Here is a 72089-nt window from a genome sequence, read left to right as displayed (position 1 = left end):
TCTAGAAACTTACTCCCACTTAGTCAGGACTTAATAGGTTGCACCTGCCCTAATGAGTCAGTGAGGCATCCATTTAGCATCTCCCAGTAGATTGTTCCTGGGAAGGATTATCACTGTGATAAAATAACAAACAAATCACAATTGCTGATTTTCTTTGGAGAAAAAGCTCTTTACAGACACTAAAAATAAAGAAGGTATTTCATGTTGAGGTCAGGGTTTAGAAATTCCCAAGAGCTCTCCAAGATCTTACACTGAAAATATCTTTAAAATCTGTTCTCTATTAGTGAGCTCTGACTCAGTGCAATGAATTAAACCGTCCAAATATTAGAAGATATTTGGTAAGTATTATTGGGAACTGAGTTACAGATAAGGAATTCAACCAGTAGCTCCTGAGCAGGGGTATATATACCACACATACGACATCCACTACAAAATGGTGTGTGTGCCTCAGTGAAGAGCAAGCAGCTGCTATTGCAAATCACAATGACCACTAATTGCTGGTGATATTTGTTACCATCACTACTAATGATGACAGCAGGAAATGTAAGGAAAAAAGTTGTAGATTACAGTATTCCTTAGAGCACAGAAGAGATGACCAGTGAATTTCATAATACAGAGCACGGCTTATTATTGTTTAGTTATCTTCCACTGGACAAAGTTGCATGGCAAAATGTGCTAAGTCTAGCAAAGACTGGCAATTGTGTAGCTGTTCAATGTAAGCTTAGTGGGCAAGACTGTGATATAATGGCTCCAAATACAGAGCAGAATTAGAGGGCACTGGCAAATAACATTTCTGCGTGCTATTTTGGGTGCAGCCACCTTTGCTTCTCAGGAGAAGCTTATGGTTTTCTCTTGTACTGCTTGACTGGTTTTGGTTGTACTGTTTGGTTGGCCTGGGTAGGAGAGGGAGATGTAGGCCCTCTGCAACTTACTCCTTAGGGAAAGAGCATGGGCACTGATGGGTGAGAGAAGAACAGACACTCCTGTGTTGGAACTCTTCATCAGGCCCTCAGAAGATTCAAGAAAGCCATCAAATCCTCTTTCATGTACACGTGAGTCTGGGATTGCAGTATGTCTGATATGCTGCTAAGTGCCTATCATAACTTGTTAAGGAGAATTCCGCATAATCCGAAAGATCTCAAGCAGAAATGGCAGCAGCACATGGTGTTGCATGCTAGGGAATGCAAAGAGACAGTTGCAAGGACTACATCACACAAAAGCAACATTGCATTTCAGCTCTATTCTAAGCATTTTGCAGTGAACTCAATCCCTTGCTACACCTTTTTAATGGATTCAAAGGTACAATTTGTCTTCAAATTGTACTTAAATAGGTAGGAAGTATGTGCTGGGTATAGAACTTGCATGCTAAAGGTATGGGGACGCTCTTCCAGTTACCTCTCATCAACACACTCCAAAATGTAATTTACTCAGACCCTTACAATACTGTCTCTGGTGGGAGAATACTCACAAAGTCAAGGTTGTAAAAGATCACACGTGAAAAACATAAATTGTTCAATAGGAAAAATGGAGTGTTACTGTAAATCTTCAATATCCTCATGATCCACTCACTTCAGACTAGGACAAGTGGTTCTTGCAAGCCCCTTCCAGCAATTAACACTGTAGACATTTGTTAATGGGTATAGACTCACTCCAGCCATATTAGACCCTGTCATGTAAGTGGACTTACTACAATGAAAGATGTCAGAACATCAAAGCCAGGCTTAGCTGCATGCACTCCATTAAAAAAAAAAAAAAGTAAATCACCATTGCTGTCTAGGGTGTTTGAATGAATACAGACTTGAAGTCTAGATAGAAATAAACAGTATAGTAGTCACGACACTGTTTGGAAGGCAAGGGAGCCTTAGCTGGGTTTAGATCTAACATTACTGTGTGATGTTTAGCAGACCACTTTGACCCGTTCCTCAATTTCACTTTAAAATTTAATAGTATATGACCAGCTCTCTATAAAGCAGAGAAGATAAAATCCATGAGAGACTATGAACTACTCACATGACACTGCAAGGAAAATTACATAATAAGACAGTATTATGATGAATATGGAGTACTTGTTAGCATGTGTATTTTTAAAAGAGCAAGTGCAATACCCTGATTTTTTTTTTTTTAATAGCCTGTATAAGCTCTTCCAAAACAGAAAAGTTATCAAGCTTTGCTATTTAATAAAAGACATTTTAATACACGTGGAGCATGAGTTGAAAAACTAGATCTTCATGCCTTCTTTGGAATACTCCTAAATCCAGATCGAGGTCTGCTGGCTGCTTCCTAAATCCTACCCTGTCTCACCACAGCAGTGAGAAGCTTTCAGCACCTTTTACTGTATCCTGCTCTATGTTTTATTCCATATGCAATTCATAAATAACCAAGGAGAGCTGTCTAATCAGATACCTTTCTTTGTTGTTATTTGTTCTGTTGAAGACTCAGTTACTTCTCTCCCTGTATTTTGCCACAAAATTAAAAGAAAATATGCGACGGTGAAGATCAGTCATTTCTTTATGAGGTCCCTGAAGCAATTAATGTCAACTTCTTGACTTGACCATGCCCCAGATAGTTAACTCCAGCAGCGAGGTCACAGTGTATAGCTGTGGGAAGAAAGACAATGATACACCGGGATAGAACCATTTCCCATCACCAGACACGTTTGGTTTAAGATCTGTGGAGTAACTTCTGTTTTCATTCTCTAACAGGAGATGCTTCAGACCTCTCTGATCTTCTGACATCTGTGACTTGCTGTCACTGAAGAACTGTACTTGACAGAATGTGAAGGCTGTAGAGAATTACACAATACAACTCCTGAGCTCACACCCCACAGTGTATGTGTTTCCTCTGCCTATGGATGCTATGCTACTGCTACCAAGCACACATCTTCTTTCTTAACACCAGGCACTTATAAGTAAAGCTTAAGGAAAAAAGAATTTGACCTCTTCTAAGAAAGTACTCAAACATTTTAGCTTGGTTTAGCCTGGTTACTGGAATAAGAGAGAGATAAAGTTAGCAGGAAATTTGAAGTGAATCATCTATTGCATAGTATTGTTTTGACCATGTTTAGGATAACAAGGATGAGAAATCTCATACTCTCAGTGTTATTTGTGTAAATACTTCAACCTAATATATCTATGGTCTCAATTCCCTTGCTTGTTGCTCTAAGAGATTTACCAGAACATAGTCAGATAAGTATTGTAAGAGAAAAATGGCAGAAAATATGTATCACTCTCATAAACATTGTTCTTATGTAACCGGGAGATAGAACTGGTCAACTGATCACATGCTCCAAGACTTGAAATGTTATTAATAATTTTTTTGACTTTAGATCAACTCCTGAAGTTTGCAGTTGGGAAGCAGAAGATCCCAAAGGCATAGAGCACTTCTAGATAATGGAATAGCATATCTACTCAACTTTGAAAAGGTGCTTTTCTTACCTTTACATTCCCTCCTTTCCCTTCTATCCTTACTCCTTTTATTGCCAATATTTGAGTTACTATCCTTGTGTTAGAAAATGGAGGAAATAACACATTTTATAATTAAGGCCTGTGACCTCAATATATAACCTCTGTGTTCACAAGTGAAATATGCACCTATAGCTGTTTTCCAGTGCAGATAAAGCTACACACCATGTGTCTGTACTAATGAAATCTGCTACTCTTTGATAACACCTGAAATATAGTATGTAGGAATGAGTGTCACTAGAAAACAAGCATAATTGGGAAATGTGGCCCACTGTAAAATACATTTTGTGTATGCAATGGTGTTTAGTAGGTTGTCCTTTTGTGTGGTGTTTGGTTTATTTTCACTGCAGTGCATGTACTGGAATTCCTAGGCACTCTAATCATGGGGATATGGAAGATTTTAAAGAATTTTCATTCTGAAGGCTCTATGCGTGGCTCATGCCCAAGTTCTAAGCAAATAAAGCTAGCTCATTTATTGACGATTAATGATAAGAAAAATTTCTTAGCCATAAAAGGAAAAGCTTGCTATGTGTTCAGTGTCATCCTCTTATTTCCAGTTTACTCTCCATTTTAATGCAGCAAACAGCAACAGCCAGCACGCAGCAGTGATGTGGCTTCTCCAAGTTACTGGAGAATAGTTCTTGCATATGACTAGTAAACTTCAGCCTAAAAGACCCTATATTTTTATACATTTGAGAGGTTGCAAGATGCTTATTAATCATGAAAAATCCTATTATTTTCCCTGAACTTCTATTAGTTTGTATTTGAAATAGAAAAGAGCTGCTATCTTTAAATGTTTGAAATCTGCTTAAGCCTAAATCAGCCAGGAAGAAATTACTCATTACCTATCACGTGAACAACTGCTTTCCAGTGAAAACACAGCACTGGCTACAGCCTTCGGAGTTATTTAAGACTCTGTGTATCAGCTAAAGGTGTACACTGGCTGGAGTCCTCTTATTCTTTGGAATACCTTGTCACTTATTGTCTATCCACCCTATTATTGGTGGATAGTTAAACCCAGCTGCTCTATTCTTAAACTATTAGATGCAGTTTGTAAATAATCACTGGTTTAAAAATTCCGTAGTATAAAACATGTTAGTTTACTTTTTATTAGCACACTTTAAATTGGTTCGCCAATATGTGGTTTATGTTATGGTTCATGATCAGCTACTTAATGAGATATAAGAAATCAAAACAGTAAGGATTTACATTTCTTCTCCAGATTGTGGGGTCAGAATTATATGAAGCCCCAGGAAACTCCTCTGCAAACCATTGTGGATTGGTTCACGGAGCTTGCTTCAGTATTTTCCATAAAACACATCTTAAATTACCCACTTATAAAATGTTGTAAAAATTCATTATTTAAGGAAGGCCTAAAAGGGACAGTGCTAAGCTAAAGCATAGATTAGTTTCATTATTTTATTTTAGTACTATGGTGTTTGAGCATATTTCTTTTCTTTTCTTTTCTATAGTTCTGGAAATAAAAATCACAAAGCAATCCAACACGTTTTCATCCAGGAGTGCAAACCAAAACTGAACTTCCAAGGCCTGGACTTCTTCTCTGATTTTCATTCTGTGTCCTTGGGCAAAAGATGTCAAAAAACACAACAGTGAACTTCACTAACTCTCAGTTAGCTCTTCTAGGTCTCTTCCTGGGAAGCATTTCAATGATCACTATTGTCATGAATATATTAGTACTATGTGCTGTGAAAACTGAGAAGAAGCTGCAAACAGTTGGCAATTTATACATTGTCAGCCTCTCTATTGCAGATCTTATAGTTGGTGCAGCTGTTATGCCCCTGAATATTGTTTATTTCCTAAGATCTGCATGGACTCTAGGCTTACCAGCCTGTTCGTTCTGGCTGTCAATGGATTATGTGGCCAGTACTGCATCCATTTTCAGTCTCTTTGTATTGTGCGTTGACCGTTATCGTTCTGTTCAGCAACCACTGAAATATCTCAAGTACAGAACAAAAATGAGAGCACTGCTCATTATTTTGGCGGTTTGGTTGCTCTCTTTCATGTGGGTCATTCCAATCCTAGGATGGCATGTTTTTGCTCAGAATGGGGAAAGAACAGTAAATGAAAACAAGTGCGAAACTGAATTCTCTGAAGTCACCTGCTTCAAAGTGTTGACAGCCATTATCAACTTCTACCTACCCTCTATCCTGATGTTATGGTTCTACTATAAAATATTCAGAGCTGTTCGAAAACACTGTAAGCACCGAGAGCTCATTGATGGATCATACCGGTCTTTCTCAGAAAAAACCACCATACATCAGAGTAAGACGAAGGACGAGCAAAATACTTGCCTCCAAAAGCAAATCTTAGAAGAGAACACCCCTCCCGAAGACAAGCAAAGTTCCTCTCAGCCCAAAAATATGGAGGCAGAGGTTCATTTCAGTAAACCTGACAAGTCTTCAAAGGTATTTGTTAGCAAGAGTAATAGGGAAGTCCTTAAATGGGGCTGTTTTTCTCTCACTGCTGCCCAGTCTGAGCCAGGCATGGACAAAGCAGGAAAGAAGGCTGTGTGTGTAACAAAAGGCAATGAAAATGAAGAGGAGCCTTGTTCGCAAGACAGTGACGTAAGTAATGCATCAGACAACCACAGTTTCACAGATGAGGTAACCTGTAGAAAGTCCTCCAATCCCAATCCTGAGACAGCCAGCAGTCCTCAGGAAAAGGCTGAGAACAGGGATTTCAGAGGACTGGCTTACCTGAGGAAAACCTGGCAGAGTCTGCAGACCCATTCCAAAAGGCACATGCAAGGACTGCGTGGGAACAGGGAAAGGAAAGCAGCTAAGCAGTTAGGGGTCATAATGGCAGCCTTTATGCTGTGCTGGCTTCCATATTTTGTATTATTTACCATAAAAGCTTTCCATACCAATGAACAGATTTTGGAATTTCACATGTTCACTATATGGCTTGGCTATATGAACTCCGCCTTAAATCCATTCCTGTATCCTCTTTGTAACCAGAATTTCAAGAAGACATTCAAAAAGATCCTGCACATACAATGATATTGGTCTGAGTTTTTTTGAACTAAAAAGCAGCTCAAGTGTTCAACCAAACAAAATGTTCCAGTTTCACTGACAAACACCACAGATAAAGCAGAGGACTTTGGAAAACTGTAATTTATAAACAAGAGTTAGTAAAAGTAGGAAACAACCGGTTAACATCTTTAACACATTTGAAGAACTAATTCAGATCAGGAGTCTGAAAAACTCGGGGGCAATCTCAGAACTATTCCACTGTTGTACATTTTACAGTTTGGGATTACCTCTTCCATGATGTAGAACAAAAATGGGAGATACAAATAGAGATCTTCAGTGATTATAAATTATTGAGCTACAGAAAGGGAAGAAACAGAATCACATTTCTGTGACTGGACAAATATATTTTTTCTCTTTCAATTTACTCAGTTAAAGATGGGAACACATTGTTTGTGAAGGACAATCTGCAAGAGGAGGTACTTTGCATAGAGAAAGAAACTTCAACTGTTTAAAGAAATCTATTTATTTATAGCTTCACCTAAATCATAAGCTTTTTTGAAATGTCAAGTCATATTGTAACCAACTGTATCTCTTTGATATCCTGCTTACTTCATTTATACCTGTACGTGTTAACTTTACTGAAAATAAAAAAGCATTTTTATGTCCTGTAAATTTTGCTAAGACTTCCCATACTCAACATACTATCTCTGTCTATTCAAGAGGGATATGCTGTTGTTTCAAGACTTACAAAATGCAGTTGATTATAGACTACACATATTTTCTTCTTCCTATGATTTGGCAAGTAACCTAAGCATGCAGCGGCAATACTAATCCATGTATCCTTATCACGTAGCAGGCAAACTCTTCCTACTATACCGAGGCAAACTCATGAGCAACAGCTCAAGCTCACAAAATGGAAAATAAAACATATGAAGTATGTTTAACTTTTCTGTCCTTTATATGTAATCCCATTTTATAAATCATGCTGTAAATGCTGTAAAATATTTCAGAACAAACATGATAGTAGAATAGTTTAGGTTGGAAAGGATCTCAGGAACACATCTAAGTACAACCTACAAGTCAAAGCTGGGCTGGCCTTGGCATTGCATCGTGTTGCCCAGGGCCTCATCCACATCTGTCATACAACAGGAATCAATCCCCTCTTCCTAAGTGCAGCTAGGTATAGATTGTTCCCAAAAGAAGAAAACACAGTTCCTGAGCCAAAAAAAAAAAAAATACACAGTGGTGTATGTCACATGAGCTAACTTATTAGTGAAAAATCATAGTTTAATGGATGGAGGAGAAATTCTGAATTCTATGTCCTTAATTAATTATTATGAGCGCCTTAGAGACCCTCTGTACCACATGTGCCTATTTCCTAAAGTGAGTATGACAAGACTTACAAGAACAATTCAACACTTAAGATAACGTTTGCATGATGCTCCTAATTTTGGGGTATAATACACTAACTAAATGCAAAGTACTATTATCCTCTGTCAGTTTAATTTCTCTGAATGAAACACTTGAATGTAGCATGTAGAATACTTGAATTGTATTTAAACTATTCAACATTAGATGAAGCCCCAATATCTCTGCATTTTGATAAACTGAAAAATGTGTTAAAGGAATAAACTTAAATTCAGTCAATTTCAACGTATCATACCTGGTTCAGGGAGTAGTTGACTTTGGTGACAAGTAGCACACATAACTGCAAAGTGTACTGAAATCTAGGAGAAAAAAAGAAAAGGCAAAATAAGAGACAGAATATAGAAGCAGCAAAATTCATTCCAGAATTCAGACAACTTTTTAATTGCAGGAGTAGTATCTGCACAAGTAGTAAAATTCACCTTATTTTGGACCACAAAGCAGCATCTTTTGAAACATATGCTCTAATCCAATGGCCTTTCACAAACAATTGCTCAGATTCACAGCTGTGATGATATTTTTTCTATTGTGATTCTAGCCAAAATGGATGGTAATTTAGGTGAGCCTTGAGGAAATAAAAAATCAGCTACAGTTATTAGTGTACTGTTAGGGCACAGACTGCCTTAGCCGATTGAATTATTTGGTAACCTGCTTCTTACAGAACTTGTTTAGAAACTGCTTATATAGAACCTGCTTAGTGTAACTCCTTAGCACAAGCGACTAAGTTTGCTTAGGCTGCAAGCTGTGAGCTTTTGAACTTTCTGCCTCGTTAAGCAAAAAAGGCCCCAGTGACTGTTCAAGCTGGAAGATATGGGGAGTTTTGATTCTCAACAGGAACTGCATCCCTGGAGATAAATAAAGGAATGGATCAGAGGGTCTAAAAGAAGAAGAGAAACAGAATAATGTTTTGGTTAGTGCTGAGGACTTATTTTTCTCCCCAGCTGCAAGTGCAAAATTATAATTGAAGGTCAGGACTTGAATTGACTTCTAGCCTGCTTAGTAAAAAGAAAAACAACTATCTGCAGAGATAGAAACAACCTACCTGATGAAAATGATTCAATGAAGAATGGGGAGACCCCAGATTCTAATTGTACAGTTGGCCCAAACTGATGCATGAGGGGTGGGAAGCTTAGATTGTAAGGGTGTAATTGCTCGAGGTTTTCTCTGCTGAGTGTCTCTCCACTGGAGACACTGAGCTGCTCTGTGCTGTACCTTGCAAATAAATTATTTATTTGAGAAGAATTTCTGGAATCTATGCCTGAGTCTCTGCTGCAGGAAACCTAGGGAAAAGAAACTTCCCTAACATGTGCACTGCTGAAACATGCTCACTCAAGGGCTACTTTGAGTTCTCAAGAGGTCTCTCCTCTTTATGGTGACAATTGCCTCTTCTGACTTGAAAATGTATTAATACATGAAACAGCAACTTAAACAAAATCACTGAAAATTAGTCTAAAAACTATGACAGTTAAAGAATACCTCTGATACAACTGCAGAACATTCAAACACAGAATAGCTAAACCGAGGCAAATAAAGCTGCCTGAAGATTTTTTATCTCCCTTCATTTTTATCCCTAATCTTAGTGTAACTGTGTTAATAAAGACAGAGGAAGGTGTTATAGTGAGATTCTCTGATGTGACAGTTATAATAGATAACAAAATAGGAAAACAAGATACTCCCTATTTTAAACTTCCAATTAGCAAAGTACCAAACAGGATTTATCAGTTTGTTTTACTGAACAGGCAATTGAAATGGCTCTGAATGTAGGAGAAGCAGAGGAAAACAAATTAGGGTGAGGAATGGAGAAGCCTACTACTATGTGGGGCCAAGCCTCAAGAGAGTATTCCAGGGGTGGTTCCCCTAAAATATTTTCAGTATTTTCCAGTTAATAAACAAGGTCAGAGGATGCATAGCTTTAAGAGAACATAACAAATTTCTTGGGATTTCTTGAACTGGAGTTCTAGTTTAAGATGTGGTGAGAATAACCCACCTGGCTTTTAAGAGGCAGAAAAAGAAATACTCACTATTTTTTGTGTGTGAATGGTGACATCTAGTGGGTAATGAGAATTCTGGTCTTCTGTATCAAATACTGCATACCACAGAAGTTAATTAATGGAGGCGTGCGATTAGCAAGAGCATCCTGCCATCTAGTACATTTCTTTTCCCATATTATTGTCAGGAAATGTGGTACTCAATAAAGGAAACATTAGTGTAGGTGCACATTTTGGCTTCATTCCATCATCTAAAAGGACTCCACTAGGTTTCTGTGAGAGTACTTTGTGAGGCACTTCATGATAGCACAATAAATGAAAATGACTGAAAGATTCACTTCTAAAATGTATTTCTAATCCTACCATATTAATACAGAAGGACCACAGACACCTCTGAATAGCTCTAGAGCAGGTCCCTAATTCTGCAGATTGCTGTATCTTTTCATTGTTATCAAGGATGGCAGAGGACTATCCTCCTAACTTGCCTGGGTTGCCTTAAATTCCTAAAGACAAGGTGTAAGAGTATACTAGAAAGTTTCAGTGCATGCATTCCTGCCACCAGAATGAGAATTAGTTAATTTGGAAGTGCCAAGTTAAATTTAAATACGATGCATACATAACAACTTTTAAAAAATTCATTGAGAACCATGACAAAATGATTAATTTTCATAAAATCATTTGTCTATTGAAGAACTAGATGGTAAAAATAACAATTAATATTAGCACTGTGTGAGAAATAGCTCATGAAAATAGTTTACACTCCTGACACTGAATTCCAAATTATCTTTAAAAATGATACATACCTGACACTGGACATTTCTACATGGTCATCTTACAGTCTAAAATAGAAATATAAAAAAATCAAATGTGAGATGTACATTCTATATATGCACAGGCACATGAGCACACGTAACAGGCTACTACAAAAGTGCTATCTGAGATCTCCCCCAGTTAAAAAGTATGAGTTCCCCCTGAAAGGGATGTACATTTGTGTATGGTAACAGTTAAAACCATATCGACATCTGGCAGGTCTAACAACATTTCCATTTTTAACAATATTTGTATCCCTTATCATTTTATCTGCCAGGTATCTTTTGTTCAAACTCTGATATGTTTCAACAGAAGTATGCCTTAAAAGAAATACACAGCACCCATTTGCTATACATTGGCACTGTGTAATTAAAATTATTGCCTACTGTGTAATTAAATTGCATGCCTTGAGGAAGATCAAATGCCTTTGTTTTGATCAGGCATAACTTTGTCTTCTAAACCTACACAGTCAGACCTGGGAGCTGAAGTCAGGTCTCCTACCTGGCCATGTCATTCCTCCTCACTAGGAATGAATAATCCCTCAACACAGTTCTTAGAGAGGTAACAACTGTTCCTCTGCATCTCATCCAAGAGCTTGTACCAGCGGCCCTCGCCTGTGCCAGAGAAACCAGTGACTATGCTCACAGACATCCACCAACATGGCAAGATGACCCTTGCCCAGCACACTCTCACTTTATTCCGCACCTGATTCTAGCACTCATTGCTACAACCGACTTTTAATTTTGCAGTGTCCCACTCTTGCAGTAGTAACAAGTGTACAGCATAGGACTAAATTACTTTTGACATTGTTTTTTGTAAATAATTTGATAAAATAGTGCTGCCATGTATAGTTATTAATAGTTCTGCCAGCTTCTGCCTCTATTTTATGCTCTTGTTCACTGAGAACGTTGTATAAAATTCATTTCAAACCTTAAATGGAAAGCACTGTATAAACCTACATAAAAATTATTTTTATTAAAACGTAAACCAGAATCTAATCTGAACTAAATAGTCCTGAGAAGCTATCTTCTCCAAAATGCGTTGAGTGTGTATTCCCTGACACTGGAGGAGTTTGAATCAGCTTCTGTTTTATTTTCATCTTCAAAACCGGGATGATTTTCCCTTGCTGTAGGATTTTGCTTGGGGAAATTGGAAGTCCTGTCTACAGAAATACATGCCAAGAACACCCAACAGATTTGTTCCTTGTCTATAAAGAGCCTTTTTCTAGTTGACTACTATTCTCATGTTTATTACAGACACACTTATTTGCTCATAGGAAGATCTCACAGGGTAAAATATACCTGCAGCAATCAATCAACTCCAGCATAAATCTCCTATTAACTTTGTTGTAGCCACTTTCCTGAAGATTCCAGGCACAGAGAGATCTTTGACTGAAGGTGCCTCTTTCCCTTACATTGTAAGGCTTCACTGCAATGTGCTCATATGTAAATATCAGCAGTTTCATGTGTAAATCTCAAGTTTATTTCCCAAGCCAGCTGTCTGCATAAAAATTGACAGAGCCAGAATGCAAGCCTACCAGATGCATCTCCCATTCCCCCCAGAGTTACAACTGTTGTGCAGGAATCTAACTCCCAGAGTCTGATTTATTTCAGGCATGACATGTCTTGTTGAGATAATATGGGGATGTGGGCTCATAGAAGAGTGTCCCTCTGCCCTGTGTTGCATGACCTATGTGTGCTGACAGCTGTGTCATAAACCACATTATGAAACTGGAACTGTTCAAAGACTGCAAATCTAAGCTAGGTTACAGTTCTGCAGAAATTGGGTAACAACATTCCAGCTATTTTGATGGGATGTCATCAATGTTCCCTTCATATTTCATATAAAAAGAGACTACAAAGATCAAAAAGTGCTAAAAGCCTTTCCAGCCTTGGGGAGATAAATGGCAGCACTGAGTTATGATGTGTCCAACAGAGTAAAGGTATTACTAGTACCAATAAAGTGAGTGGCATGCAGAATGAGAAATTGTAGAATTTTACTGACATAATGCAGTTAGATTCAAGGTATAGCACCTATAGCAAACTTCCCAAGTTTATTCCAATTAGTCTTATTTGTGAAATTCCTGGAAGGTCTATTTGTCCCATGCTCCACAGCAAGGTCCTCTACCCAAACATCAGGTCTAAATTTACTTAATTAGCAGCAATTTCCCCTAATGTTGCCTGAACAATTGTCTCTATGTGACCTTACTCATGCTTATCTGACTGGCAGCTTTTCCTCTGAGGCTTACTCCCAATTTTGCTGGCAGTTTCTGCACTATTGTGTGCTGCAAAACAGAAGGCACCTCTGGGAAATTTTGTTTCCCCTGGTAGGTAAATGTCATAAAGTATCTAAAGAAGTAATGCTTGTTTTGTAGAAAACACACTTTGTTTTGTATTCTAGATCTGCAAAAATCTATACAGACTCCTTAAAAAAATGGTTGGAAGGGTCTTCTGGATGCCATCTAGTCAAACCTCCGGCTCAAAGCAGAGAGAACATCAGATGTCTAAATCATGTTCCTCAGTCAAGTCCCCAGAGATGGAGATTACAAAGTCTCTCTAGGAACTTACTCCAGTGCTTAACCAGCCACATTAGGCAGTTCTTTTCTCTATATATTCATTTGGAATTTTCCTTGTTTTGACATGTGCCCTTTTCCTTCCTTCTTTTTGCTGTGCACTTGAGAAGAATTCACCTCTATCTTCTCCACTTCAGGTAACCTAAGACTTGCATTAAGCCCATTTCAGCCTGGTTTTCCCCACACTAAACAAACCCAGGTCCGCAGCGCCCTGTGAGTGACCCCTGCTGACCTTTGCCTTGCCCTTGGGGCTGCAGGGGACACGAACCCGGGGTCCCGCTGCAGGTGCATCACAGGGACCCGGCCACAGCTGCCCCGCCGGCCGTGCTCCGGTACCTCAGCCCCACACGGTCACTCCTCACAGCTGCGGGGACTCCTCACTCATCTTAAATCCCTGAATACTTTTTTTGGGTTTTTTTTACCAGAAAAACAGGGCGACATTCAAACCAGAACACTCCTGCGGAGATTTCACGCAGCAGCCACAACCACAGTGCACGAAAAGGTGGGTTTAGTCTGTACCGCTTCGTTTTTCACTGAAACAACCGTACCTCACACCTGCCCGGCTGCGCGCGCTCGTCACACACAGCGACGGGGAGGGGGGGGGGCGGAGAGCGGGGACCGGTGGGACGCGGAGCCGAGCCCGTTCCGCCAAAGGGGAGCGCGGTGGGACGCGGAGCTGTGCCCGTTCCGCCGCAGGAGAGCGCGGTGGGACGCCGAGGGACTCCCGTTCCGCCGCGGGACTCGAACTCCGCCGGCCGCGGGCACCGCCCCATCCCGCCCGCTGAGAGGCGGGCCCGGCTGACTGACAGGACCGCCCCGCTCCCGTCACGTAACGGACGGGATGACGTCACTTGGGCGGGCCAGGAGCGCCGCGCGCTCCCTCAGGTCCCCCTCAGTTTATGAAGAAAGGGGACAGGGGATTTAATGGATCAATATTGACGAGGCAGCTCTCGAACCGTTGAATAAAAGTTTTATTATGGAAGCCTTGGCATCAATCTGACTGTTACTCCTAATATCTATGTTACAAACAATTATTTGCCTGTTTCATGCTAAGCTTTCTGCGACAGTTGCAAAACAAAGAAAATGTGAGGTTTAAGACCTATGTAGTAGTTAAAGTTACATGTTTGCTAATTTATGAGAGTGAAGACCTCACTAAATTAATGTTAGTTTGGATTTTAAATGCCACCAGACCTTACACAGTACTAATAGGCTTTTAGACAGACACCAGTTAACAGAAGGAATGCCAATACAGGGTTTAGCATTTTGTTATTTTTACCTGTGGCAGCACAACACAAGATACAACTCAGAAGTGCCAAGTTCACCTGTAGTATCCTAAGTAATAGTAGAAATGGTGGAATGTCTGTGAGAAGTCAGTTCCTGCCAGGCAGCTTGGCCAAACAGAACATACACCTGCCCTCCATAATTTCACATACAAGAAACTGGAAGGACTTTGCTTGGACTGAAAGGACCTCTGATCAATGATTTTTAAACTGGAGTTACTTAAATGTTCAGAGGACCAAAGCTTCCTGCACTTTAACCCAATAAAATGTATTTAAAAACAGTTTTGAGTAGTCATGAGTAATACGGTCAATTAAGTGTATACTTACCAGGCATATCTACTTTTACAGGATTCTATTTAACAGCGATCCTGGCAGCATCCTGTAGATCCTGGAATCTCCAAGCTGCAGTTTGCTCCCATCAGTAGTGCCTGGACGCAGGATTCTGGCACAACCTCACCTAGAAGAAACTCCGTAAGTACTGGTTGGATGAGACCCCAAAGTTATCAAAGGATACTGCTACAGTGGTAGGTAGAAACTCAACATCTTCCTTAGTAGTTTGGGTTTCTCCTGTCATTCTTCTAAGTATTCATGTAACGTGCTTTAGGTATATACTGAAACATTAAAAACAACAGCTGGCTTAGTGGTAAGTTCTGTTGCTTAGAGATAATACTGATGCCTGATATATTTGGGTTCCCCAGCCTGCCCGCCCCAGGCACCCACCACTGCACCCTCCAAACTGCTGCTGAACCCCCTGTACCCATTGCAGAGGGTGAAAAATAAACCCACGGCTGGCTCTGGGCTGGGCAGAGAACCAGGAGCTCTGGTACCAGTGAGATGTCCCAGCTGCTGCTTCCACCAGCATCTACTGCAGCCGAGGGCCAGGCTTTACTGGGCTGTGAAGAAAAGATGCACTCCAGATCACGCACATGCACATCACTGCAAACCAAACTTTTTCACCGTAATTTCTGGAAAAAGTAAATGCAGCACTTTACCTGTGGGCCAATGAACTCGTTAGTTCGCTCTGCCTTCACATCCTCGGCTGAGTCACACTTGTGTGGGTAGCTTGTCACACTCTGTCTGCCCGAGAAAAATTTTGCCGGTGTAGTTTTGTTGAGGAAAGGAACGAAGTCAACACACTTGTAGTGTGTGGCACATTGGTTAAGACTCCCATCTCAGTTTCATTTTTATTCATTATGCTTATTCCATGCTGGTGACCAAGTGACACTAGAAAAGTGAAATCCACCCTCTCTGCTGCCGGGAAAGAAGGCAGCTGGTGCCTTGAACCTTCACCGAGAGGTGGGGCGGTATTGCCAGGACAAGCTCCAACATGGGGTGAGCAACACGGCAGCAGAAGGGATGGGATCCCAGCCAGGGCAGCAGCGGGATCGCGGGACAGCTGCTGTCACGCCAGCACAACGCTCCTCTCCCCGCGCTGGAGCTGGGAAGGGGAATTTGCACAGAACGCAGCGGTGCTGCTACAAACTGCAGCCGGTGACGCCACCAGATGAGATCCAAAGCACTTGAGGCTCCAGCCCTGTCTCAGGCACCGAGCAAACTGATGAACACTCAGCCAGCAACAGCAGAGGTGTGCCCGCGCAAAACAGCTCTCGTGCTGTTCACCAGGGTATAAACTTACAGCTCCTCATGTTATGTTAGCGACATCCATGATGCAGAGGAAACTCCTGCATAATGGAGGAATTTATTTGCAGCTACAAAGACCTGAAATACAGGCACTGTCAATCACAGAATCGTCTTGGTTGGAAAAGACCCTCAGGATCATCGAGTCCAACTGTTACCCCACCCCTGGCACTGCCCCATGTCCTGAGAACCTCATCTCCGTCTGTCCAGCCCTCCAGGATGGTGAGTCCAGCACTGCCCTGGGCAGCCTGTTCCAATGCCCCACAGCCCTTTGGGGAAGAAATTGTTCCCCAGATCCAACCTCAACCTCCCCTGGCGCAACCTGAGGCCATTTCCTCTCGTCCTGTCACTTGTTACTTGGGAAAAGAGACTGACAGGTCTTAGACATAACGAAAATGTTTTGGATCACCTTGTATTTCAAACCCTGCAAGCACCTGGGTTGGTCTTTTTCTTCTTTAAATAACCGCCCGTTATTTTTGTCATATTCGCATCTTATGAACCACCTTGCAGCAGCTGCATGACGTAAGAAGGACAAAGCGTTACTGCGACCGAGCGCGTCCCCGACAGCGGCAGAGTGTGAAGGTCGCGTTTTCCTTCTCCGCCTTTCGGGAGGACATCACGTAGTCGGCTAACTCAATCACTTCATTTGGGCATAGGAAAACTTTTATTTACAACATGTTAATTAAAAAAATAGTTGACAAAAAAGGCATACAGTATTTTATACTAAAAGAATAAAGATTTTTATTAAGCACTGTAAGTTGCATTCAATAGCCTTCAAATACACCACACCACAATCCATCTACAACCAACCAAACCCAACAGTAGTTCATTCTTGCACAATCCATGAGTTGGGGCAGAACTCCCTTCAACTTACATTAAGATACCTACTTAGCTCTTGCGGGCAGGGAACGGGGAATTACACCTCATTTCTGATCACTAATGTGTGATGAAGAGCATCAGGAGAATTATATGAAAACGAATATAAAGAAATGATTCTGATTTTGAAGTACATTAAGTTTGGAAACACTAACAAAAACATCAAAATGATACAGGTATATTTGCTTATACTAAATTCTTGATGGGAAAGTTCTCAAGAACAAGCCATTTGTTTCCTGCTACAGAAGGGGGGTACTTTTTTTTTTTGTTTTTGAAGATCAAAGCTTTTTTTTTTGTTTTTCACAGAATTTCATATTTGCTAATATGAAGGCATAAAACAGCAACAGAGAACAATAATGCATACAGCAATGAGTACACCAGGGTAACGTTGATATTCAAAACGGCTAGATAATTTTTTTTTAAGTTTTAGAATAAATGCAACAGAGGTCAATAATCACAAAATTTTAAGGTTAGAGCAAGATCAGTCAATGACTAAACATAGTTAACATCTTTTATAGGACTATTACTGATTATTAGCTTTTTGTTTTGCAAATGGGCACAGTACTTGTAAGAATGGAAGAAAGAGGACAATAACATGCATAATATTAACTACACACTTTAAAAATTATGAACCATGCAGAAGTTTAGCTCAAATAGTAGTACTAATGGTCTACGTCTGATTCAAAACCACATAGTTCATTGATCACGGATGCATGGTATTAGTCACAAAAAGTTTCAGAACACATTGTGTTTATTTTGAAAGGTCATTTGCATCTTCTATTATTTCAAGTTTATCTCCATTTAACTTGCTTGTAAAGTATGTATGATGTATATTTAAAATCAGCAGAACTGCAATATTACTCTATAATTTGTCGTTTCGATAGTTTGCACATTTTAACACAAAAGAACCACATCAACGGTGATGAAATTCAAGAAAGAAAAAACTGTGGTTGTGCCTTTTTCCCCCCATAATCATGAAATCAAAGCCTTAAAGAAAGCTTTATTGTGACACAGTAATGCAAAATCAAATATAATGGCATACATATGGTGCCAAGTACTAAAAATTATATTTTAAGCTATATATACTTAAAGACTGCCAAAATTTGTTTTCTTTATATTTCAAAAAAACAAAACTACAAGCTTTTGTCATAACCAGTTTAAACTTTATGTATACTTCATTTTAAGTGCGGGAGTCAAATGCTCTTCATTCTGTTTCTTTTTTGTTTTATTGTAGCATTTTGACTACAACTGGTTAAAACTAAAAATGTGTTGTTTAAATCTCTGACATCAAAGAGGGATCCGAATTTCCAAAGTCCTCATTTTTCTCTTACGGAAAGGAAAAAATGTACGTAACTGTAGGCTCTCTTTCTTTCCAGATATTCCTAATCCTGACCCTTCCCAACATCCTTCACCCTCTATAAAAAATAAGTTTACTCTTCTTTTTTTAAGACAGTGGCCTCAAGAGTATCATCTTTATGGCAAACACTGTCTGCATTTAGTGCATTTAAGTGAGGATTTGTATTGCACATTTTAGAGTCATTACTCAAGGCACTTTCAGACTGATTGGAAGCCCTGATGTCTCCTGTATTCCCATTCATCTGGGAAGCTGGTTTTTCCTCATTCACAACTCCATTTTCAGCCAGGGATCCATCTGAAGACACAACTGAGGATTTAGATTCCTCTGATTTTGACTTAAGTTCTTTGGCTACTTCTTCTGCTGAAGCAGCATAAGGAGGTTTGCCCTATTTTTTAAAAAAAGAAGAGAATTACTGAAGAGCCACCGCTATATATTTACAATCTGTTACAAAGACACTAGTAAGGCAGCATGCAGTGCGCAGAAGTATGGCAAGTGAATACCGAATAGCATGTACTGCTGGAATAAGAGGCTGCAGAACAAAATAAAGAGCAGAGGTGAGAGAATTTGCAGGATTTCTGACGCCTTCTAGCCAGGTCTGCTGAGGCTTCGGGGGTAAAATGCCCTTTCTAACCTGGATGCTCCAGTTATTGCACAAGGGAAGAGCTCCATCAACGTCTGGACACCCCCAAACTGAGAATCAATATACAGCTTAACTCTGCTTCTTGGTTCATAGATGTTATCATTTAATGATATGATTACATGTTATTCAAATACAAACAAAACCTTTTTTTTCCAACAATTTTTAAGGAAGTGCAAAAGTACCATGCAATATTATCTATACTCTAAATGCTTCTGAGATTAGGAAAGTGACTTCATACGAAAAGCATAGAGTAGAATCTTACAAGGCTGAGTAGAGCAATAAAAGCAGATTTATGCAGCATTAGAACATTATTTAGTTTTTAAGCATCTGCAACAGTGAATCTGAGCGATCCAGAAACATAATAAGCCTTAAGCAACACAACAAAGAAAGGAGGTTGGGTTGCCAAGAAGCAACGTTCTGATCTGTCGCGCTGTTCACAAAGTTAGGTACTAAGAAATTACTGAAGATACGGACATCTTACACACCTCAAACAATAGCAAACAGCTTCAGAGTGTAATTACCTTAACTTTGACACACTAGAAACAGCATGTTTAGTACTTTTCTGAATTGCTGAAAGACTTTGCAGGTCAGAACTGCTGTTCTCTAACATCAGTGTCTAACATCTTGTTATCCAGATCATCACAAAAAATTCTGCAGTTACATCGCATGGGTACATGACCAGCGTTGAGGACAGTGAGTACGTACCACGTGTGGCTGTGTACTTCTTTACAGGCTTTAGTAATGTTAAGTTTTAGAGTAAACAGACGCTTTTGTTTCTTCCCAGATCAAGAGCGAAAGCTCTTTTCTGGTGAAAAAACAGGCTTGTCTTACACTGGGTAACTACCAACTGCTGATTTGGGTCAGATTCTCCAGCCTGTGTTTGTATCAGCTCCCAGTGAGCGTCAGTAAAGCCGCTGCCCGGAGCATCTCATGTGGTGTAAATTCGCACATCTGAACCTCCGTCAGTCTGTCAGACGAGGAACTGCACCGGCACCAGTTACTCTGAACTGGTATCAACATCTACTTGTTACGCATTCCGTTTCCCAAGCTCTACCTGCCACATGCATTTTAGTTCACTTTTTTCTTTTAAATTTTCCCGTAAAAGGAACACATGCTATTGTGACTGAAGCCCATAAAATCCAACGAGCTCAGGACCGGGCAACAGAAAATGCCACCATTTCTCTTCCCGCTCCCTATCCCTGGCAGAATTCTAGACCAAGATCCTTGTGGTCACAAGTATCTACCATCCAAATTACATATTGTTAATAAAAATATGAATGCCCAGTCTCGCTGACTGTCTTTCAAGACTATCTGCATTTACATCTACATTTACATATGTAAACCCATAGTAAGCTCAGAATATTTGGGAGCTCCTTCTCAGGGCTTCCTTTATTTCATAGGTTAAGGTACTTGGAAATTAGGTACTATATAATCAACATAGTGGCTTTTCTTCTATTTAAAGTAAAAGATGTAAAGCTTTAAATACATAGGTACATTTGTAGACATATATAATCTGTGTACACAGAAATTTAACAAGGAAGAGAAGTATTTGAATGTTTACACCTAGAACACAGCAAGTTTTATTTGACGTTAGTAGTTGCTTCGTTATTCACTGGAGAATGTCCCTTCTCTGACTGACACCTGCGATCACCCGCTACTCTTATATACTAATGTCTCCATGGCAAATTGCAGATCCGTACAATATATTTACTGCGAACGTTTTCCACCTATTTACTACCTACTCATCTATTACCATTGGGACTTGCGTCAACATTTAAAACTGCACAGCAGCAAGAACAACGGAAAAGGGAGGAAAACATAACTGCAGCAATTGGCATTTAATACAGAACAGCACTTTTGCTTCAGCTATATTTAAAGGATATACGGAAAAGACAAAACCCACGATCCACAGATGTATCGTATGTTGTCACCAAAAACGAACCTGTGCTCATGGGGGCAAAGGTTGGTCTGTTATTTCTTAGAAATTCGGAGTCATTTGTTAGATTTGGAGCTGTGCAGCAGCAAAGATGCTTCTACTGCTATGAATTTTTCCTCATGAGTTTGGACTGTGGTCTGAGAAAAGAAACTGGGAAAGAATAGGGGTGGGAACAGAAATAGCTAATTCATTTCAGCTTTGTGTTTCTCCCATTTTCCTCAGTTTTCTTCTATTCCCATGGCTGGTTAGAGCTGCGTAGGCACAGCCTTCATATCAAAATGCATTTTTCCACGTCTGTCTGTATAACTGAGATGCAACACTAGCCTGTCCACCATCACCGGCTTCAACAGGTGGGCAAGATCACTCTAAGAAACACTTTTATCTTTCCAAGTTGTGCTTGTCAGCATTAGCTGGTCGGGAAGTCCGTACCGCACTAGCCTGTAAACTAGAGTGTTTTGAGTCAGGCACATGGCTTTATTACCTGAATTGCTCCCTGGCTTTTATAACCTCTCCCGTAGTACCTTCCGCCTCTTCCAAAAGTTCTTATCACTGGAGTGGAAATAACTCCTCTAGGACGCCTGGAAGTTTGGAGGAAAAGGAAGAAAGAAAAATACCTATCAGCTTTTTTTAAAAAAAAATACTTTAAATTCTGTTTTTCTGGACTAACATTTACATTTCTTTAAAGAAGCAATATGACTAACTAAATCAGAATTACAGGATTCTACTGCTTGCAAATATGTGTAACCTATCAAACCTTTTCTTTTTGGAGCAATAAAATGACTGTTTCTACATGTCACTTATAGAGAACAATAAATTAGTACTTTCGAGCTTTGCAGAAACACTTCTAATGTGTCAAATTATCCTTAACAGCATTTTAGAAACAGAGCTGAAAACATGCTCACCTTAACAAAAATGTACAATTTGAACCATTTATAAGGCTATTTCTCCCATTTGATAACATTTCCCATGTATAAACACTCTAGACAAGACAAAATCGGGTAAAAGAAAGGAAGGCGATATACAAAATTGCTTCAGTTGTGATGGGAGAACACAAAATCATCTAAGAACCTCAGGGCGGGGGGAAAAGAGGCTTCAGCTGTATCTGACATGTAGCAATTGATCAGTTTAGGTGCCTGCAAGTGGGGGCTGCCAACCAGGACACATCAGGCAGTGGCTTTTTGATTTGATTCAATAAACATCAGATCAAAATAAGCTTATACTCGGCTAAAACTATTTTAATGCCATCTATTGCAGAAACTCAACTTCCTTATCGTGATGTGGAGGACTACTTCTCGCCTCCACCATTTCTTTACTTTTTCTCCCAATCCCCAGCCGATCAGGGGCAGACTGACCCCCTAGGCTGGGACAGGCGGCAGACGCTGCTCAGCCCCGTTCGGAGCTCCACAGGTGGCGTCCAGCCCAGTTTGCCAGACCAGCAACAAACAGCAGCTGCAATTCAACTAGACCCCATTTTCATAGAATCACAGAATGTCCTGAGCAGGAAGTGACCCCCAAGGATCATCAAGTCCAGCTGCTGTCCCTTCACAGGACACCCCACAGGTCACCCCGTGTGTCTGAGGACGTTGTCCAGTCTCTTCTCGAACACTGTCAGGCTGTGGCCGTGACACCTCCCTGGGGAGCCTGTTCAGTGTCCAGCACCTCTGGGTGAAGAACCTTTTCCTCATGTCCAGCTGACCCTCCCTGGCACACGTTCCTGCCGTTCCCTGGGCTCTGTCACTGTCACAGAGCAGAGCTCACCCTGCCCCTCCTGCTCCTGCTGAGGAACCTGCAGCCCATGAGCTCTGCCCTCAGTCTGCTCTGCTCCAGCTGAGCAAACCCAGGGACTGCAGCCGCTGCTCACACGGCTTCCCCTCCAAACCTGCACCGACTTCATGGCCTCCTCTGGACACTCTGCAGCAGCTTTATCTCCTTTTCTCCTGTGTCCCAGCCCTGCACACAGCGAATGCTGCAGGTGAGGCCGCCCCAGCGCAGAGCAGAGCGGGACAATCCCCTCCTGCCCGGCTGGCCGTGCTGTGCTGGGTGCACCGGGACACAGGGCCCTCTTGGCTCCAGGGACACTGGTGGCTCATGTTCAACTTGCCGTCGACCAGCACCTCCAGATCTCTCTCCACAGAGCTGCTCTCCAGCATCTCGTCCCCAGTCTGTGTACAGCCAGGGCTGCCTTGTCCCAGGTGCAAAATCCAGCACTTGTTCTTGTTGAACTCCATGTGGTTGGTGAGTGTCCAGTTCCCCCATTTGTCCAGATCCCTCTGCAGGGCCTCTCTGCCCTCCAGAGTGTCGACAGCTTCTCCCAAATTTTGTGTCATCAGCAAACTTACTAAGCAATCCCTCAAGTCTTGAGCTTAACTAATTTATAAAGACACTGAAGAGCACTGGCCCTAAGATGGATCCCCATGGAACCCCCCACACCTGACAATTCCCACACACCAGCAAGGTCCCTGCGAGCTCTACAAAACCTGCTGGAGATTTCTGTAGCTCCTTGTCCCTCTGCTGCTGTGCTGCAAGAACGGAGCCACACTGAACCGGCAGCTCTTCTCACGCACACTGCGAATTCCCACACTAGGCAGTAAGAAATTAAATAGTGGGATTTAAAAACAACGGCAAAGAATAAAAAGCTGTGGTTTATACTTTAATAACTCTCACTGTGTTCTTTCTAAAGATTTTAGCAGAGCTTACCTATCCCATTTGCTTATTTTTTTACGAGGTGAACGTGTACCCTTCAGGGATCTGAGTAAAATTTTTCCTACTCAGAAAATGACACTAAACATGTTGACGGATCAAAGCCAATAAAAAGCAGCCGGTATAACTTTACACAATAAGAACATTCAAGCTCAGCACTGCACAGAGACATGAGACAACGGTGTAAAGAAGCCTGACATGATTCCTCCAACTGAAACAGAAGAAATGAAAGAGAAGCGTGCAGGACCAGCTGATACATTGCAGACGATGTACTGTGCGGTTTCCCTGTAGTGTTCTCTAGTATGAAACAGCATCTGCCAACAAGGACTCCAGCCTTTCCAATATCTGCCTTTGGACAGAACACTGACACTGGCACGTTCTCCTACTAGGTTTGCTTTTTAGCATCACCTGATACAACAAACAGGTAAACTGCCTGCAGTAGATTTTCCCTCTGACTAATTCTAGTAACTCTAAAAGAGTTTAACATCAGTTATTATTTGATGGAGAGAAGAAGGTCTGGCACTAACAGTGTTCCTGTCTTTTTGAGGTGACAACTTGCATCCAAACCCAACTGCCCAAGCATAGCAGCTCTGACAAAAAGAAAATGTCAGATATTTTACCTCCTAACTCAAAAGCCACTACTGGAGAATAGTATTTCTCTGTTGTAAAGGTACTTGCAGGAGCAGTAACACTCGGTGATTTGACCACTTTCCAGGTGAAGAGGACTCTCAATTTAGAACTTGTCAGTGTTAGCTCCTGGGTACTGATGTTGTACATCAATTCATTTATTTGCTTCATCAGAAAATGCTGCTCTGTGAAGGACATATCAATGGGACACATCACCATCAGCCAGGCCCGAGCTGGAGGGTGTCTCTGGATCACGGCTCAGGGTGCCTCGGTCTGAGCACGATGCTACAAATGACCCGGAGGTTTTCACAAACAGCGCTGCAGTCAGCACATCTCACTGACTTAGAGTAACAAGCTCTGTTTAACCCATATTCTGGTTTTCATGAGGATCCACAAACAAAAGAACTTCTAATCACAAGCTAACTTCATTTGAATGGTGAAAAATGTTATTTTGGCCACTGAAACTGAGGAGTAAGATTACAACAGCCAGAGGAGCCTTGTGTCTCGTCACACACCTCAGCCTATTCCACAGCTCTCCAGCTGCTGCTCTGGTCCCACAGACCCCACCAGCCCGCACAGATGGCTCAGTTGTCTGAAGATCTAAACCTGCACTGATCTAAAACTGCCCATCTAACCCCCCGTAGTGCTGGTCCAGCTCTGTCCTCAGCACAGGACACACATGGACCTGCTGGAGAGGGGCCAGAGGAGCCACAGGAATGATCCGAGGCTGGAGCAGCTCTGCTGGGAGGACAGGCTGAGAGAGCTGGGGGGTTCAGCTGGAGAAGAGAAGCTCTGGGGAGACCTTATTGTGGCCTTTCTGTGCTTAAAAGCGGCTGTAAGAAAGATGGGGACAGATTTTTCAGCAAGGCTTGTTGTGATGGGACAAGTGATGATGGTTTTAAACTAAAGGAGGGAGATTCAGGCCGGACATGAGGAAGGTGTTGAGAGCCTGGCCCAGGGTGCCCAGAGAGGTGGTGGATGAACCATCCCTGGAGACATCCCAGGCCAGGCTGGACGGGGCTCTGAGCAACCTGAGCTGGTGAAGGTGTCCCTGCTCATGGCAGGGGGGGCACTGGGGGAGCTGGGAAGGTCCCTGCCAACCCAGACTATGCTGTGATTTTATGATTTAGCAATCAAATCTCATTCTAGAGAATACAGTATTCTCACCTAAATATGCTCCCCTGAAGCGTCACCTCTGCTGTTTCCCACTGCTGAGCTTTTAAATCTTTGTTTCTGCCATTCCCCCATCTCCCCGTCCCCACACCAGCAGCAATCCCTTCTTCCCTGCTCCCATTCAGGGCTTCAGATCCCACTATCTCCTCACAGCCGTTCCACCAGCTCTTGCTGACTTTAGCACTATGCTTTATAGCACACGTTTGATTTAATTAACGAATAGAGAAGAATTTGTGCAGTTCAGACTTATTCTTTCAGACTGCTTCCTGGCTCAAGATGGCATAAATACACCTACTTTACTCCATTCCTTTAACTTTGGGATTGCTTTCCTGTAACAGATACCATCTTAATTAAAGATGACAGACAGATCTGTAAGGCACAGAACCATTAAGACTATGGAAAACATATAATCTGAGAAGTAAAAGACTAGATATTTTTGCAACAAAGGATTTATTTTTCAGAAAAGTTGTGAACCTGTGATTTCAGCTGTAGTGAAATGAAGTAGAACAACTGAAGAAATTACTAATGGTTTAAACACGTCTCCCATCATGACTGTAGCAAAGGACTATTAAAACTAGAAATGTCCTTCAGATGTTTTCTGCTTTACAGAAGAATTACATTATAAAGTTATTAAAAGTTTTACTGTATTTCTTAATAAATGTTCTACCAGGAGACAGGAAATTGACTGTTGTGATAGTTTTGATCAGCTATAACATATTGTTTGATTTCATGTAAGAGAAAACCCCCAAGTCATTTCCTCATGCAAAACCATCCTCTGTGTGTGTGTATCTATTAGATTTAGAGTATGAATCTTATTTGCATATTAAAATGTTTATACTCACCTGAATAAAGGATTAAAACCATCTTAAATAGAACATAAATGCTTTTCTTGCATACTCAAGTGGGTGTAATTTACCTAATGTGTCCTAAAATGTGTTGTATGTAACTCCTAATGCCTCTAAACTTCTCCCCGTTTTACATTTTCCCCCAATCATTCAATTGCACATGAAAAGCACGTTCCAGAAGCGGCACTTACCCTCTGGCGGGTCCTCCCACAGACACGACCTGCAGAGGAAAGGGTCCTCTGCCCCCTCGCCCGCGTCTGCTTCCAGCCCAGTGGCCGACTACAGTGCCGGCAATTTCAAGTTTCCCTCCCTGAGAAGGAATAGGTTGGACTCCTGCACAGAAAAGCAAAACCAAACCTTGATCTTCACAATCGTCACATTAAAGTTACGAAAGAATGGAAAACTGGTTTGCCCAGAGTTTATCAGATATACAGTGTCCTCTTTTGAGACTGGGAGATGATTTCTCATTTTGCAGTCTTTCGGAAGTTTTCTAACTCCAAGAGTCTTTCTTTCCCCCCTTTTAAAACAATAGATAGGAATTCCAAAAAGAGACATGATCTTACATGAGTACTTCAGTTCCAGTACTGAAATTGTACTTTAGATAAGCGTTAAAAAACTGAAGCGAAATTTTATAAACTATCTAAGGTTTATTTTTTTCCTGCATTCCTAATGAAGAAGTTATTTTTGCAGGTTCAAAGGCACCTTTGAATGAACACCAAATATCAGCATAAGACACACAGATTATGATTGCTATAAACAACTTGCTAGATAGAATTATCTGTACTAACTTGTTATAAAAATATAGCATTTAAACTGATCTAAAATGTAGTTTTAGCCTTCCCCTACCAAGAAAGCAGCTAAAATGGGAACTGTCTAAAAGATGGATGTGTCTCCTGTTCAAGTTGTTCCTATCTTTGCACCTCTGCCTTTAAAAAACAACACTGGGGCGTAACATCTATTTCAAGAAACCTAGGGTAAGCACAACTGAGCCAGATGTTACTGGTAAGACCATCAGCACTAAAAGGGTTACAAAACACAGCATTTATGCAGCCACGATTAGTCTTCAAACATTAATATGCTAAAAACTAAATTACTGATTACATTCAAAAAGGTTCATACGTCCCTGTACAAGATTTTCAGCTTCAAACGCACATTGTTGACAGGGGCAAAGTTATTCACACAAGGAAGCATTAGAGGTACGTTTGCTCTTAGGATTAAAGCTCAGAGGCCAGAAAGAACAGCTAAATATATGGAAAAATTTCACCCTGAACGGGGAATTGGAATTAACAGGTTTCCATTGTCCTGCCTTGTAGAGGAGATGAGCAATGGGCACATGGGTGGGTAAGTCAATCTCACGCCTGTGTCCACGCTGACAATGATGCCAGCAAAGAACGGGTCAGCAGAAACCCCAAAGCCAGCCCGTTCTACGGGGGCTTGTTTTTGCCAACTGCCCCCAAATTTCACAAAATAACTGTTAATACATTCCAGCCAAGTTCAGCTGATTAAGCTGGCGTTTGGAAGCACGGGAGAGAGAGGCTCTCGCTGGGTTTTGGGGCTGTCCTGTGTTTGCAGGAGGGTTTCTAGGCGTGAGAGCTGGTGGCGGGAGCCACGGTGGGACCTGGGAGCGGAGGGGACAGCGGCCGCGCGGGCTGGAAAGGACAGCTCAGACAGGGAGGAGGAGATGGCAGGCAGTAGGAAAGCCTCAGACCAAACTGTAAAGTGAAGGAAGCCGTTGCCAGAAGCTCTAAGAAAAGGGTTTTGGGTATAATTACCGCCCTGAAACTTGCTAGTCCTGTTGCTGTCATTGCCAGAGAAGGCTCCGGAGTGTCCTGCCGCTGCCGCCACCCGGAAGGCCCGGTAAGCGCCTGTGGCTACTGTTTCCCCATAAGGGCCTCCGAAGCCATAGACTCCTGTTAGACCCAGGGTAAAGAAAGACAGGGGAAAAGCTGTGAGGGGGGCAGGCATTGGGCCGGCCCCGAGCAGAGGTGCTGCCGCCTCCCGCCATCCTCCCCCAGCGCCCCGGGAGGCGGCAGGGCTGGCCAAAGAGCCGGGCTGGGCTGCCAACCGGCACCCCGGCTTCCACGGCAGCACCGGCACCGCAAGGCTTGCGACAAGTTTTGGTGGTGAGCTCCGATGGCTACAGTTGTGGCACCCCAAGGACGTCTGACTCCCCATGTCCGGTATCAGGACGCCCACAGGCCTCGGAACCAGAGAGGCTTTCAGAAAGGGAATCATTCTAGAAACAGCCTGGAATGGTTGCAGCTGTATTTACACTCCAGGGTGCCAATGGTTAAATGACTGTAGCAAAATACAGAGAGGTGGGGAGGAAGAAAGGTTGCCTTCAACCCTGAGAGTTAAACTGTGTCCATTAATTTAGGCACCCTTAATATTTATAAATATACACGTTTTAAAGCAATGCACAGTGCAAATAAGAGCCTTTTCATATCATCCAGAGTTGATCCATTCCTCTTTTTTCTTTTTCATACAACAGCGGTAAAAATATTTTGATCTGGCACAGTTACTAAAAATCCTGAAGGAAATACGCAGCGATCCAACACATTCTATACTGCTAGGCTGCGGCTAATAAAAGTAACAACAAAATACAGTGATTGGCACATGCCAACCACTTGTTTTTACATATTTTTCCTACAAAGTTGAACAGGCAAACCAGTTCATAGTTTGGGGAATGTGAAGGATGAAGTAACGCTTCATGGCGCCGTGTTTCGCGGCGCTGTGCCGTCACTTACCAGCAAAGCCTCTCCCCCTGCCCTGAGGTGGTGGGACTGGCCCAAAGTGTCGAGGATACATAGAAGCTGGATAGAAAGGCATGGCAGGTGGCGGTGGGAAAGGGAGAGGATGGTTCTGCCTGGAGAAATTTAATCCTTCTAGGATGCTCTGACGCATCTTTTCAACCTTGGCTGCCTGCTCAGCCTGTGAATAAAGAGAAGGTCACAAAAATATGTTAAAATTCTCATTTGGATTGTATAAAAGCTCCATTTACATGAAAAACAAAATCCATAAAACTAACTGGAAAAATCACAGTAATCTGGCTCGCATACCTGCTAATAGTTCAATAACATTCCAATTGTTCACAAGAAAAATCTTTATGTATCAGTAGAGAGATAAGAGTCTAAATACTAAGACAGTTAAGGAGTGGGTAACACAGAAACAGTTTAAAAATTAAAAAGGATTTTCCAGAAAGGAACTGAGAAACCTCCGTCTTTAAGAACATTTAATGCTGCCCTTTACTTTAAACAAAATAATCATCATAAACCTGGAGCGCAAAACAACATCTATGCAACCAAGCTAACGCGACACTGGAGGCTGACAAGCCTGAGCGGGACCACAGCCATCACCACTATTTAATCTATGACCAGCTTCCCCTGAGTCAGAACTAAAAAGTAGTAAGTTGTGTTGTTAAGGTTTCACACCTCCCAAGAAGTTAATTAAGAAGTTTTGGTCATTTAAGTAAACTATTGATTTTTATCAGTTTCCTGTTTTTATAGTTAGATGATAACTTTGCATGATTTGGAGAAAGCAAAGAACTAATTAATTTGTATTTTAAGATGGTCGTAATAAATGTGACAATATTTTGAGCTTAAGGACCATAAGAATGCATTCACAGGCTGTAAAATAAGTTAGAAACCACTGCTTTTTGTTCCCTGTAAAACCACTGCAGGTTTGCCCTTTGCAACAGCCTTGCTAGCTTGACTCAAAAAGACAGTTCTTGAACAAATAAGCAGAGATAGTTTCCAACTCGGAGTCCTTCACGACATCACAACTGCATTCAAGTTCCCATTTCAAGAGAGAAAAATACCTAAATTAAAATTTACACTACTTACTTTTTCCAAATCTACCAAAACACCATCTTGGATAATCAACAAGAGATAGGAGCCGAACAGAGCTGAGAAATACCTATCAGCCTTTCACATCAGATATTCCTTTTAAAAGCAGCGAGATGACGCGGGAGGTGAACAACTGACACACCAACCGCACCGAACGCTTCTGCAAAGCCGGCAGACGCGACGGTCCGTCTGACGCCACCCACCTGACCATCACAGAGGTCAATGAGCGGAACTTTCTCCCGGCTTGCTTTGATGAGCTTGGTCTGGAATAATTTTCCATCAAAATACATCCACGGACAGCAGTGCTCCCACGGAATCGGCTGGCCACAAGCGTCGTTCGCAAACAGCGCCATATCGACGCCACTCATAAATAAAGCAGACAGCTGAATTCCCCGGGGATCGAGATTCTCAATCTGTTCAAAACAAACAAACAAAAAGGTAAATTTAATAAGATAATAATGAGATGTAATTCAAAGTTATTCCAATAGTTACATTCTTTTCAAAACTCTTGCAAACAGCGATTTCAAAAGGTTGGCCAGACTTTCCACATGCTGGTGTGACCAGCAGAACGCATCAGAATCTATCACCTGGATGAGCAAAACCGCGACGCTTGGGAAGGCTCCTGTTCCCATCCAGCTGCTCCAGAGCTGAGAGATAAAACAAACCCTCTATTTTCTCAACAACAAAACACAGGAAATTATTTCTGATATTTTAATGTTTTAACTCAATTCATTATCAAGAAGTCAGTAAGAAGTTCTAAATGAAACACTCATCTTTCATTCATGGCATGTGGTGTCTAAAACACATAAGATATATCCTTCAGCTGCACTGAGATCAGTGATAAATGTGCAGTACAGAGCTTTTCAAACAATGCTAAAGCATGTTATAGCAAAGAAAAGCTTTAAAGACACTTAAAGGAAATTAGTGGTAGAAAATATAATTTAAAAATGTATTTCGAATAATCGTGTGCTTCTGAGATATTTTGTAGGAAGTTTCGGGAATGAGCTCAATGTGAGCATTTCATTTTTCTTCCCACGTACCTCATTTCCCTTCCAACTCCTTTATAATGGATTTTTTATTAGCTTGATTCAAAATTTTGCTGTTAGAATGCATCTCTTATTAATGAAGCAATGTTTATGCATACAACAGCTTTACTTAGGATGCGGGACAGATGCACAAGGTAGAATTATATACTGAATAATAGCTGGTGGTGGAAGCAAAATTTGCTTGCAGCAAATGTATTTTTAGTTCTGGCATAAGAAAATATCACTACTAGTGTTCTCTAAAATACTTCTGAAAATATCAGCCCTTTCTTGGGAACATTTTCAAGACCTTGGTATTAAATTTTAAAATTAAACTACATTACCTTCCTTATGCATAAAAAACCTTTAAGATCCCAAAGACTATGCAGATGGTTTTGCAGATATACAGCTGGGTTTAAACTCAGCTGCTCTTTCTGTCTGATTTCAACAAAAAGAGAAGCAGCTGCTTCATATGGAGACACTAACGACATCACATGAAATATTGCATCTTTCAGTTAACCAACATATTATAGAATCAATCCATATTACTCTTTGTATATGATTTTAAATAAATCAACCTTGGAGAACAATTTCTATTGAACAAAAATATTGTATGCTGTTTGTCACTCGCCTTGTCTCAGCCTTTCATTTTGGGTTGGAATAGAAAGAATATTTTCTCTAGGAATTCCTTTCTTAGATCTCTAAGACCAGCAATTTTCACAGTGGGGTTTCTTCCTCTTTGCATTAAATCTTAAGACAGAGGCAAGACTTTGATAACTCTTACAGATACCTTTGCCAAAATCTCTACCCTTACACATTACTTGTCTATTGTAATGTATTTTGAAAATGAACATCGAAGACTAAGTGGCTGATGACACATCCTACAGAACTGCAATTTGAATTTCCACTGATACCCACAGGTACAACCACTGCGCTCCAGCAGAGCCTGAGCAAGATGCTTCAACCGAGCAAACGGGGGTTTCACAAGGCTTTAGGAGTCTCTCTGCCACATGCTGCTGAATCCATTTGTCACCTCAGAGGAGCTCTGTACAGTTCCAAACACACCGGATAACTGATTCTAGTTCACCCCTTGGGCAGGGCTGGGCCACGCGCTTCCCTGAGGACAAAGTACCGCTCCTCAAACAACGCAGAAAACTCTCATCTCCTCTGGAGCAGAATCCCCGGGGTTCCAAAAGGCCCCATAAGCACACGGGGCTTCCAGCAGGAAGGTCCAGAGAGCACCTTGAGAAGGAGTTCCAGCAAACACCTGAGTGGTTCTCCTGATGGACAACACCTACATTTAGGCTGCTTGTAAGGCATTAGCCACAATGGGGAGTACTCAAAAACGCTGTTCTCCGCAGTCTCGTACGCTTCTGATCCTTGCTGGCAGTAACCCAGCCCTGAGTGCCAGAGCGCACACACAGCCCGGCACCTCATCAGTTGTTCTTCACAGCTCTCCGTGTCCTGGGTTTCTTCACATCTTTCTCAGCAATGAGAGAAAGGCCAAATAAATGTCTTCCTGTGGGACTCTATTTATTATTTTTGCTGTTGGCATTTATTCTTTGGTATATGGGAAGAGGATTCTGGTTTTTTGTTAACTCTGCCATCACCGATTGCTAACACATGAATTTTCTACTTGCCGTGTGACAAGTTCAAACAGATTCCGAAGTGGATTCAGTTGTTGTCTTCCCCTTACGTTTATTAGTACTGGTATGGCTAAGTGCTGGGCTCCCACCAGCAGACTGATTTGGTTTATAGATTATAGATGTATAGACCGAGAAGTCCTTGCCAGGGTGCTACGTGCAGGAATGCAACCCAGATTCTGCTCATCACCCACAGAAGAGAAATAGTCGCTTGCTGGCTTTGAAAACGCTCTCGTAGACTTGGTATGAGTGGCAAAAAATATCCTTTAGAAAAGCCTAACAGCTGAAACCTGTGCGAGCTAAATGACCGTTTCTTCAGAGAAGAGTGGTGCTGGGACTGCTGTGTGTCTGTCCGTCTGCAGCGCGTACCTGAGTGCGCGAGCAGACCCAGGGAGGCAGGTCCTGCTGCTGGGGCTGGTTTCAGCAAGAACGGGACATGTCCGGGCACTGCTGGAAGCGGAGTTGGGCATCAGGCTTGCCGGAGCTCAAAAGTGCATCTGCCACGACGGCATCACCACGAGGTGCTGTCACCATCAGCGCCTCAGCTCCTTCACCGCACGGATGCTCCAGCTGCACGTTCCCTACACACCCCCACATCTCCCATAGCTTCCAGCTACCAAACACACTATCGGGCTTCAGATACATTATGTAGGAAAAACGTAGCTAAAATTATTTCCACTCAGAAAAACGCTTGCTTTAAAAAATAAATAAATAAAAATTCTACCATTTTATTCGGAGAACTTCATAGTAGGTTCTGAAAACATTTTGAAGAGTAAACAAGGTAACAGCAAAACTAAAATCTTGTATATTTTAGTTTAAATGCTAGAAGAGGAAACTTCCCTGTGAGCATCTGAAGGTTCAACAGGGAAATTCCCCAGAGTAAGACACTTGCACAGATCGACAGGCATTTTCTATTTACCCTAATGGTACCACACTAAACAACTCTATCAGTTAGCCAGCAATATTTACTTCATATAGTACTAATGTATTATTACAGAAAAATTAGAAATTGAGATCTTAACTTTGAAATCTTCAAAATAATTATTTCTACAATTCTGTATTAATGAACCATTTTCCTTTTTTTCCTCCTGCATATTTCCATTCAAGATTATGCAAGTCTCTCTCAGTTTCTACACTTAGCTGAAAAAATAGCCAGGTTAGTATTTAAAAGCAGCCACACAAGGTGCTTTCCTTTTTTAGTTATGTTTTCAATGGAAGCACACTGGCTTTCAACTTTGAACAGACAATTACTTAAGAACTGTGAGAAAAGGTTGTGCAGTATAGAATATGTTGAAGATTTTAGTTATCTGTTTAACCAGTGAAATAGAACTGATTATCCATCTTTGCAACACTTTAAAATACTAAGATTAATATTTTGGGAAGTATAGGTAATTATGCAAGGCTTTTAGTGAGACAGGCACATACACATCACCCACTACAGTGATCAATATGGATCAGCTGGGAATAAATCTCTTAAACTCTGGAAGTCACAGTTAAGAATTACCTTGAGTTCCTGAAGCTGGTCAGGTTCATAGAGCTTTGGAGACAACGCTTGGGCAAGGAAAGCATCAAGTTCTTGGCGACGAAGGATACGAACCCCCGGCCACTGTACCATATACCTACAGAGGACAACCACAATTATTCAGAAGCTTCCTTTAGTTGGTAAACCAAGTGGTATTTTACTTGATCAGAAGTCACCAGAACGCGACAACAAAAAATACTTCTTTGTTGTCTAGACTTGAACAGTGGCAAAGGCCAAAATACTAAATAGATTTGAAGTTTAAATTAGTTTGAGATCACATGGAGGAGCTACTGGCTGGGAACTGCACAATTTGCATCAGAAGAGCCTGCTGCCAGCGACCAAGGGGAGGACGGGTCACTGCAACACAGCTTAAAATGCAAGTGCATTCTGGTACCTCGAAAAAGAAAATAATATAAAGATTAATAGTCTTTATATAAAAGACTAATAGTAAAAGGTCTTTGTGATCATGGTTTCCATACAACACACTGCTCCGAAGTTATTTAGCAGGTGAATTTTATGCTCATTGTGCCTTAATGAACAACAATTTATACACGGCATGTGTCACAGGAGGGAAACAGGCTGTCCAAATAAAGGAGGAGCTCTGCCTTATGATACCATTTGGACTATTTTTTTGCATACTTACTATTCTATAAGGAGAAAAAGGAGTTTTAACGCTCAAAAGGCAAGACAAACTACGATACAAGACAAATGTACATTTATCACTCACAAAAACAGCTCAATTTTTTTCATGTGCAACATGCTAACCTTGCATTCTGACAGATTTATAAGCTATTCGTACTGAAATACTCACCCCTTCCCAAAAAGGTAAGCATCGCTCAATTCCTCAGCCAATTTTCAATCTCAACACTAAACAGGGAAGTATTTTGGACCTTGTGACTTACTCTTAGAAAAGCTGAAGTACAAAACTAATAGTTCCACTGTTGGTGATTATCGCCTCGGCCAGATGAGCAGTTCTACCACAGGGGATGTAACCCATCACAGGCAGAGCATCATTCATGGGGATTTTGCACCCTGAGAAGCTGCAATGCAGCTGTTCTTCTCTCTCAAGAGCTCTCGTTTTGCTTTACAACTTTACCAACAGAGTCTTTGAGACCCCAGATGTTGTTTTTTAGCAAGCTGAAGCCTGGAGCACAGTAAGGGTAAACTAATTCAAATGCTACAGCGGCCTCTTTGCAACACAAGACTTTTTTTTCTTTCCTCCTCTCTTTAGTCCTCTAGAGAGTGAAGAAAGAAACACTGAATATGCAGCAAGCTTTTCAGACTCACAGCAGCAACATTCTAAAAACTACACAAATCCCTTCCACTAGTGATGTTGATCAATGAACACTTTTCTATCCTCAGGGCTTAATACAAAGATGTCAGAGATGACGCGGTAAAACCTTTCTCGCACTGTTGAACCTGAAGGTTCCACTGACCTTAGTACGCAGCAGAGCACCATAAGATGAGTGGGCACATTAGTTGGATTGAGCATTGCTGGTGTGTCTGATCTCATACAGGCCAAGAACGCCCTCATTCTCCGGTTCTTGTCCTCCACTGCTTTTCCCAGCCACAGCTTCTTCAGATTAGGACATGTCCATTCCCTGAAGGCGAGTGCTTCCACCAGCTCAGGGGTTTGAGGAGACTTTCCTTTGTAAGCAGCCCATTCTTTAATTATCACCGGCGAAACTACAAGAGGGCAACAAGTTGAAAGAAAACAGCCCAAGTTAAACCACAGTGTATATATAAAACTTCGTGTGCAACAGATTTTGATCCAAAAAACATCACTTTGAGATTGCGATAGATACCAGTCTCCTGGATTACATTACCAAAGTGGTAAATCGAATTCTGTATGGACCATCTTTCAGTTGTGATCACCGCCAAAGGAAGCGCAGGCAGCCAAGTGTACACTAAGAACGTTACCGTAATATTTTCAAATTAATATACAACATAGAGCAACTAAATACACAGATATTTTCTAGAAGAAACAGCATAATTTGAAAATACAATTTTCCCCTGAAATATCTGTCATTGATCAAAAAGCTACAGTGATAAATAAAAATAGTACATAAATACAAATATATTCCATACGTGGTCTGTTAAAAACAATGTGATCCTAGTGATTTTATGCAAGCCAGATTTAAAACTTGTTATACTTGCTTGTAGTTGTTCAACTCTGCAAAGGAATGAGATCTGAAATATGTGTTTCGGGTTTTTTTTTTTCCTAAAAATTTTACAAAACATTACATAAGCCTTTCCATTTACTGCACTGCTGCCTCATAAGAGGTTAGTATTTTTGTGTTTGCTAAGCTCCCTTTCACCCACAGCAAAACAGAGGTTGTTCAGCTCTATATTGCCGCTAAATCATCTCCCTTCTTTATGAAGGCAACCAAAACACAACACAAGTTAAAAGAAAAAAAAAGAAAAAGAAAAGTCAAGACTGAGAAACGATCCCTTTGGCCTTGGAGTGACCCCAAGTTTGACACAGCTCGAAATTTGTTTGCACCCTTATTAACCCAGAGCCCAGTTATGCAGCGTGGAAAGATTCAAGGAGCTTGTTAGTGAAGCTTCAGGTTACAGCGCGGCCAGAGTCCCGGTGGGAGCCAGAGCTGCTCCTCTGCCAGAAACCGCTCACCCAGGGAGCCCGGAGCACCACGGGGCCAGGGCAAAGTCCCCTCAGCAGCCTGCATGCCATGTTACAGTTAGGGGCAGGCAAACCATGGCAGAGCTGATGACTCAGCCTAAATAAAAAGCTTCAGAACATCCTAAACCCCTCCCATGCTTTTCTTCAGCATTTTAGTGACATTTCATACAGCTCAGGCTCAGTTTTACGACTATAACATGCATCAATGAAAATAAATATTCTGATATATTTAGTCGGTAGCATCACTACAAAATCACATTCTGTTTTGGTTGCTACCTGTTTTTCTGTGTTACCAGGCTATACAGGATGAGCATCAGCAGCCAGCAGTTACCCCTGTGTATGTGCAGTTTATCACACCGGCCTTTGCATCTTGTCTAGGCCTGGGACAGCAAATATGAACAACTAGAGTGATGTATTTTATGTAGGATTTCAGAGACTTGTTTAATTGTTTCAGGTCTCAGAAGCAAGAGATACTTTTGGACCAAAGACTCTTAGCTCTTAGCAAACCAATAGGAAATATAATGAGGCTGCTACGCAGAACAGTTTTAACCTAGTAGCAGCAACCTCCCCCCCCAAACTGTTGACAATTGACATAGTTTTTTGTGCTTTTCTTTCGCATATAAATACCTCAAGCTTAGAAGAAGGTAATATTTCATGTCTGTTTTCTATCTGCATTTGTCTGAAGCTTTTAATCTGGGGGCAACATAGCCTCAAGTTGTACCAGGGGAGGTTTAGATTGGGTATTAGGAAAAAATTCTTCCCAAAAAGGATTGTCAGGCATTGGAACAGGCTGCCCAGGGCAGTGGTGGAGTCACCATCCCTGGAAGGGTTTAAAAGGCGTTGAGAGGAGCTTATCAGGGACACGGGTTTCTGCAAAAGCTGCGTTATGGTTGGACTTGGTGATCCTGAGGGTCTCTTCCAACCAAAATGGTCCCATGATTTTCCATGAGCCGATGAGATGAAGGCCACAGGGAAAGTACCGCATTTTGCTCTCCAAATGTCTGGTCATCCGCACGGTGCTGCCTGCAGAGGTCACCATGACCCACCCTGCCTCCAGAGCTCTGCAGCGGTTATCATGGGAAAGATAACCCTGCTTCTGACAGAACGGTTTAACATGAAGGTCACTCAGCAGACTGGAAACAGCATCCTCTCCCAACGCTGACAAGTAACTCCAGCACTGTTCACCCAAATTTAGCATTTAACGTAACACATGAATCTAGGACTTGTCCACATCCACTTATTTCTCCAGGGCATTTCTTATACCTTTGTCAGCCCTGGACTGGGACTGCAGCCAAACACGCCGCTTTCTCGGCTGCCGAGGATCTCTGGCCTCAGAGGAATGTTTTGTGTTTCCCTCCCAGGTCTTCCAGGCGCAGATAAGCGATGTCTGCCCTGAAAACTACAGCAGCTCCGAGGAATACTGAGGCTCGCAATATGTCCAGCCACATCGCAGCGCTATATTATACTGGTTTTCATATTAAACTTCCTCCTACTGCTAATTAGCAGATTGGAATACTCCAAGTAGCCTGAGCAACTGCACAATATATTTGCTCTGAACATTCCCCTCACAGAACCTTCTTACAGTCAATCCAAGTGCAAAGGGTCAGCACCGATCTGCGCCAGGGTTCTGCGTGCCCAGGCTCCCCGCTCACCGCAGCTCAGCTTTCCATATTCTCCTGGCATCCTTTCCATGAACTGAACGCAAGGTGTGAGGTGCCTAATACCACCAGAAGATGAGCCTGCTAATACAGATTAATCAAGCTTCATTTTTAACCTTATAATCTTTACTGACAGCACAGCTTGAGCTAAGCATGCTTGGTTTTGCAGAAGGGCTAGAGCCTTTCTTTTGGCAGAAACAGCACCGGCTGAATACAGCCTTGCTGGAGAACAGTAGAGGTGGCCAGGCTTAAAATACCAAACCTTTGGCTCCAACCAGGAGCTCGGACAGCTTCTACAAGTCTGCATTTTTCCATGGAGTGGAAAGGGCAGACGGTTTCATCTACACGTACGTATTTATCAGCACATGGGAAATAACCTGTTTCAGAGCTTGCATGGAAGAGACACCGGGTTCCATCTGCCCCGAAGGAAGAGCCGTGCGGCCAATGTGGTGCCTGTGGCACCAAATGCACCATCCAGAACTTTGTGATTCAGCTTTCCATGCCCTCTGGGAGCAGACACGGGGACATGTACAGCAAAGGCAGCACTTAGCAGACAGTTACCGCTGGGGAACCTCACTGACGCCCACCTCCTCCAACAGACCTGTTGGCTTTTGTTGGCTTTTCAACTACACAATAACACTGATTTAAAAGAAAGGAAGTCATCCATTTTATGAAACATCTATTGTCTTTCTGTCTATGTATTTGGTAATAATGCTGACCTGTCAGTTCATAATATAGTTTCAATAGCTCCTGCAACCCTAGCATGCAATACACTTGCAAATTATTCATACACAATTACTACGTTGCCAGTGTTATGGTTGGTACAACAAAGATGACAGGATTTTAGATATTAACTTATTCATTACCTCTCTACATAAACCTTAAGGACAATACACTTTTTTTTGTTTAGAAATTTATTTATTAAATTCTCTCAATACGTCTTCATTCTTAAATTTTGTCTTAATTACTGTATTTCATAACTTATTCACTTTTGAGAGCAGCAAAAAATTTACGGAACCGAAGGAGAATCAGCATCATTAGTCAATTATAGCCTGGGTGCTCAGAAAAGTTATCAAGGGCTAATGAGTGTGACTAATTTATATGAGAAATGTGCTCTTCAGACACTGATCTCTCTTTGCATCTTGCACAGCCTGATTCTTGCTACGCTGTAAGAGCGGTGATCGAAATAAACGTGCTCCCTGCAACACAGCCCTTTCAAACCACACGCCTGCATCTCAGCTCAAATCCATGTCTACTGGCACTGTTAGCTTTGCAGTCAAACAGCTAACTTTTGGGCAGATGTTTAATTTATTTTTAAGAGCATGGTCAGTCCTAAGGTAGAAGTAGGTCAGTGGTTGAATGTGTCCTGCAGCAAGATTTGCCAGAGCTCCTGTCACTAAACCAAGTCAGCAGGGGTGCTCAGGGCCTCCATGGAGAATAAACCTCTGAAAAGCAATAGAAATGAAAAGACAGAGATTCTATAGGTTTCCCCGTAGCCTGTGGAGAATATTCTAGCTTTACAAGATAAAACATTCTGAAAACTGAAGCAGACCTTCAGCACCCAGCTACTTCACCACTGCAAACGTTGTAGCACGCTTGTCAGGCCATAAGCCTAATGAGGATAATCCTGAAATAACCTCGTAACGTGAAATACTACTACGTTGTGCGACTTTAAAGATTTAAGAAGTTTGTGATGCTACATATGCTGAAATATTATTCAAATAGGGTGAATACTAATTCCCACAAAATAAATGGCTGCGATAAATGCTGGAAGATTATCATCTCCACTGTGACTGTAAAAAAACATTTCACTATTAAAAATGGAAATACAAGAGGGAATGAACATAAAATTTACAACTGATCCTTATTTTTATCATTTTACACATGGAGACGGTGAACGACGCTTTCACACATTCTAAATATCTGATTCTTAAATTTAGTCTATTGCCAGCAGACTCCTATGTATAAATACTTCTGCAGCTACTGCCATGCCCTTAATGCTTTGGCATTCCTTTAACCTTTATAAGATGCTACTGTAAAGTTCAATCATTTCCTTGTATGCATTTCATCATAAGAAAACCACTCTGGAATGAGGAGGTTGAATTTTCTGGAATTACAGTAATCCCTGGAAGCAGAAGACTAATATGAAGATTAACATTCATCCCTTTCAATTAGCGAAATGATCATTTGACAAGTCGGTTTGCAAAAGTTTAGTCTGTCTGCACCCAGGTCTGCCTTTACTTGCATTACACCCGACTTCTGAGATTTTACACCAAGTTTTTATATGCCAGTACCTGAAAGATACCAGAGACTTCCAAATGTCACTGAAGTATATTTAATTACACATTTAAGAAGCCAGGGTAAGTTAACATAGGCACCTCTCATTTTTGAAAAAAAAATATGCAAATTTGTATGTATATGCACAGAAGTTTCCTATAATCAAGTTCTGCCATATACTTTGAAAATTACATCACAAACTGGCATTACTTGCTGCAAGTCTGATTGCAGCTTGAACACACATTTTTAAAAAATAAACCCCAGAGCTTGCTTAGAAATGATAACATTTACAGGTCTTAACCTACTACACACACAGAATCACAGAATGGTTGGGGTTGGAAGGGACCTCTGGAGATCATGTAGTGCAACCCACCTGCTAAAGCAGCAAATATAACTTCAAATTAACATCTTTTTCCATTATCCATGGATCAAATAAATCATAAATTCCTCCAGCATTAGCTACACTGATGAAATCTTAGTAACTATTCGCATTCAAATCACGGTACAAATGGATATGAAAATATAGCAAAGGGAAGAGAAATAAAGAAAAGACTCTGCGGTACATACATTCTGGTGGAAGTCTGTTCTTTCTAAAAGCAAGTCTTTCAGTTTTCTTTCTGCTTTCTGCCAAACTAAATAGGACTCCGTAAACATACTGACGAACTGGCCTATAAAGGAGAGCAGCAGGAGGCAGGTCTTTGTTGGCTTCATCTTCTATAGAAACAGCAATTTTGATTTCACCCTTTTGCATGAAAGAAAGCAGAGAAAGACGACATGTTATAGTAAGCAGACAGTATTTAGATATGCACGGTCACTCCATATCAGCTCTAACAGAAATCTCATCTAGTCCAGAAAAATGTGATTCAGCAGCAACGCGGATCTTATGTACGCGAAGGTAACACCACAGGAGGATTACCCTACAATCTACGTGCTTGGCTGCAGTAAGTCTCCAGGCTCTGGTTATTCCTGTTGCTCTGTTCTTTCCCTTCTCCATCACACACCTTTTACTTTTCTGTCTGTCCCCTGCAGGTGAGGATTGCCCACATCCTGATCTTCAAATACAGATACTTTGAGGAGTGAAACAGGACATAAAAAAATACAGTGATGTGCTTACAGACAGTCAAAGACTATTTGAAGCTGATCTAGATTTCAGACAGTTATTTTTAAAAACATCCGTGCTGTCTAAAAGCACTCATCTGACTTCTTAGTGTGAGGACTTGAAACTGTACTGGGGACTCATTGCAAAAAACATCATCATGAGAAGACCTGGCCAAAAAATCCTAACTGGGAATTACATCAGTAAGGTTGGTTTTGAATGTATATAAATAAAGCTTTAGCATTTTATACTCTTTCAGAAAAAAGCACAAAAACTCTTCCAACATTTGCTCTCAAAATAGCAGCAACACTCCATGTTTTCTGTGTCTGTACATCCAACCGTGTTAAGATCGTCTTGGAAAATGACTTGACTGCATTGCTCCCAAATATCAGCCTTTACTTCCAACAATGAAAAGCACTCTGTTCTGCTACTTTCACTTAAAAAAACATTTAAACTGTCCCAGTAATGAATACCGTAGGCGACATATTGCAGTGATTACATTAGGATATTCTCAGGTTTAACTCAGATAATGCTACTTTAGGTATAAGGTACATCTGAAAGGTCTCTCTCTATACATACAACAAGATGCCTGTCACTGCACCCAGCGTGTACTTCAGGTTCCCTGTACGTACTTGTTCAAAAGCATTTCAGAGAGTAGGAAATAAAAAAAAAGTGTTAAGTAGCACTGATTTATTTTTGATGCAGCCTTTGCGAAAGTTTTTTTCTCTCTTGGGAATGAGTTTCTCAAATGCAGGTATTTAATTTGTTTCTTACCAGTGTGAGATACAATACACCAAGTTGAGTAGGAAGGTTCTACAGAGAGTTCTGGACCGTCTGGATCAATGGGTTGAGGCCAGTTGTCTGAGGGTCAACAAGGGCAAGTGCCGGGTCCTGCACTGGGCTCACAACAACCCCATGAACGCTGCAGGCTGGGGAAGAGCAGCTGGAAAGTGCAGCGGAAAAGGCCCTGGGGGTGTTGGTGCCAGCGGCTGAACATGAGCCAGTGTGTGCCCAGATGGCCAAAAGGCCACCAGCATCCTGGCTGGTACCAGCACTGGTGTGGCCAGCAGGCCCAGGGCAGTGACTGTCCCTGTGCTGGCTCTGGGGAGGCCAAACCACCAATCCTGGGGGCAGTTTTGGGCCCCTCACACCAAGAAAGGCCTTGAGGTGCTCGAGCGAGTGGAGAGAAGGGAACGGAGCTGGTGAGGGGCTGGAGCACAAGTGTGATGGAGCGGCTGAGGGACCTGGGGGGTTCAGCTGGAGAACAGGAGCTGAGGGGAGACCTTCTGATCTCTGAACTGCCTGAAAGGAGCTTGGAGCCAGGGGGGTCGGGCTCTGCTCCCCAGGAACAAGCGCCAGGAGCAGAGGAAACGGCCTCAAGTTGCGCCAGGGGAGGTTGAGGTTGGATCTGGGAACAATTTCTTCCCCAAAGGGCTGTGGGGCATTGGAACAGGCTGCCCAGGGCAGTGCTGGAGTCACCAGCCCTGGAGGGCTGGACAGACAGAGATGAGGTTCTCAGGACATGGGGTAGCGCCGGGGTGGATTAACAGTTGGACTCAATGATCTTAAAGGTATTTTCTAACCTAAATGATTCTATGATTAAATAACAGGTAGTATTTAAATGTACTAAGAATATTTGTCTCTGCAAAGTATGAAACAGAAACTGGCATCAATGGTCTTCATATGCCTTTAGATTCTTCTCCGCTTTGATAAAGAAGTGTAAGAACACGACAGCAATACGAGCTATGGGACAAAACAAACACAGCGGAAACAGGGTTTTCTTTTTATGGATTTCACATCCTGTCTATGGTCCTTATTGTCCTGAAGCAGATTTTTATAATGAATATAAGTTAACAGGAAAGTGTGCAGTGCCATTTACAAATACTTACACTGAATGGGCTTGGTGCATGAGAACCAAGTGTTTTGAAAACTACAGAGGAAGTAGATTAAAGTGTCTCTTTCTGGGACTCATCTGTTTGCACTTAGAAGGAACAATGAATTTATGTCTTAGAGACTGAATTAAGCGGCACACAAAGTTGTGGGGAACACCACTGCTCTCGCTCCTCCCCAGCTCAACACAAAGCCAACTGCAGCAGTTCCCGACACGCGGCAGCAGGTCCTTGCTGCCTGTTCCTCACAGAAGCTCTCCCAGAGCTTTTCTAGGTAGTCTTATGTGGCCAGTCACGTAGATTTATTTACTGGCCACACTGAGCAGACACAAAGTCCTGAGTATGTGAAAATGCAGTTTACCTGGGACCTGAAGGCTGGCACATAAAATAGGCAAATAATTTTTTTTTAAAAAGCCTTCAGGAATATTCTGCCAAATGAAAATGAAGAAAAACATAGAACATCATCAAGTCAATCTATGATTACATTTTAGGATTATACAAAAGGGATTTCTTAGAGCTGCTGTTTCTACCAGGGATGGGAGGGAGAACAATCCAAGTGGGTTTCAACACTGGAAATAGAAGAGACTTCACACAGACACCAAAGCACATTGGCAGGATTTTCTAGATGGAAATGGACTCTATATAAAACACACACATACATATATATACACACATGCATAGATATATAAAAACATCTACATGTATTCAGGAAAAATGATTAATTTTGTAAGTAAACACTTCTAATTATAGTAATCTCATTCACTGGAACAATGTACCAGAAGAGCAGTTAGAAAACAAGACCCAAACTCGAAGCATTAAAAAGGATGTAAATGTACGATACTCGCTAGCCAGAAATCTGTGATTATCTTTAGAGTACGTAATTTATGGATGTCATACCTTGGTTAGGACATGAAAGATGTAGGGATACATTAACCCCTTCTTGTGCCTGTGTTCTGCCACTCTTAATACTTCAGGTGCTACAGGAGGTAATGGAGGGGTAGTAATATCCATGTGGTTTCTGGTGGGCATGGACAACAGGCACGGGATCTGCGGGTTACTGGGTTGATTCCCTTTGACGTCAGTTGCCTGACTTCCTGACGAAGCACTGGAGGAACCTTCTGCCTATAAAAGAACGTATAGAATAAAGATCAGCACGTTCCCTTCTTCACCCACAATGAAGAGAGCAAGTCTTCACGTCTCGTATCAGTATGTAAAATGTATTACCCAAAGCTGGCTAAAAGAGTTTCAGAAAATGTAAACTTTCAGCCATTGTTTGCTAGCAGAAGCAAATTATTGAAAAAAATAAATATTATGGTAAAGCTTTAACTTATTAACAGCAACATAATTACTAATTTAATATTTAATTGTACAATACAGAAGGGGGATTGATGACCTCTTAAAGAAATGTGAATTACCTCTTATCTAAGTCTTTCCAAGAATCTACCAACTAAATGTGTTACTCGACAGTCACAAAGTCTATAATTTATCTAGGCTTCCATGAACACATCCCTTCTTGGTTTGCACTTCTAAATGAAACAGGGAAAATTACACAGTTCAATTTAAAGACATTTAAAATATACAGTATCTGAACTCAAAAGCCTTGTCAACAATTTGGTTTTGGTCTTTTTAAAAATAAAATTCTTTTCTCAGAGAAGATGACGGTGAGAGAAAATGGCAACATTCTCTGACCGCCAGATTAAATGGACCTTTATTCCACTTCTAGAAATGTAGTTCACAAATTTAGAGGAAAAACAGGACACACAAAATATACTGTAAACCTCCTGGTGAATAAGCCTTTTGTGAGCATTCATGTTGTAACTCCCAGATACAACCAAAAAGTAGAGTTCATTCCTAAAAATCCTTGTCTTCAAAACTGAAAGCTGATTTAAGAGTTCATAGTAGTTTCATGCCTATAAACTACTATAATAAGATTAAAAACTTTTGAGACATAAATGTAATTTGTTCACTTGATGATTCATCATGCACGCGTATTTTCACAATTTGTGTAGAAAATTTTGCATGTTTCATAAGACTTGCAAAGCGAAGCTGAAAAAGCCATGAAATCCCACACAACAAGTAACATTTAAAAATAGATCCAAACAAGCTCAGCTTTTTAACTTCAGGCTCATGAAAAAAATACAAACCTGCATGTAAAAACAACAAAAAAGCCCACCACAACCTCCAAAAACCTTCCTTGGGAAGGCGTGTATTAGTAAAAACAGGCGCTGGCAAAATATCCAGCATAATAAAAAGGGCATTATTTTCTGGTTACATTTTAAGCACACAATCACAGAGGACATTACTGAAAGACCGTATTTTAGAGGTGGTAATCCAGACTTCATTTTACTTTCAAAAATGGAAATATGCAGAATTAGTGGTTAAAATCTGTAAATCAGAACACTTCTAACACAATACACTAATATAAAATGGTTTTTATAAGCACGTGAGCTATCATACCTCTATTAAATCCGTTTCATATTATCACCTATATTTCTTTATGAGTTTAAAGATGTTTGTCCCTGACTTCTATGACACCAACAACTATAAGTCAGTGACACTGGGGCACAAAGAGGAGTTTGCAGAACTGCCCAGGCCTGGGGCACGGAGGGAAGGCCACAAACCCCCAAGGCCAGTGATGCTCCCCTGTCTGCACAGCATTCAGACACCCCCACTGTGGAACTACCACTCTTGGCTTTTCTCTCCACTAATATCCATCCCCTCACACCTTTGGTCATGTAGAATCACGCAGTGAGACAACTATGAGCAAGGAATTTCAACATTTAAGTGAAAGGAGTGTCAATATTGCTGCTACCTGTCTGATCTACGCCAGGTTTTCAGCACTTTGAATCACCTCAGAAATTCACACAGCTCATTCCATTGAAAGCTTCAGGAAATATTTCTCTTTTTTTTTTAATCATTAATATATACCTCTCTAGGAATAGTGTTCATCTACAAAATGTACTCACAATCCTCCCTGTTGTGTTCAACAGATACAACTGTCTTCTCCTGCTACTGAAAGTTGAAGAAGTGATTTAATATTAAAAAAAAAGTAACACTCACAAGCATTTATACATTAAATTGGATGCATTTAAGTTGGGCTGCACATGTGTATCTATTGGCAAGTTTAAAGCCTGCTCCGCAGGACGTTAACGGGTCAAATGAGTGTTTGCATGCGGTGACTGATCCGAAGACACAGTCGTTCTACGGGGCGTAGTCTGCAAAAACAATAACCGCTGATGGACGAAATCATCAGCTTGATACTTGAAGCACAAAGCCCAAGTTTACTGGAATTTCTATGCCAAAGGTACAGTGAAAACATTCGGTTTGTCTGCAATGTAACTCACTCATGACTGGGCTTTTTTGACACAGAATTAATGGTTAGCGTATGGTTCCATCACAAAACCACAGAGATATTAAGTGCAAATGCTCTGAATGGTCTTTCTAAACATGGTTCGTACTTGGAATACAAACCGTCACACTCTTAATGTCACAATAGTTTTTTATCTTGAAGAAATACAATAATGTTAAGTGTTTATCAAGGGCTTCATTATCCCATCCTTACTTAGTTAAGTAGCAATACATTCTAACTGGTCCCACGGAGCTACTTCAATATGTAGTGCGTGAAATTCATACCAGGTGGTTATAAACTCCTCCGCTGAGCTTTAATACACCAATAAGGGTCTGTGGCCAGCACTGAAAACGTGTGTTAGAGCTGTTCTCCCTACACTGTAGGTTACATGACAAGGACCCTGAACCCACAGACACACAGAACAGTGTGATCTACAGGAAAAACCAAATTAACGCATGACTGTAAACACAGGTAGCAATACCCAAGGATGACATTGTTAGCTAAGGAGTAAACAAGGTTACTGGTTTCTATTTTATATCTAGTATTTTCTAGTGCATCCTATTTAATTTTCGTTTTTATGTATATGCTACAACATTCCTTGGAAAATGTCTTACTGTACTTTAAAGCTGTTGTTTTGTTGATTTAATATTAAAAAAAAAAAGTAACACTCACAAGCATTTATACATTAAATTGGATGCATTTAAGTTGGGCTGCACATGTGTATCTACTGGCAAGTTTAACACCTGCTCTGTGGGACGTTAACGGGTCAAATGAGTGTTTGCATGCGGTGAGTGATCCGCAGACACAGATTCACAGATCAATACCGAACATTCTACTTGGAGTTTACTGTAAGGCTTTAATACAAAATAATAAATTGTGATGTCTGGAACTTAAAGAATTACCTTAAAGAACTTATAGAATTACCTTTGTTTGGTCTCCCAGCTCTCCACGCGTTTGACTTTCTGACTGGGTTCCTGTTTTTTCCCAGCCTATTTTGTTCCCACTGACATGGCTGAAGGACGACATAAAACAAAAGAAAACATAGTATTAAAGTGCTGTTTAAGATACAATGGGATAAATGCTTGGTGACTGTTACTGGAACTATGGGCCAGAGACTCTGATTTTAAAGGGTGTTATGTATTACAAACATCCACAGTAGGAGTCTTGAAGAGACTTTTAACACTGACATTTATTCATTTTCACTATGCCAACATTGGGTTGTATTTAAAACCTGTATATTACAATGACTAAATAATGTTCATGGAGGAACAACTCTTGACTGAACTTGAAATATGTGTCACTACGCCACGCAGGTTCCCTTAATCAGAAGACTATTTCCATAAACTGTGATACAACAGTCTAGATTTCAGTTTCTAAATTTATGCAAAATCTATTGCATACAGTAACACTATCAAAAATGCTGAAAAATTTGGGTTTTTTTTGCTAAAGCGGGTGCATTTCCAGTTCTACACTGCACAGAAGCCATGCAAACTTACTTGATTTACTAAGCAAAACACACGATAATATTTAAAGTAGACAGACTGTATCAAAGAAACGAAGCCCAAGCCATCATGTGTTATTGTGGACACATTCAGAACTTAATACCCATGAGTAACATCCTGATATTATTACACCCAAGCCCAAACTTTTAGAGCAATCAAGCCCCAGGTTTGATTCTCACCCAGTAAACCACTACACAAAGGTTAACACAAACTGCATTTGTTCAAGTTTTCTTTTTGTAGCAAGCAGTAATTAAATGAAAGTCCACACAACTTTACTGCCAAGGCCAGACATAGGATCTAGCAGACATCAGAAATATATCTGCAGCAAATACGGCACATCAGGACAAGACAGCAAGCCCAGTTTTGCTGCTGCTTTGTGCCACCGTCTGTCAACGAGGGCTCTGAAGTCACTGGCCCACACGCTGAATTTCTGACATTCACACCAGGTTTCTTTGCAAAGCCACATTATTCCAAAATCTCAGAAGTGTAAACACTACAAAGTTTTATAGTTTTTAGCTACTGAAATTTCAATAAATTATACTGTGAAGTAGGAATATTTCTTTTATACAAAGTAAAGGATTTATGACATTTACCAAAATCTCACTCTCTCCTTCTTTCAACAAAACGTAAGGGCAGAAGTGGAATAACAGCCAACATTATTTGGTTTTAGATTTCTCCTTGTTAAGGAACAGGGTGACTACAGTGAACAACAGTGTGTGTGCAGTCATGGTGACCTAAAACTATTTTCTGAAGGTCTATCGTATCAGTAATACGCAGATTTCTTACTTTCAGGACACTGGTGAAGGATTTTGGAAACAAATTTATTTTAACACAAGCCAGGTAAGAAAATAACCTGATGAAAAACTTACTTCACTGCACCTCCATTGCCTTCATCATTGTCAGAGGACGAAGATGTAGAAGAGGCAGGAAAATAGGTTGAATCCACATGATTAGGGCTCCCGCTCTGAGCTGGATTTATTGGAGAAGATCGTTCATACAACGGTGTATGTTTTCCTTCGTGAGGAATGTTACTGTAGTTGTTCTGCTCAGAAAGGCTTTTTCCACCCGTTTCCAAGGTGATAGCTGGCTCAGAGAGACTGTACGGGTACGGGCCCTGGCCTTGGGCCCCACCCTGACTGGACATCTGCTGGGCCTAAAATAAAGGCATCTTTCTTCAGTGAAGGTGACAAAAAGGGTTTTCTTTTAAAATCAAGTACATTATTTAATCAAGTGGCTTTTTCCAAACGTACACATTAAATCTTAGCCACCTTGGACATGCACAAAAATTGTTCTGCCAGAGCCTGTAAGCATCGCTATAGCTCCAGCCTTAACATTCAACCAGTGAATGCCCACGCTAAAAAAGTTCGATAGACCTTTCCCACCTGGATTTTAATGCAATGAGCACAGCTGGTTTCTCCCAAGGAGACGGGCAGAGGGCTACACTTACCACAGGTTTTGCTTGCAGTGAGGTCTGTGGAATGTTAAGCATCTGAGAAGGAACATATGGTGGCACTATCCCGGGCATACCAAACTGATTTGGTCTGGCTGCTGTATCGCAAACACAGAAGAGAGGAAAAAGAAAAGAAGCCAAACATTCACTATTTGACAGTTACCCTTTTAATCCTTTTGCTTCTATGTTTATTCTTGTTCTGTTAGCACTATTGTTTCCTAGTATGCCTTTAACTTAGTTCTATTCATTTTTGCCTTTTAATAATACTTTATATCTTTTGAAGTCTAATTTACTTGCGTTGCCTTCTCTCAATTCTATGTCTCATTACTGCACACTTCTGTTCTACCTGGGAATCAAAGGGAGCTTAAAACCAAAGAAAGCCCAAGAGATGTGACAATGGAGAAGCCAGCAAAACCAACATCACATGGACATAGAATGCTGGCACTTTCTATCATTCGGGTATTTGACCTGGAGTTGCCTTAATGCCTTTTAATGCAGGTCTTTGAATGTAGATAAAGACACTCTACCTCAGTGCCTGCCACCCGCCCCGCCCCCCCCAAGAAAGAAAGAAAAGCTGTATTAGTATTACAGTAACTGAAAATCTTTAGCAAACTTCAGCTCAAATTATGTTTTTGTGTGAAGAATGAGGCTTATGTAGTAAATCCTGTGATGATACAGTTAGTTCGTAAACCTCGACAATAATCTGCAACGCCAGAACAATTTGTCACTACAATTTAAGCAGGTATAACATCAAAAAATCAAGAACTATAAAGTTCTTTTGAGAACATGTCAGGTAAGTCCAGGCAGAAAGACGAAATATGTTTTTTGCAGCAGAAATAGACATTGTCTTCACAAGTGGAACCGGTCACCGGATTTCAGAACCGATGAAGCAACAGCCAAGAGGAAAATCAGCCCAGACCTTCTTTTGAAACCTCATATTCAAGAGTCAATGAAAATTGTCGGAGAACACAAACATTTTTACAAGATCCTGCTAATAATACTATTTCTGGTTTGGGGTTATGTCAGGTTTCAGTGGAAATGAAAAGCCTTCTTTAATTACTTACCTAGGTAATGTGGTGGATGAAATGGCATAGGTTTATTAGTTGCTGAGTAATAAGCAACTGCTCTCTTAAATCGAGTAACTTTGTCATCTGTTCTAGACTAAAATAAAAAAGAGATCTGTCAGGAGCAATCCAGGCATGTTATCTATAGGTCAGCACTGCGCTGGAGTTAATGTATAGCACATGACATACGGTACGAGTGCCTATGGACCCTCGAGGCCACCGCACCGCTCCAGCACCAGAAATACTACGTCAAAGCTTGAAAATACTGTCCGCATGTGCCACCGACTCTCAGTCACGGTACACAAAGCCAGGCTACAAAACCCCTTTGGTTATTTAACTTCAAAGCACTGAGAGCAAATGCAGCATTTTCACCTTCAGAAAGTGTGGAAAGTGAAATTAAGGTATGTAAGACACTGCTCATACCAAGAGATTGCCATGATCTACTGATGCGGAACGCTATTTCTACAGAATGCAATTCCTCAACACAAATGGATAGCACAGTTGGTTTAAAAAACACAAGAAAAACAATAAAACCCCAATATTTTGCTCTATACTTTACCTGTGAATGTTGAAAAACATCTTTTGCTATGGCATCCAAATCAGTGGTGTCCTGAATGTTACGGACGTAGTCGGCTACGGCTTTGATCACTACGTCACAGGGCGGTAAAACTAACTGGTGAGCACGTACCTACGCAAACAAACACACGGCAGCATGAAATAACCCACGATTCGACAATGACACAGTACTTAATTAAACCAATTATTTATTGAAAACATATTCAACAAATTCCATGTTGCCAGATGCAGTATCTAGATAGTTTTGGGCCTTCCACCTTGTTTTTAAGACTTCACCTTAAACAATAACTCATCTATTTTTCATCTATTATATTTATGTATATGTGTGAAACCTCACCTCTGTGTAAATATTCGCTGGTTAAATATCAGTTCAACAACAAAGTCAACAATGTGAAATATTTTACTGCTATCTGGTTGGAAATTTGCTCTAGTGCAAAACGCTTTATGCAATGTGGATACATCCTTTATACATATATAGATAAGATATCTGCCAAAAAATATTGTATTTTGACACAGTTTATATTCTAAATGCAAAGTGGTATCAGAATTGAGGAAAAAGATCCACCGGGAAGAGGAAGATCTCTATGTACACAGAAAAAGAGATGGAGAAAAGGAATACCTCAAGGAAACATTTTCAAGATTCTACAGAAATTGATCTAAACATAATTATCTGAAAATTACATAGTTTAATAATTAGTGTGTTCAAATTTTGTGTATTTCATTATCTGTAGTAGAATATACTCATACAGCTTCACACTATTTGTAACATTCCAGGCAAGAAAGTTTTGTTTCTTTTATACTCTACATTGACAAAGAACGATATATGGGCTTCTCTTGTTGAGCACAGTTACCTTCTCCTTCAACACGGTTATAGAGCTGGTTACTCTTTCTGCAGACGGAGCAAATTCATCAGATTACAATTCCACTGATAAAATAGTTTCGCTATTCGGCATTAACATAATCGATGTCTCACCGTTCAGTGACAGATGTGTCTGACCTCCAGCACTAAGAACTATTTCCAATGGGTGAGAAACACACACTGAAATACACACTAAACATTTCCCTGGGTTTATGACCTGCGCCCATACAGACCACAGATTTTTGCCTACAAAGAGTCCGCAGTCCCGTCTGCTCAGGATCTCAGGATAATGATGAGTTCCCACCAAATCGCTGCTGTTCCCTTCAGCTTTTCATCTGCCTATCTGCAAAATTCAGTGACTCAAGACTTGAGAGATTATCATTATTATTTAACAGTTCTATTTTTTAAGATATGAGAAAATGTGAAAAATCTTTATTCTTACTTTCCACAGAGAGGTCTCATACTTCACTAGAAAATACTGCAATTTGGCCTTGTCAGAAATGCTTATGCAAACTTCTGTCTCAGAATCACACAGAATCACAGAATCAACTGGGTTGGAAAAGACCTCAGAGATCATCGAGTCCAACCCTTGGTCCAACTCTAGTCTGTTTACTAGATCATGGCACTAAGTGCCATGTCCAACCTCACTTTAAAAACCTCCAGGGACCTCATACTTCATTAGTTTTATCTTTGCAACTTTAAAATCTATACAGCATCTTTTATTTTATATGGAGTCTACCACAAGTAGTAATTTCATTTCCTTCCCTTATTTGATCCACTTATTATGCAATTTCTTAGACTCCCTTCTTCATACTTAAACACATATTAAAATTTTTGCCCAGATTCTGATTTTTATTAATTTGCTTCTCTTAATGTCTACTTTTTACAACTGTTAGGATATACCTGGTCATTCTCTACCAGAGATGAGCTCCACATTTTCTGAGACTAAACTAAGAACAGCTCAGTTTCATGAAGTGGCAAGCTAAGTATTTCCATTTCAGATTGTAAATTCTAAATTTTCACTAGTGTGCATTCTGAATATATACAACAATACTAACTATAAATCACGTTTGCATGTAAGCTTACAGTCACAAACATCGATAATGAAATTTTGCCCCTAATCTGCAAGCAGAAGCAATAGATTTTCTTCTCGCTGGTAATCTTCAGTAGCTTTATGAACTCCAATAATTTTATTTGTACATGTAACAACCAGACATCTCTGAAGCGGCTGAATCACCGCCCTGTCTGTGCTGTGTTCAACGTGCTTGCGTAGCCCCGCATTCCTGTTCTGCAATCTCTGCTGGAAAATCCAGCGGGCGAAAGGAGAAAGCAATCCATCATGAGTCGGATGTGATCTCTGAGATTGGAACATTTAATAAGCAGCTGGGACCAATACTCAGCTCAAACCCCACAAGTACAAAGCTCAAAAGAGATGCTAAAGTCTTACCACGCGTATCACCCCCCGTTCAGCTGCTTTCAACAAAGACCTCACTGGAACACATTTCTTAACTCCTCAAGTGAGACCTTCTGACGGTCTGCATTACGGATTTAGAGACATTTTGGATATTAGGATTTTATTTGCTTTTACGCTGTTTCAAAGACATCCAGTCCACCTGTGAGAACACTCTCAAAACTAGAAATGTCATGACCTACACAGAAGCCAGAAATAAGAAGCAGAAATACAGGAGGTACTTTCCTGACATAAGAAAAGATTTCTATTCATTTTAGAACCTTCCAGAAATCCAAAATTGTAGATTTTGTAATGAATCATAAATAACGTTTCTAATCCTGTGTGCATTAAAATATAAGCTGTCTTACTAAGTGTTAGGTATGAGAAAAAATAAGGCTTAACAGCCAGAGTTACAGAAAACCTGCCCATTGTTCACACTTACTTTCAGTTGCACCCAAAGCATTTCTGAGCAAAATCAGCACCATATTTTACCAATTTCTCATTATAAGAGATTTCTTCCTAGAAGCTATTTTTCCCTCACCCTCTACAGAAGAGTTTCAGGCAGGCAACAACATGGAAAAGCAATTTTGGAAAGGCAAACATGGGGGTGGGTCACACACCTGGAGGTGATCAGGTTAGAAAGCACGACATCTGAAAAAGGCCCGTTTCTTTGCTAGGTGTAAAAGGACTACTTCGATTTCATGATGGCCCACTGACAAAAATCACAAATGACCTACTAATGCACTCTGAAAAGTGGAGAAAGGAAATTAATTCTACACAGGTATTTGTCAAAATGAGAGGCAGAGAGCAAGATTACAAGCCCAGATGGTACGAGACAAAAATGTCTTGGTTTTGGCAAAATAATTTTGCAAAGATGCTTTATTGAAAGACAATAGACTCTCATATTCATAACGCCCTGGGATTATTAGGATACTGTAGAAGGTACCTAAACTGCACTTGGGAAAACCTCCTCAATTCTGGGCCAGCTCCAGTTGCCCACTGTCTCCAGGAAGCAAAGCCTTCCAAAGCTAATCAACACAGGCACCAGCTTCACTCTTGTGCCTGCTGGAAACAGATAATCAGTTTATTTTTATTTTTAAACCATTAAAAAAGACAGCTCGAACATTCAGTTACTGTGAGGTGACACATAGGGAACGCTGTTTTTTTTCACTAGTGAGAGCAGAGGCTGAAGATATGAAGAATACTACAAGAAATTGCCTGGGTTTTGTTATTTTTGTCTAGTAATTTCTACTGGAGATCACATCCAAACTGTTTAGATCTTGTCTCAGCCTTTGAAGGTTAAAAACATTTAATCTTACGAGCTTGTAGTGCATCTGATCTCATGACAAGCTTTCTGAAGAGGCAAGAAGTTCCCTGAGTGACTTAAAATCCTCTCAAACCAGCAAAGCTCAGCTTTTCCCTGAAGGCTGGGTTATTCAATTAGAAATCCTTTCTTCTACTCCCTACACTGGGTTGGGAAGCCGACCTCTTTCTAGTTCTGCTTGTCACACACAAGGATACACACAACATGGAGATCATCTGCTAAGGATTTATACACAGGGAGCTCTGAGAAAACCCAATTGAAACAGAGAATGAAAAGTATGTCAGAAAGAAAAGGGGATAGCAGCAACACAAGCCAAAGATGCGATACAGACAGACTTCATAGGAGACAACTCGGCCTGCACATGATCACGAACTCGAGGGCTGGGCTGCCATCCAGAAGGACCCAGACAAGCTGGAGGAATGAGCCAGCAGGAACCTTCAGAAATTCAACAGCTACCAAAGCAAAGGCATGCACCTGGGCAGGAATAACCACCGGCTGCTCTGCGGGCTGCAGCTGTGCCAGAAAGGAGCTGGGGCTCCGGGACACAGCACGCAGAACGCGAGGAGCAGGGTCTCGTGCAGCAGGACCACAGCAGGCAGGTGGGTCTGGCTCCTCAGCGCTCGGTACATCACCTCCAGAGCACCACATTTGGTTTTAGGCTCCCCAAGACAAACCAGACATCAGGAAAGTTGAGCTAGCTCTGCAGAAGGCCAGCAGGGTGGCTGAGGAGTTTGAGCGCTTGCTCTGAGAAGAGGCTGGCAAAGGCAAAGCTCTGCAGATACCTACAGCAGCCTTCAATACCTACAAGAAGGTTCCCAAGCACGTGGAGCCGGGCTCTTCTGTGGTGCGCTGTGGAAGGCTGAGACACACCAGACATAGCCTGAAACCACATGTACGCCAGGCAATGCATATTCACTGTTGAGACAGTCAAACCACGGAGCGGGCTGCCCAGACAGGTTGTGCAGTGTCCAACCTCAGAGATTTTCAAGACTAGCCTAGGCAAAGCCCTGAGCAACCTGTTCTGACCTCAGGCTGACAACACTTTCAGTGGGAGATTGCACTAGATGACTTCCCGAGATCCTTTCTGACCCACGTCATCCTATGATAACCCTTAGCATTAAAAAAAATTACAAACACATTAAGCATATCTTGAGTACCACCTTCATTATCTGAGCAGCAGCAAATTACCTAAGCATGTACTCAATATATTAATCTCCCTCTGGCAGACACTCTCTAAGACAACAGTCAGACAAAGACTGGAATTTCCTAGAGCAATTCAGTGAAGAAGCCTCATCTGCATATTTTGCATTGCTTTCTGGAAGCATCTCCCGTTGCCTCTCTATCAAGATGAAAGAATCAAGGAGATCAGCTAATGAACTTTGCCAGGTAAAGACAGATGTGGAATATTGGATGGTGGGCATATCAAGAGTTTGCCAAAGACAGTCCAATGAATTTATCTTTCCAGAACCAACCTAACAGGAAGATGATCCATCACAAAATGCACAGGAACCTCAAAAAATTTCCCTGCATACTCTTCCTTTTCAAAAAGGGAGGATTGCATTAAGTTGTGTTTCTAAGGCTACCTTGTGAATAGAGAATCAGCACTTCTTTGCTGGTATGTGCTCCCAAATAGATACGAATTCATTCAGAGATAAGAACCTGCCCTCCTGATATAATTCTCATGGTATTACACATTCATCTTGAAGCTCCATCCCATAACAAGCCTTCCCAGAATGAGAACCGAATTGTCTTTGTCTTAAAGACAAATCCCAAAGGACACAAATAAAAATTAATCTAATGCTAGTTTCCAAACCAAGTCTAGTGGTGAAATTATTTCTTGGGAAGTATATCAACTCCCTTCTTGTTTCAGCTTCTGTGGTGGCCTCTGCTCTCAGTCAGGGAGCAGGACACAAGCACAGGGTGACACGTGTATCAGCTGCACCGTCTGCGTTCCAACTGACAAGACCCTGGCTCGAAACAGCCTGCACTGTCAGTTTTTATTCATTTTCCCTTTTGCAGCAATAGCAATTCAAACCTCTCCATTTTTATGTCCTTGGAACTTAAACAGTTTTGCTGAGTTTTGTCATTGCTGGTGTCCTCTGAAAGGCATGGCTTTTTATCCAGCACGTATAGATGCTGTTCTGTTAGACGTGAAATATGAATCTTCATTCGCATTTCCATTTCCCTTTCTTTTTCACATTTCTATTCAGCTGTTCTAGATGGAACACACCACCCTCCTGACCCTCTTTAAAACAGAGGCACACATTCCTCAGTTTGGCTTTTTTTCACCTCACTATGTTGACACCTGAGCAGATAAACCAATTTTCTATCACCAAACATTGGTAGTTTCTTTTCTAAGTTACACTTTTTAATTGGTGAACTAGCAAAGCTTCTCTCATAGGAAGAGTAACCATTTTGCTACATCATAATAGAAGAGTAAGAAAGAATGCAGAAAATAAATTGTACATTATTAAGAGTCACGGTTCTCACTGAAAGGCAATAAATCAGGCCACCAGGAACTGACTGTTAAATTTGATGCTCAAGGCAATACTGTCTCACACAGGAAAAGATTATAATCTTTACACAATGGGAAAAAGTTTTCTAAATCCTGAGTTGAATAAGGTGTGGAATTAGAGTCCCTGGTTCCCAAGAATGGAGAATACTCAACAGTAACTCTAAATACATACAAAAAAGCAAAAAAGCAACGTTTGTAAGTATAGCCCAGGAATGGCTGGGCAACTGCAATGATTTCCCCTCCCCCCGTTTCCACTACTCATGACAGCACTTTTTATAACCATTCTGAAACTACTTCTTCTATCAACCTTCTGGCTAATTTAAACTCATCTTTCAGGTTTTTTTTAAGCATCCATAAATTTACAAGGCAATATTGCCTTCTGCACATCTACCATTGACAGAAGAGGTCTCTACAGAGAGAGGTGTAATGACATCATCGGCACACTAGTATGTCAAATGAAATTAAATTAATGAGCTACTGAAACAAGTTATATTTTCAAACCATGAGCACTGCTGACATTGAAGCTAAAAAAAACCCAAACTAGTAAGTTGTTCCATGACCACCAACTAAAGAAGATTGTTTTCCTGTAGACATGTGTCCATGTTGCTTTAGCCCTTCTTTTTTCTCTGCTTTTGCCATCATTATCAGCCAAGGGACAGAAACGCTGTGCTTAGTTTGGGGCTGTGCACTTCACAACTGCTGTGACTAAAACCATGAGCTGCGCTCGCCTTTTCCCTCACTAAGGGCAGGAATTTGGGTCCTTTTTGCTGGTAAGAGTGTATCAGTTTTCACAAAGCCTGTAACAGTCGAATGGGAACTGCTTTCCAATCTGATTAACATTGGTCAAGAGATGAAATAAATCCAGGGAGGGCTGCCCACAGCAGCCCAGCGCCCTGCTTAGGAAACACCTTCCATTTCCTTGGGATGCCAGCTACAAAGCCCCATCACTGTTTCCACTGAAAATGTACATCTAGAAGCAATTTTCATTCTGGTCAAGTATTTCAGTGTATCTCTAGGAGGCTTTTCAGAAGTTCTAGGTGTCTGAAGTCATATTCTGAACTGGCTGTAAAACAAGCCTACTCAATCTAAAACACAGAAAAGTGTTCTGAACACCAGAAAGTTTATCAACCACTTTGCGGCAAGTCCTACATTTTAACGTTTTTTAGTCAAAAATACAGGCACACTTGCAGTCTTTCATTTGTTCATCTCAAGTTTTACAAGGAGTGGTAGACATGCATGCAGATTTGTTTTGTCACTACAACGTGCTGACACTTACCTTTCTGAACACAGGAGCGGCAGCAAAATAGGGGATGAGCGTAACATCAAATTGTCACAGCTGTTCACTAAGCAATGCATGTGCAAGCCTTAAAAACTCTGCTGAAAATCTTGAATCTGTTTTTAATTCTACCTTCAGCAAAATAAGTTACAATTTTTCAATGCTTAATAAACTTTTGGAGCAGAAGGGTAAAAAACCAAACCAAACCAAACCCCACACTATTTCTGTTGTAGATATAACAAAACAGTCTTAGAGCATTTAAAAAAGCAAATTGATTTACTGCATGGTACACCTTAGGAAAAAGGGAAAAAGCTATGTCTGCTGAGGCAGAGAGAAAAAGGTCATTATACCCCCATTCTCTGGTGTGCCCAGTTTCCCTTTTATAGCTGTCTACTTGGCAGATGCATAAAGCAAGTGTGATGAAGTAGCAGAACAGACATATTGTAAACTAAGAGCATCAGACACAAGTTACTTGTCTCAAAAAAACCCAATAATCTACTGAAAGCCACATCAGCTTTCTCGTGCAAACCTATTCTGTAGCATATTTACACTTTACGTTACAAAATACATAAAAGTGAATTACACGCAAACTCAGATCAATAGAAAATAAAACAATAAGGCGGGAAGATATCCAGCTCATTATTTTTGACAGCTGAGGAACATGACTTAACAAAAAATTCTCCTCTTCCAAACCAGAAGAGCGTAAGAAGCTACATTCTCCAAGCAAACCCGCACTGAAGCTATTGAGTTCATGGCTTGTGTAGCTGAAGGGCACCGGGGGGGATCACAAGGGCTAAGTTTAGCCTCGTAAGGCTAATCGCCCCAGGTATCCTCTGCAGTCAGAGGGACGGGGACACCGGAGGGTGACCGAGAACAAGAGCCTTGCATAGTTGCTGTGAATTCACCTATTACACTGCTCTGATTAACTGTTATAATTGATTTTAGCTTAATTGCTAGTAGTTACAGTAAATTTGTACCTTAAGTGAAGCTAGTGGATGTTCTGGACCGAGTAAACTCCAATGAAAGGAAGCCAAATCTTCATCAGGTAGAATATGATTACCTAGAACATAATGGAGAACTTTATTTAAGTACACCGTCAAACATGACATATACTGATTCTATACACAGCAAAAAAGGTTTGCCAGCAGCCCTCAATTCCCAATCCATAGGATTAACAAAGCGAGATCAAACTTGAAGATATCTTTTTGTTACCCCCAAAAAAACCTCACTAGCACACTGCTGCAGCGAGACACGTCGCCCTCTGTTTGTGAAGCACCATCCACAAACCCAGCTCACGTACAGGAGCAACAGAGCCCGTCACAATACATGGTGCCAGCCTTGACCTGGTGTGTCCTGTGAGCAGAAACTCAAGCGGATTTGGTAACTTGGGTGAAATGGTGTGAGCCTCTGTTGCACACTATCATGGACCATCACCCACCCGCATCAAGCTGCCCCTGGATCCGCGCTCGGCTGCACCGCTCAGCCCGTCCCCACAGGTCCATCCGACCCCCAGAGTGCTGGCAGCTCCGGTGACACTCAGCATGGTCCCAACTCACAGAATCCCAGAATGTCAAGGTTTGGAAGGGACCTGGAAAGCTCATCCAGTGCAATCCCCCATGGAGCAGGAACATCCAGATGAGGTTACACAGGAAGGTGTCCAGGCGGGTTGGAATGTCTGCACAGAAGGAGACTCCACAACCCCCCTGGGCAGCCTGGGCCAGACTCTGCCACCCTCACCGGGAACAAGTTTCTTCTCAAATTTAAGTGGAACCTCCTGTGTTCCAGTTTGCGCCCATTGCCCCTTGTCCTGTCACTGGCTGTCACCAGAAGAGCCTGGCTCCATCCTCCTGACACTCCCCCTTTCCATATTGATCCCCAGGAATGAGTCCCCCCTCAGTGTCCTCTTGTCCAGCTCCAGAGCCCCAGCTCCCTCAGCCTTTCCTCACACGGGAGATGCTCCACTCCCTTCAGCATCTTGGTGGCTGCGCTGGACTCTCTCCAGCAGTTCCCTGTCCTGCTGGAACTGAGGGGCCACAGCTGGACACAAGATTCCAGGTGTGGTCTCCCCAGGGCAGAACAGAGGGGCAGGAGAACCTCTCTGACCTACTGACCACCCCCTTCTAACCCACCCCAGGTACCAGTGGCCTTCCTGGCCACAACAACAACTACTCCAGTTCATTTGTTGACCTGACCCGCATAGGCAGGAGCCTGGGCTGGCAGCTTTAAAGTGACTGGGAAATTATGTAGTTGTTTCAATGAACAGAAACAGTGGCTGTATTTACCAAGTGGAAGACCACTTACACTATTTTTGTTGTTTGTTTGTTTTTTCTCCCCAAAGCTCATCACTCTCAGAAAAAAAAAAAAAATCTTACCAGGAAATAAAACAACAAAAAAAAATCTTACTAGGAAATATTTTAAACATTTTACTTAAACAAAGACTAACTAACCAACCTTTGACAGAGTTCAATGTCTGTGTTTACATGAAGAGCAATTAGGACAGAACTTTCTAAGAGCACACAATATCTTGCCCACATTTTAACTACCCATGACAAGGATAGTCCTTATATTATAAAACTAGAACTACCAAACACTTCTGCACGGAAAGCTGTCAGAAGGAAAAAGCTAGAAAACAAACCAACAGTGTATACGTAACCTTTTCAGAAAGTAATCTTTAAAAATGTGCCTGGTTGGTACATTCAAATAAATACTTTACTGGAATACTTTAACAGAGACTTTATTCCTGAACAGAACTCAATCCCGAATAATCTGCTATTGAGAACAGTTTTTTTAATTGACCAGTTCAGTGCTGCTCCTCAGACTCTTCCAACTGCTGAATGTTTGGCTAAATCATTCAAGATTATTTTCTCCTTTCAGCATCTTTAAATTGACCCTTGAAGTTCATGACAAGAAAGTCTGAAAACAAAGAAGTTTGAGTTTTCCATACACAGGGAAACAGATTTGCAGACCTGAGGCTGAATACTGATGCAGCTCTTGTGAGAGTTTTGGCCTTCTGCAATTGTAAACATTAAACCAGCAGCTTAACTATTCAATTATTTCAGAATACATTAATTTATTCCTAAACCAACTACTAGCATGGGGAGTTACACTGATTCACATGCCTTCCATGTAATCAAGCGCTCACTCATCCCTTCCCATGGTGATTTTCTTCATGCTACTTATCGGGCTTAAAAGAGACCCAAAGAGGCTGCAGAACAAGGGCAGAATAACATGTGAAGCTGGACAAGGCCACAGATATTAAGTAAAAATACAAAAATTTAGATCTGAAGCAGCTACCTTGCTTTAAACGTATGCCACACTACACACAATCACATGCTTATACGCACTTAGTATTTTATTTTAAAAACTGAAATGACTATATTCCTAAGATTGCAGAAGTTTAAACATTTTGCCAGTACTTAAGTCAAACGCTATCAGTTTGTTGTAAGCTTATATAACCATTGTTTAGATCACCAAATGCTTAGGTTTCGCAATATTCACTAACACAAAAAGAAACTCCAAACCCTTGTCACAGCAAGACCTCCAAAGTATCTTCTGTTCTAACCCCACCTTCCATAAATTTTACTCTATCCTGCTTACTCATACCGAAAAATGCAAAAGAACACAGAGAACTAAACTTGCAGCTGAAGTGAGGTTTTTTTAACCTTTGTACTAATTTGGGGAAAAAAAAGCTACAAAATATTTCTCTAGTAATCACGTCAAATGACCTCAAGTTCCTTTTTCCTAAAAGCAAGCTGCAAAATATTTTGTTGTGTAAGATATCAAGGGAGAAAAGTATTCCAGAGCTTCTTGCATAAAATTGCAAAACCTTCAGAAAATTTACCAGAATATTTTTCACATGCCATTTAACATAACTAAGCAATGCCTCAACTGGCCACGCAGCTGTAATTCTGTGACACATTAAAACGATGTCATTCCCGTGTACTTCACGTTAATTCCATAAAGTGTATCTGCAACTGTGAAACTGCTTTTCAAGCAGTAATCCTTACTCACTGAACTGGCATGCACCAACTTATTTATAGACTCCAAAACAAAGCCTAGCAATAGTAGACTGTCATGTAATGTACACTGAGATTTTGGTTTAAATTGCAGCTTGGCCAGTCATCTGCCATTCCTCCATACGGCCAGGTAACCATTCTGGATATGAAACAAAATGCACTAACAAACAGCAACTTCAACCAGTTAAATACTTGTGGCTTTCTGTTTTAAGATGCATTGCTTCTTTCCTTCTTAACATGGAAGGTGCCTGCCTGGACTGGAAACAGTTTAATATTAAAGACTACTAAAATATTAGTATGCCAAAGCAATAATACAGAGCCTTTCTCATCCACAGCTTTCAAATGAGAGGTTTTATTCTTCTATCACATACCCATACTAAAAAACAGAGTCAGGGAGAAAACAAAAAGAAAACCTAGTTTTTTAAGTACAAGATCAAGAACATGGCTGCCCCGTGCTTATTTACCCCCAAAAAAGTTTGGACACTGTTCTAAATGGACCTTATTCATTAGAGTCAACTCTATTAGTAATTAATTAATGCTTCCATCTGAGAGAGAGAATATGACAGGTATTCTCTACCATTGCTGTGGAAATATAGTGTGTTAAAACTGCCCCATTTAAGCAGAGATGTAAAAGTGAAGTCCTTCCTACCTATGCTCCTTAAAGAGCATTTAGTATTTAGTCATTTAGTATTAGAAACTGGAGTGCTACAAAACTATCCAAACGAAACTAACAGAATGGTAAGACACTGGTTGCCTGTGCCTTCAGAAATGTGGAGTCTTACTCAGTTATTTAGTATAATATATTTCTGGGGCAGCTAAGCTGCTGTCGTATTTCTCCAATACTAATTTATGAGGGGAAAAAGCCCTGTAATCCAAAAATCTTTACTCCATGTATGTTATTTTTAGGTAGAACACAAAACAGAAGTATGCTTTCCTGGTCTGGAAAGTGTATTATTAAAAGTAGACTTTATATGCTATGTAAGACCAAAGCTAGTAGAACCACAACTGTCCCGATATCCCCCCACCCACGTAGAACATTTTGGCTAGGCAGAGCTTTGCAGAATTCTTACTTTCTACTCTTGTTTCTAGACAGCCACAATTTGCATCGCTCGCAGGTCTCTACAAATTCGGCATGTCTGGCCTCACAAAAACGCATCAGGCCCACCTCTAGCAGGAATGTCGGAAACAAAGGGATGTCTTTCCCTAGGTGCTTCGTCAAATTATACACACATTTTAAAACAGTTAATAGAAACTGAAATTGTAAGTCTTACTAGCAGCATCGAGTTCTTTTATTACTTCACTTACCTAAAAGAGCAGCAAAAATAGGAAAGCGATTTGGATTCAGGTCCAGTTGCTTGGCAACTTCATGCATTAGGTATTGGCTTGTTGTGAGACTTTTCCCATTCCGGCTCAGTTTTAGGGCATGGGCACTGAAATAGTAGGGGATGTTGCACAACGCATAATCGGAGTCATATGCAACCAAACCATGGAAACCTTTCTCTCTGCAGAAAGCAATTACTTCTTGATGATGATCCTCAATGCTCTGTGCAACCTATAGTGGAAGACAGAGTAATTAGCTATAGTGTTAAATTGCGGTACTTATTTATGACATGTATTACAATATATTGGGTCCTTCTGAAACTATATACGTGCATTTGAAACACTCGCAGTGTATTTAAAGTACTTTAAAAAAACCCAATGACACAGCACACACGGACGGGATGTAAGGAGCGCTCAGAAGCACAACGTCAAGTTCTGGAAGCCTATGCGCTGGAGTGGCATTATGTACTGCTGAACTCATCTTAGTAACTGTTTATTAACAGAAACACTCCAACTCTAAACGTATTACTAGACCCAGGTCTGCATTAACTCATGGGAAAAATCTTAAGGCTGTGGCTACTTTAAGCAGCTCAGCAAGCCAAGATGCCCCTTTAAAAAGCAATCACATGAGTACTTTCAAAGTTTTGCAGCCCTGTTTTATAAGAAACAAACATGACCCCAGATGAACAGCAGTAACTTTCTTGACCTTTCAAATGTCTTACCTTCCTGTGCTAAGCCAAATTTCCTCCTCTTTGCAATCTCTACAGCCTATTCATTTATGCACAGCTGTCTCTGATGGTGCAAATTGCTTCAAGTTTATAGCCCAAACTTCACCTCTCAACTCACGTTGCCTAGCAAAGCACATATTTTAGGCTATGGCAATCAGATGACTAGAATAGACATGTTGTGCAGGCGAGACATGGGCCAATTCATAATGCTGGAAATATAAAAGCAAACCTTTCTTACCAAGAAAATTAAACTGAAACTAAAAAACCCACGATGACAGCTTAGTACCTACAGTCCTGCATTTCTACACAGTCAGGAACCGTTACAATTACAGTTTGCATACAAGCACACAAAGATAAAGCGAGCTGAATGCTATTGATGCCTAATGCCTTTAGCATCTACATACAGAATAAACATTCAGTGATTCAGCAAACCCCACAGAAGTTGGGTGTTCATATAACCTCCCGTCACCAAGTAATCCATTTTAACAACACAGATAGCAAGCTACCCCAAAATAGACTCGTACAAAACTATTAGCTTCAGTCTCCACAGCATGCATGAGTAACTACAGCGCTAGCACCTGTGATGTTATTTATCTCCTCTGCAGCCAGAGCCCTGCAGAACACGAGCGAGGGTCCCACACCTCCCAGCAAAGAGGTCTTGTCCAGCAACAAGTGTACAACAACCCTTCCTTTCCTATGCTTTCCGAACCTGACACTGAACTACAGTCTTCCGGTGAGGTATGTGAAATCTTCCTGCTGCCATGTAGCTTCACGAGCTGCTCCCTTTCAAGCAAAATCCTGAGCAGCAGCATCTTGCTCTCTGGGCTGTTCTGACCACCAATAACCAGCTCACTAAGCGCTATTAACTCCTAATGCTACCACTTTATACGCTTAAGAAAACGTTACTTCTTCAGAAATGTGCAGGATGGACTGTGTCAGAGTGGCTTTGCAATTTAATTTTATGAGAAAAGCAAGCATATTCGTTATACTGTCATCTAGTATAACATGTGTGCCTGCTATACACAGGATTAGAAGAGACTGTAAACATCCTTAGAAAAATTTGCAGATATCAGATTTATACAGTTACTAACTCAAGGAGGGCAATTTAGACTTTGTCATCTTCCCCCAGTCTTCACATGTTTTAAATTAGGAAAATCTCACAGATTTTTTTTTTTTTTTTTATTAAGGATAGATAGATTTAAGTTACGTACATATATCTAAAATCAACAACTCCGCATGTATGACAACCATAGATCATCTATAAAAAACAAGGAGCCCTTTTTGCAGCAGCAGGTGTGACATGGGTGAGCAGCCCACTCTGATCTCCTAGAAACTATTTCCTCAGCCTCCCCATTTTATCAAGCTATGGGACACAGCAAGCTACAAACACCAAACTGCAGTGTGTTTAGGTAGTGCTAGAATCCACATTCAAGTAATTGAACTGTCAAAGAGAAAACAGCTGTATTTACCAAGGTACAGTTGACCCGCAACATAAATCTCTAACAGGATGAGAGTCAGGAAAATAGCTTACGGCTCTCGCAAGAGGAGAGAGTCCAAAGATGCAACTACACTGAGAAAACAGGCACACGCACGTTTAGATACTGAGAACAAAAAGCCTCACCAAAGTATTAAAGATAATAAGATCTCCACTGCTTAAATATTTAAATTTTAGCAAACCTGCTTTGCATAAAAGTTTCTTTTAAGAACTATTCCCCCCTCCCCCAAGCAGAAAAATACCAGGTCACAATTAAGAACCTGCAGGATATTTGTTACAACTTGGAGGAACCTGTTATTTTTACATCCTGCTGAAGCCATCTGCAAGTGATTTATAATTGTTCTGGATGGAAGACATCACTCTTTTTCTCCCCTCTAATTACCAAAATAGACCACATTCACAGCCAGTTCCTAGCTCTGCACAGAAGCCTTCAACTCAAGACTCAAATGTTTCCTGAAAATATGAAAATCAGTACTTAATCACTATTTCCAAATCCAACTCCCCAAAACAAAGCCCGAGAACCCTTCAATTTGGCAACTGTCCTGCACACATGTAAATTTAAAAAGATCACCCATACACACAAATAAAAATCACTCCTTCAAGATGCATTTGCTCTTTGCCCACCAGGAGGGTTGCTAGAAAGTGAACATGAGGGAGAATGTGAATAGAACTGGAGTTAGGTTTAGAGAAAGAAAGATATATGTAATTAAGCAGATTTAGAAAGATAATAAATTGTGTGAGAGAAGAAGAAAATCAGAAAAGGCAGGTGATTAAAGTCCAATAGTATCTTTGATGCATATTATGCACGTTACCATTAGAACTATGAAATATACTTAGCTTGAAAAAGTATTAAAACCAGAGTTATCCAGAGTTTCTCAACAGCTGTACAAATGACACATCAATTGGGAATTGCAGATATCCTTCCCGTCCCATGGACAGCTGACCAACCCAGAAAACCAGTGCAGGTGGGACATGGACAGTGGTGGCTCCGTGACACACACGTTCCTAATGGCAACAAACTCCCCCCGCCAGCACCTGCCAACAGGCACCAGCTCCCAGCGCCAACCTCAACCTGACAAGTATTTGCCCCTCAAATCTTCCCCATCAAAATCATGGGGTATCTGTGTTTAGGTTTTGTGGGGTTTGTTTTTTAAGTTAGAAAAAAGCCTCAGAACAACAGGTGCTCTCACTCCTAAAACTGTCCCACAGACCAAGGCCTATTACTGAGAAATGGTAAAGGAGCTAATGCTGCAGCTAAGCTTGAAAGTAAACAAAGTGCTACAGGTGACACGGCTGTCAAACGTGGCAACTGTGTTCGGTTGTAACGTACTTCAACAAAACCGAACCAGGTCCCAGGCAGAACGCAGGTAGTTCAACAGGTAGTTCAACAAACCACAAGACTATTACAAATATCAAATTCCTATCAATATCCAAACAGCTGACTTCCTGTTGTGTACTATGCATTTCGATATCGCGTTAAACAAAGTATCCAGCTTAACACATAAACAGAAAAAAAACTTCTTCATTTACTCCATTCACTGCTTTTACTAACAATCTCTAAGTTTCAATAACAAGTTAAGGAAGATTTATAATGCACCCCCAAACAGGTCAAGGCAAATACCTTCACCGCACAGTTCCTGCAACTTTTTGCTTAAAATATATTTCCTAGCTACAGAAAAAAAAGGTTCAAATGAGAGGATGTTTTTTCTATCGTTCAGCTCCCACCCTCATTCATATCCAAAACACGTACATGACTTTGCTTCTACGCTGACTAGGAAAACAGATTACTACAGCAGAGACTGCCATAACCTCCTCACTTGAACCAAGACATGGTGTTAGGTGTATGTTGCCCTGCAAGAACGAGCTTTGCCTGGGCTTCCAGTTCGCTCCACCCGGTACAGTGGCCCTGGCGGGACAATGTCCCAAGCGCGGCCGGGGCCACCACAGAGCAGGGCTCCCACCACCAACCGGGCTGGGGTGGCTTCGCAGCAGCCCAGCGAGCAGGGAGCCAAAGGGAACGTGCTCCGCCAAGGATGGGTCTGGACGAGGGAACAGGGGACTAAGGGATGGGCAACAGCAACTCTCACTCCATTGACAGAACTAGGAGAAAATTCACCCAAAATCACCTTTTAAGTGAGCTACTTCCAGAGAGTCATCTTTACCCCAGGGCTGCAACCCAGCCAGAATTTTTCTAATCCACCAAAAGGGCTGTACAAAAGCCAGATCATGTTAAGCTGCTGCTAGTCGTCAAGTGTCTAACTCTAAATGCTGCATAATATTTTTCTACACACAAAAATAATTTATGATAATAACGCCTACGAGTATGCGCTTCGCTCCCGCTGCTCTTCCCTCCCTAGCGGGAAAGCGAGCAAGCAACTCTGAAAATTGCAGCTTCATCCCAGGGCTTGTTTTTCCAGCGTCTTGTGTTTCAATATCCACAAGCGCTGGGCTCAACAGAAAGCACCGTAAATCACCAATGCTGTACGGAAAGACGTGACACGTTAGTATTCCGCACCTTTGAAATCGTGGCCGTGGTGTCAGTGCAGAATCACCGCAGACCCCAGCTCCCACCTGAAGTGGCGTTTATATTCCCAGAAAGCAGAGCCTCCCCATTAAAACAACAACTTTAAATGAAGAACTGTCAGATCGGTGCTCCTGACCCCACAAACTGGGAGCATTTGCCGTTATGGACAAGGAAAGAATTATTCTACGCTTGATCAAAAGCTCATTTAATACATTTGGGCAACGCCGAGCAAAACTCGCTCCTTCATAAACACGAAATCTGAACCTCTGTATGTCGGAGGAAGCGATTTCACCTTCAGCGCAAGTTTAAACCTCTCGCCTCAGTAGGGAACTTGTTGCAGATCCACCATGCGCAGTAACTAAACTCATTTTTTTTTTCTTCACCTTAATAATTAATTGGATTACGATGCTTTTGGCCAGCCGCTCTCACCTGCGGTACCAAAGTCCCAGACTCGCCACCCTCCCGAGCGGCAAGAAGGGACATTTTGAGTCAACGGAGCGGCGGCCCCGAAAGAACATGGAGGCAAAAACCTCCGTGCGGCTGGGCCTGGCTGCACAGCCAGGGGAATCCGGGCGGGCCGGGCGCCGCCGGCCGCCCCACAGCCCGGAGGCCCGCGCGGGGTGGCGGGGCGACCGGCAGCACCGCACAATCAGCGAAATGCCCCGGGGACTGAGCCCACCGAAACTTGGGCCGCCCCCGCGGGCCTCGACGACATTTTGAGGCGCTGAGGGGAGAGGCCGGTGCCCCCCCTCCTCCCTCCCCTGCCGGGCTGGGCACTGGCGAGGCCCAGGGCAGCCCCCGCTGCCATCTTGGAGCGGCGGCGCCGTTCCGGGGGAGCGGCGGGGAGGGGGCGCTGGCGGCCCCCGGCGGGGGGGCGCCGGGAGGCCCGGCGGCTCCTCACCTTGATGTGGAAGCGGATGAGGGCTAGGCGGATGCAGTGCGCCATGCAGACGGGCGGGAGGAACCAGACCTTGGGCGGCGGGGTGCCCTTGTTCTGGACGTGGCTGACGATCTGCTGCGCCGTCTGGCGCTCGTTGCCCTGGCGCTTCACCCACTCGTGCAGCCGGGCCTTCTCCAGGGCGCCGTTGAAGAAGACGAAGAGCTCGATGTTGCCGTTGAAGCAGGCCTTGGCCAGGGCCGCCAGGTAGCCCAGCATGTGGTTCCACTGCCCGCCGCTCACCCAGTCCGTGTAGAAGCCGCCGTAGAGCCGGTGCAGGCAGTTGTCGGCGTCGATGAGGAGGCGCAGCGGGGTCTGGGGGGGCCGCTGGCGGCCCCCACCCACGAGGCTGCCCCGCGCCAGCTTCTGCAGCTCGACGGGCACCACGGCGCTGGGGCAGTGCTTCTCGATGTAGTCCTGGAAACCCTGCACTCCCATGGTGAGGACCGGGCGGCGGCGGCGGGCGGGCGAGCGGGGGCCCGGCGGCGGCGGCGGCGGCGGCGACGGCGGGGTCTGGGCTCGGGCCGGGCGGCGCGGCGGCGGCTGTAGTTGCGGGTGGGCGGTGGGAGCGGTGGAGCCGGGTGGGAGCGCTGGCTGCCGTCGGTGGCCGTTCACGGGGGAGTTGTATGGATTAGTGGGGGGCTCATGGCTGCTGCAGCCGCCATGTGCTGCTCTCACAGAGCCATGGCTCGGGGATCCGGGCTGCTGCCGCTGCGGCTCCGACTGCCGGGGGGAGGGGGAGCGGCACAGCGCGCAGGAAGCCAACCCGCCGCCGCCGCCGCCTGCGGCAGGGAGAGCGGAACAGGCGGGACTTGGCGGCGGCCGCCGCTGCCACTCACAGGCGGCGCGGGGCGCGCACACGGGCGCCGGGCGAGGCGCGGGGGAGAGCGCGCCCGCAGTGCCGGCGCCCGCAGTGCCGCCGCCCGCCCGCTGCCGGCCCGCTGCCCGCCGCCGCCCTCACGGCCCCCCGCGCTGCCCTGCGCTGCCCTGCGGCTCTGGGGCGGCGGGGCCCGCGCAGCCCGCCCGGCGCGGCGGTTGCATAACCCAAGCATGCGCGGGAGCGCGGGCGGAAGCGGGTGGCGGGGAAGGGGAGGGGGCTCGGGGGGAGGCGGGGGAGAGGCGGAGGGAGGCGGGAGCGGCGGGAGCTGCGGGGCCAGGCCGGGACAGGCGAGTTCGGCCCGGCCCTGCCGCCGCGCTGCCCCTCGCCGTCGCCATGTCGGCCGGCCGGGGAGCCGCGGAAGGGGCCGGGCCACAGGTTCGGCGCAGCGCCGCCGCCATGCCGAGCCCAGCGGGCAGTGTCCCCGGGGCACCTGTTGCCCCGCGGCTCGGGGGCTCCCTGGCGGTTCACAGCAGCGATCCCGCGGGGCCCGGGCCTGCCCGCCGTGCTGGGGCCCGCACTGGGCCTCGGGCTGTGCTGGCGGCCCGGAGTCCCGGCCCCGCCGGGCAGACTCGGCCCCATGGCCCTGACCCGCAAACAGTAATCACAGGCCGGCCTGGCGTTGCCCGCACCTGAGCGCCTGCTGCTGCCGGTCCAACGTGCAGGTGAGCCGGCCGCCTGTCCCCCCGGGCAGGTGTAGCACGGCCCTTGGCACCCCCAGAGCCACCCGCACCCCAGCACCAAGTACTGGGGAAAAGAGCCCCTTCCCTTTCTGCACAGGCAGCGAGGAATTAACCTTCCCTCAGTCTGAGCTGGGTGAAATTACCTTTTAAAAGGCCGAGATTAGCACTATGCCCAAGCTTCAAAAGTTGCATGCCGTTTGTTACTGAAATAATAACAGCGTCCAAGTGGT

General features: G+C 42.3%; 2 protein-coding genes across 5 annotated transcripts; one reads left to right on the top strand and one right to left on the bottom strand.

Moving 5' to 3' along the window:
* Positions 1-5053: 5053 nt before the first annotated feature.
* Positions 5054-6481, top strand: HRH1 (histamine receptor H1; the record flags this gene model as incomplete). Its single annotated transcript, XM_080350768.1, has 1 exon — positions 5054-6481. One exon carries the CDS (start codon positions 5054-5056, stop codon positions 6479-6481), a length of 1428 nt encoding a protein of 475 aa, XP_080206894.1.
* Positions 6482-16812: 10331 nt separating this feature from the next.
* FAM120A (family with sequence similarity 120 member A) lies at positions 16813-71291 on the bottom strand. Of its 4 annotated transcripts, XR_013922553.1 has the most exons (19): positions 70264-71291; positions 64601-64847; positions 60257-60339; positions 51839-51967; positions 51280-51376; positions 50213-50313; positions 49635-49918; positions 48188-48275; positions 44812-45036; positions 41497-41671; positions 35790-36039; positions 34336-34450; positions 30370-30579; positions 29069-29252; positions 28094-28231; positions 26513-26654; positions 21458-21554; positions 20983-21126; positions 18647-18785 (listed from the first exon to the last, which is right to left on the bottom strand). XR_013922553.1 is itself a non-coding variant. In XM_080350336.1 (18 exons), the coding sequence occupies exons 1-18, from the start codon at positions 70735-70737 to the stop codon at positions 18474-18476; spliced, it is 3348 nt and encodes a 1115-aa protein (XP_080206462.1). In that variant the 5' UTR covers positions 70738-71291; the 3' UTR covers positions 16813-18473. The 4 variants fall into 4 exon arrangements, 3 of the variants coding, with proteins under 3 accessions (XP_080206462.1, XP_080206461.1, XP_080206463.1); XM_080350336.1 differs by lacking the exon at positions 20983-21126 and having other exon boundaries at positions 16813-18785; positions 50213-50310; XM_080350335.1 differs by lacking the exon at positions 20983-21126 and having other exon boundaries at positions 16813-18785; positions 70264-71290.
* Between the last annotated feature and the right edge of the window lie 798 nt (positions 71292-72089).

The sequence above is a fragment of the Nesoenas mayeri genome (genome assembly GCF_963082525.1).
Source record: "Nesoenas mayeri genome assembly, chromosome: 10".
Taxonomy (NCBI): domain Eukaryota; kingdom Metazoa; phylum Chordata; class Aves; order Columbiformes; family Columbidae; genus Nesoenas; species Nesoenas mayeri.
This window is presented reverse-complemented; position numbering and strand designations above follow the sequence as displayed.

Bases quoted from the DNA above. Each gene is read 5' to 3' on its own strand.
- FAM120A (XM_080350335.1), bottom strand. From the start codon at position 70,737: ATGGGAGTGCAGGGTTTCCAGGACTACATCGAGAAGCACTGCCCCAGC. The intron at 60,340-64,600 runs GTAAGTGAAGTA...ATTATGTTCTAG, and splicing joins TATTTTTGCTGCTCTTTTAG to GTAATCATATTCTACCTGAT. The intron at 41,672-44,811 runs GTATGACATCCA...TTCATGCAAAAG, and splicing joins TCTTTCATGTCCTAACCAAG to GGTGAAATCAAAATTGCTGT.